This window comes from Rhipicephalus microplus, chromosome 2 (genome assembly GCF_043290135.1).
Source record: "Rhipicephalus microplus isolate Deutch F79 chromosome 2, USDA_Rmic, whole genome shotgun sequence".
In the NCBI taxonomy this organism is placed as follows: Eukaryota; Metazoa; Arthropoda; class Arachnida; order Ixodida; family Ixodidae; genus Rhipicephalus; species Rhipicephalus microplus.
In genome coordinates, this window is record NC_134701.1 from 78,668,947 (window position 1) to 78,741,035 (window position 72,089).

The 72,089-nt window shown below is 43.6% G+C and overlaps 1 protein-coding gene across 2 annotated transcripts; it reads left to right on the top strand.

Annotated features, from left to right (window-relative positions):
* Positions 1 to 3,396: 3,396 nt before the first annotated feature.
* On the top strand, positions 3,397 to 33,543 carry LOC119170840 (uncharacterized). Of its 2 annotated transcripts, none has more exons than XM_037422107.2 (4): positions 3,397 to 3,547; positions 20,362 to 20,468; positions 25,320 to 25,463; positions 26,830 to 33,543. In XM_037422107.2, exons 2-4 carry the CDS (start codon positions 20,391 to 20,393, stop codon positions 27,052 to 27,054), a joined length of 447 nt encoding a protein of 148 aa, XP_037278004.1. In that variant the 5' UTR covers positions 3,397 to 3,547; positions 20,362 to 20,390; the 3' UTR covers positions 27,055 to 33,543. The 2 variants fall into 2 exon arrangements, with proteins under 2 accessions (XP_037278004.1, XP_037278005.1); XM_037422108.2 differs by lacking the exon at positions 3,397 to 3,547 and adding an exon at positions 13,772 to 13,882.
* The last annotated feature ends 38,546 nt before the right edge of the window (positions 33,544 to 72,089 follow it).

Consider the following 72,089-nt stretch of genomic DNA (forward strand, 5'->3'; position numbering starts at 1 on the left):
TTGAAACGTTCACAATAAACCCCAGCTGGTCATTGCAAATCTTTGCTGCGCTGATAATTTTGTTGCCTATCGACAGATGCTCACGCGGTCAGGCACAGAAAACACTGGTGTTTCACACTAACGTGCAAACAAATGCCCGTTGATACACAAACACACACACACACACGCACGTGATGACCAGAAAGGTTTTTTTTTTTAAACTCCCTTAAGGAGTTTGTAACCGCGTGACCTGAACCTTCGCGGGAGTTTAACAAGGTCATGGCGTTCATAAACTCTGTCAATAAGTAGGGGGCGTTTTACGACGACATGTGCCGAGTTCACTCCATACCAAGGAGTAAATAATTGGCGCAGGAAAGCTTCAGGGGCTATTATGTAAGAGAAATTCCCATCTCGGCTAATTTTTGCGCATAGAGTACTAGGACGCAGCAGTCAAAACTTACACGGTTATTGTCATGTGAATTCGGTAATTTCTCACCCAGTAGCAAGTTCGTTCGAGTAACAGGCACATACGCCTATTTGAGCTTTTGATATTTTGCACTGCAGCCATCCGCGGCTGCAGACTTCATTTTGCTACTGACTTTGTAAACAGACTTCACAAAACTGATTTGTATGCAAACCCAAGAAAAGCACTGCGTAATGTGGCAGCTTCACTCGGCTGCATAAGCAGTATTCAAAACAAAAGAAACATGTTCCTAAAACTTTTAATAAAGTGAAACCACAGATGTTGCAAACAATATATTGTTATTTTCGGGATGAAAAAAGTGATGTTTCGTGAATCAACAGTGCCTTAGTGTTTTAATAATGTGGGGGCGAAAAAGAATCTCTTTCTCATGATGGAGAACCTTTGAGCGAAATTGTGGATATGTACGAAAAGACAGGCTTTAAAGCTACGCATTTAAAAGGAATAAGGCAGCTTTTTCAACTGTAAGGTGGAAGTGGAACTGTTGCCGTATTAACGCGCCCTCAAACAGTGAATAAATAAATATATATATATATATATATATATATATATATATATATATATATATATATATATATATATATATATATATATATTATGTGTGTGCGTTAATTATCCTTTGAAAAATGCAGGTTTTGGTCAGAAATTCCCCTCCCATTGTATTCAAGTGTATTCAGTGTCGGTACCCAAGCATTATACGTAAAATCACTTTTTATTCATTCATTATTATTATCAATTTTAGGGCTACGATTGAAAATGTAGTCGCTAATGGGCAGCAAGGTCCCTGATGGATTTTTTTTATTTTCGAGTGTCTACTTTAAAACACTGCTGCAATCGTACTTCTTTAGTTCGCAATATAACTTTTTGCAACTACTTTACGTTAAGGAAAATAGAGATGTGATAAACCGATATCGAGAACTTGTTAAACAGACGCCGGGAAACTAACTAGGACAAAGCCCAGTTGGCTACACTCTCTCCTTTCTTCAAACCTTTCGACTAAACCTTTTATAGAATAAGATAAATTACATTGTCGATGTCACCAACCATACATTTCTCGTATCTATGTCACGAACGGTAACCGTAACTCATTCCGGTAGGCATCGGAAAATGCACCAGAACTTATGCGACCTACTCTAGCAGCAACGTCAGAGACCATGGTCACATGATTTTGTTTACGATTCAAATTTTTTAGCTCGACTGATATAGTCTTGTGCGAAGGGCTTTCTTCCTCAAGTCACCGTCTACAAGCAGTGAAGCATACTCTATACCCATCATCATAATCGTTCACATCACCTGATGAATTACGTTTTGTGCGCTATATACAAAATCGCCGTGCGCCATGCTTCGTACAGCGACGAGATAAATTATATGCCTTCGGTAAGATTTTCTTATCAGAAGCGTTCACGTTGAAACCAGTTTTTTTTCCAACATTGTGCCTAAGTGGGCCAATAAATTTCTTAGCACCTGTTTTTTTTTTTACGGATCCAGCCAGTATCACGGAAGAACTTTATTGAGTCATGCATGAGGATGATTGGTGCCTCACTGGCTTCTGCAGCTTGCCAGGACTTGTTGTGCATTCCCAGCTGGCTTTGCAAGTACAGTTTGGGCTGTGGTGCTGCCTACGATCAGTTGATAATCAGACTCTTACAACAAGGCTTCATTTTCCCTCAGCCAATTGTGCCGTACATAGCACAGAAATTCGTTTAATTCGGAACTATTTGTTTTCACCTTTCAGCACATCATGGAAGTTTTGTGTTGTTGTTTCTCTACCGGTTGCACTCAAGAACGGCCTACTGTTTTGGCATCATGGCACGTCTGGTAGTAAATCTTTGAAAGCCCAAGACAGCTCGTGACATTGAGCTCCGCGAAATTGTCTCGAACTGTTGGCGTCGAAGCCAACATTTTTGAGTAGTGACGCAGCGTGTGCATAGCACGTAGTGGTAATGTGAGCGTGGAGAAGACTTCCGGTAGTCGCAGAAGCCGCACTCGTGGGTGGAGTAACGAGCTCACCGGAGTGGCCAACTTGGCTTGTTTACAGGGTTTAGTAACTCGATTCCTTACTTGGAGCAGCACACACTTACGCTTTGCCGTATAGTTATGCACCCAACAAGCATCCGTGTGAAGCATGCGTGAAGCATTTACCTCAACGTAAACTCTCATTCACCTGTTCCTCTTCCCGTTCACTCGAATGAATTCACGAGATCTTCGGGGGAGCCATTGTTCTGGAGTGCTAACGTCGCATATGTTCTCTTCGTGTTATAGTAAGGCATTCGCTGCTGCCCATCGAGCCGAGATAACGGCCTGTGCGGAGGCGGGCGTGACGAACGGTTAGGACGGGGCGACGCATCGCGTTCCTTTCTCGAGTCCACAGAGAGCGAAAGGCTGCTCTCGAAGCGAGTCGAGCACGACGCGACCGCGGGGTCACGTCTCATAAAGCGAAAGAAATAATAACATCGCAACTGCCCTCCCGGCCCGCTTCTTCCGAGCGCCTTCTGTCAAGGCCACTACCATGCTGTCACTCGTGGAAGGGGGGGTTGGGGGGGGAGGCAATAGAGCGGGTAAAACAAAAGCAACATGCCGCCATCACGCGACCGTTAAGAAAGCGACAGCCGAATAACGTCGGAATGATACGGTCCGCTTGCTTCTCTTACGAGACACGTGACGTCATTGCAAGTTGCCAAGCGCCATTGGAAGCGCCGTCCTCGAGCACGGGCAGAAGGCTAAGGCAGAATATAAAGGGAGTGAAGATGAGCGACCGTTTTGTCTTTCGTGTCTCACCCTCTCTCTCTCCCTCAAAAACGGCAACGGTAACGGAAGATGGTCTCGGCCAATCAGCGACGTCGCTCGGTGCCCTCTCCTCTCTTTCTGCCTCGGAAATTTCGGGTGAGAGCATAGGCGCATTGTTTCCGGGCGAATACGAGGCGTTGCTTCCTTCCGGGCTCATAAAAGCGCACGCTCTTCGCTGCGGCCACGCTACATCAACTCCGTGTGCCTGGCAAAACGTCACAGCGCCGTCCACAGGATATCACACGCACCGCGGCGGCCCGAGACCCGAGGACTTTGGTTATCTGCCACCAACCGCGTAAGGTGAGATCAGATTTTTTCGGAATGTTTCTTCTAATTCTTGCACTACCCTTCACAATTGTTCAGTTCTTTCAAGATGCCTACTGCTGCAATTCTTCTCGAAAACTCCTAGACGCTCATGGCAATGGTCGTTCCAGGCGGGGCAATCATGTACTTCTGTTATGTTGGTAACATTAAAACATGGTTCATTTGAAGATAATACTATCAATACCATCGCGACATCACGCTGTCGTGTGAACTGACACAGACATTCAATTTGTTTTCCCATAGGCAAGCCAAATTTCTGTAGCTATGCGCTCGGCAAAGCTAGAAATAAAACCGAGACGTTGTCATTTCTTCGTTGCACAAGGGATTTCACGGTAGACGTGTGACGCTATCCCGAACAAAAGAATTGTCGGCAAAAGTGCTATCTATACAAAAAGACTGGATTAACAGCTATACCTTCTCAATTACCTCAGAATGTAATTTTGGTGACGAGTGTTGTCGTCGAGTAATGTTTATTAGTAATAATAATAATGGCACCTAAAGGTTCTTCATTTGTGGCAATATTTTAGAACCTGTCAAAGTGCTGACTTTACAGTCTACCTCGTTAAAGAGAAGCATAAGTGCTGACCATTACTTGCGACGAAGACCGATAAATGCTCAAGAGTTCACCATGAGAAAAATGTTATGTCATCATTCTCACATCCCCAATATCATATATTTTTGTGCATGCTCTCTGGCCCTTTCTTACTGTGTTGTCAGACTATAATTGAACCAAACTTATATCTGGCTCGATAATTCGACGCATATTTATAAAACAAGGTTTTTTTTTGTACAGTCATCTTGCAAGTGAGACCTCATTTTCCAAATACCTGTTCTATCATCTCGCGTTTTTGAAGGTTGTGAGCGGATATAGACTTGGCCGATTGGTGTCAGTGCTACATTGCATTACTGTTTGGCTTATGAACAGTGGTAAAGTAAAGCAGTGTTTGCTTTCACAGTGGGTAAAATTGGTTTCACTGAATGAATCGACTAGATCTTCTAACGAACATATCAGAATAAATTTATGATGGGTCTAAAAAGGTGTACAGCAAATTGAAAATGGTAGTAAGATTGCAGTGCGTTATAGGAGATGTGCAAATGTCAAATTCGCTCTCACATAAAAAAAAGTGGAAGAGATAATAGAACTTCAAGCAGGTTATGTTATGTCCTTTTCTACGCTACTAATGTGGGGGCAATAATGAATTCATAAGAGAAAGGTAATATATTGAGACTGCCACGTTCTGTACCAGACAATCATGCCCAGTGAAAATCATATACACCTACTTTCAAAAGATAAAACGCTGCGCCAGAAATCAAAATACTTTCAACAGGAGTGTCACTTCCGGCGAGGTCTCGGCCAATAAACTTGACTTCTTTAAGACCAGTTGCTGCTTCAAAGAAACCAATATCTCTTGCCAAAACCTTTCACTTCAATGAGAAGCCCTGCGCAAAATTTTTTTGTCATCCCCACAAGCCTCCGTCGTCCACTGAACGTATATCTTGTTTAAACTCTGCACATGAACACATGCCAGCGCAAGTTTGCTTTCTCACAAGCACAGATGCGCCAACATCTTTAGTGAGCTTCCAACACAACGGAAACAAATGAGGAACAGGAAGTCGGAAGAGAAACAGAACAGGAACAGGTTAAAAGCAGCACTGTCTGCGCTTGTGTCCTGTTCCTCTTCAGCGTCCATACACTACATGCCCCACACTGAATGCTTTCTCGCGAAGGCACGACCCTACCGCATGCACAATGCAGGAGAAAAAATATTTCAAGGCTTTGTTTTATCATGTCGTGTGCCATGCGTGCACTTCCACTGCCTCTAGCCTTTGACCTGTCATACCTAAAGTCACTGAAACATTTCGATCGAATTACGAAAAGTTCACAACTTTGTCGGTCAGTTCAATGTGCGAACAGCTGCTCATATATAGATAAAAAAGATTAGACAATTCCATTTATAGTTGCTTTCATGAAGTGCTCAAAAATTAGACAAGACAATTACTTCACTAACAGTATATACAACAGTAATAATTAGTGTTTACCTTATGACATCTTTTTACTATTCTTTTCAAGTTTTCCAACAGAGAAAAATTTTACTCTGAAAAGAAAAAGTGCGCCTGTTTATATAATTCTGTCCTTCGTAGGTCATACTGTCTGTTCGAATGATTTATCGAAAGTCTTCATCGGTCATTTCTTTTTTTCTCAGCGTCCACAGCATAATTAATATACAACCACAGCTCCTTGAGACAGAATCCTGAATAAAATGAGCATCATTACATTTGTTGGTTTGTGGTGCCGGCATTTTCGTTTAGGTCATCAAAGAGATGACGTGGCAGTAACCTTTCAAGCCACGGTACACAAGCTCAATCAAACGCTTGACAGATTTTGAAAGGTAATAGGATCTAGAAACAAGTACAGAACATCGCAATTCATTTGCTTGAATGCGCTGAACCCCGATGATATTCCCCATGGCAAATTTTGGTGCTTCGTTATATTGTTCGCACCAAACTTAAGTGTTCACGGCTAAGCACGATTTCGTCGATTCTGCTCAGTAAACTAACCTGTAAGAGAAAAAGAAGTAAATGAGTCACAGTAAGGATTACCGAGATAGACATTACGACATCACTACCAACGTGCTATCTTGTATCAAACTAAACACATCTCATTGAATCCATACCAGCGTGGCCTATGTGTATCTATCATTGACTATGAAATTTTGAAAACTGTTCATGTCAGTACATTGATTTAATAACAGGAAATAAGCAGACCTTCATAAAATAATTTATCCGGTTAAAACTGACATGCAGATGAACCTTACTTGACAAGGTTCGTGAAAATAAATAACCTCCAATGATTAAAACACCTCTTTTTACTTGGCAACTTCCCATTTTTCGAATTTCACCTAAATGTTTTCTATAGGTATGTGCTACTAGTTTTATTTCATAGCCGAGAGGTTAGACCTACCACCCAGAGAAATTCTACGCGGTGAAGCAGTGGTTATTCCGCTGTGCTGCTGACCCGAAGATCGCTGGTTCAAAACCCACTGTTACAGCCACAATTCGATAGCGTGGAAATGCCAGAGTACCATATGCTGAGCGATGGCAGTGCAAGTCAAAGAACACCAGATGGTCGAAATTGCCGGAGCCTTCTACTACGGCGCTCCTAATAAACGTATCGCGGTTCTCGGACGTAAACCCCCAGATATTACTCTCATGACCAGACAGTGAAGACTTTGGAACGTGTTTGGTCGGCAGACAAGCACGAGTTTCGGTTCGACTATCGAAGCTCCATTTCCTGAAAGTCAACACACGTTTCCTTTGTATACAGCTTCACACGTCTTCTGCAAAGACAGCGCTATGATTCGAACACAAGGCAGTGTACTGAGGAGTAAAGACACTTCGGAGTTGCAATAGAAGGAATCATACTCATTGTCGAAGCTCGTTTACACGTAGAGAAAATATGAACGCACTTTAAAAAAAAGAACGCTGTTTAAATAAAGAACATGACACGCTTTGTTTTTCTCAAACAGAACATCAGACAAAATTACTTTTACATTGATAGGATTTTAAAAGGTTAGACAACGTTTTTCAATTTATTGTTACCGTAATTTACCGCACCGTTTGATTGATATCCTTGGGAAAAAAAGAGGGCAGTGTTTATGTCACAGCGGGAAAGCCAACTGGAGAAGTTAGTTTTATGTTGTTTTGAATGGTTGCATATTTTAATTTATTTATTAGGTAATTAGTTCCGCTCTATTCCTTTCTTTTCTCACTTTTTTGTGTGCATATTTTGTATCTCTTCCTATTTCTTTTTTTCACTTTATCTCTTTCTCCTGATTCTTCTCTTTCTCGGCTATTTACAAAGCAAACCCACGAGCGACTGCAAATACGTGCCACACGCTATGAAACTTAAAAAAAAAAATATGGGTGGCACTTCAGCTTCGCCTTTAAGAGTTGAACGCGATAGTGAAATCCGGACCCTAGTGCGCGCTTCAACCACTAAGTGCATACTTATCAATATATTGTGCTACATACACACACACGCACACACACAAACACGCACACAGTAGATCGTACCAGCGCGCAAATTGTACATACAGGTTTTTGTTCTAAAGCAAGAGACACATGGCCTCCAAGATAAACGCCACGCGCTCGCCATCTCCGAGGCTATAAACAGTCTCACAATGCCTCACAGATAGTAGCACATTATCTAGCGTTTACTGTTTTCTTGATCAACGTCTCTGGAAAGGCATGATATGTTTTCTGCTAGATGGACATAGTTGTCCAATTTTAGAGCTGTTCGAAAGTTCCTGTGTGTTTTTAGCGGCGATGTCTTCACTATCCCGGCCTTTTTCGACGTAGTTTAAGGCTTCCTGAATGCGCCTACAAATTCTCGTTTTCGTCGTGACATCTGTAGAACGTAATGCGTTAAAGGGGCCCTGAAACACTTTTTTCAAGTAACCATGGAATTAATTCACTAGAAGAGCATAATGCCTCACGAATTCAACACCACAAAGAAACTTTAAGAATTCCTACAGTGCGGGTGGAGTTACAAAGGTTTGTCGCATGCTGCAATTGCAATATCTCTTCTCTCGTCTCGACGAAAGTGCTGGAAGCTAAGAAGGGGGAAGGGGGTGGCAGGGGCAAAAGACCTACCGCGCCTCATATCTTTGAGCACTCTTTTTTCATCGAATGCGCGACTTTCTCAGTGTGATCGCGCGCGCACGCGCAGACAAGTAGCGGCTTCCTGCAGCGATATTGGTAACTTGATTTTTCGGTCACAGACGCACAGACGATTTTTTACTCACAACCAACGGGGTCCACACCGACGGCGGGTTTTCTGCGACACGAGCTCTCTAACGCTATCGCGTTAATACAGTAAGGCATATCTTGAGTTGCACACAAACAACGTTTAGAAGATCACTTCGTGACATTTCTGTGCAACAGATTCTGGCACTAAGTGTAGTCCCGCAGGCAACAGAAACAGTGAATCAAGCTCCGCTAAATGAAGGTATGAAAAATATATTTGAACAACGGGACCAAAACTATTCGCAAAATGTAGTTCCTAATAGGTGCAATCTACACCAGATTATTTTGTTCCTTTGGAGTGAGTATAAGAAAACTTATGGCAGCATAACTCTTGGAGTCTCAAGTCGGCAGGAACAGCACAGCTTCTTCGTTTGTCTGTTTCCTTCAAAATATGGCTCCTACCCACTCAAGTGGATTGGCCAAGAAAGAGCAGAGTACTTTTTTTCTGTGAGCATTGCAACCATGTATAAGAATGAATTTATATTCATGCCCAGCAATCTGGGACATCTCTAGTGCGACAAAGCCGACACCAAGCAAAAGCGCTGGGCGTAATGCTATGGGGAGCATTCTTCAAAATTTGATTACTTGGCAATTCCCAAATTTTCGCTGATTGCACTTGAGGCACTCAATGCTGACGACCTCCTTATGCTGTACAACGCGATTAGTTTTGATTGATCGGCTAGATTTTTTCCCGAGAGACTAATTTGTATCCATTGAAAATGTATGGGGTGATTTTTGAAAATCCAATTGTAGCGCAACGTTAAGTTATTCGCTAATTGCACTCTGGTGGCATGTACGATAAGAAAACCTGTCTTTGTTTTTCGCAAACTCATGGGATTACGCTGGGTGGACTTTTTTCTAAAGAGCTTCTCATATCGATGGTGCAGGAAAGCAGCAATACAGGGGCAAAGTAATCATCTGTCCGTAAATTGATTAGAAAGCATGGTAAAACCTCAACAAAAGTCTGTAGATGTCATGTACATTATCTAGATGAAGCATGAAGAATTTCATAACTGTAGTAAATAATTATCACTAATGTAACAGTTTAATTTAACTTATAGGGGGAAGCTCTCAATGTAGAAGCACAAGGGTAGTACAGTACCGATAGCGTTTCAATGTGAACAGTTACGATAAAGTGCTAGATAACAATTTGATATCTTTAGTGTGTACTGTTTATTGTTCACATTAATGAGGACTTCAGGTTAATTGACATCATTAATTGTAGACTATTTATGTGTTGAGTGATACCATACGAAAAGCGTCCTAAATGGCAAACAGATTTGAAAGTATGAAATTCCGAAATAGGTGTTTCATGACAAACACGCAGACAGGCACACAGACAGACAGGCAGGCAGGCAGGCAGGCAGACAGACAGACAGACAGACAGACAGACAGACAGACAGACAGACAGACAGACAGACAGACAGACAGACAGACAGACAGACAGACAGACAGACAGACAGACAGACGGACGAACGGACAGATGGACGGACGGACGCTGCGCCCCATTCACCACCATGCACTCCATCGATATGCTGTAAATTTTTTAGCTTCGCTATGCAGTCATGTCACGTTATATGAAGTTTAGTACATATATTTAGCAAACGAAACAGCTGCTTGCACGCCACGAACGTGGTATGCACATCATGCCGTACGTGACATCCGCACCATCATTTTTATAAAAGGATTCATTATTTGCGTTCGTCATACAGTCATATCTTGCCATAGCGAATTTAGTGCCTATCCAGGAAACAAAACCACTGCGAGCGCGCCATGACAGTGGAACGTAAGTCATGTCATACGTGACATGCATGCGATGATTTTTATGTTAACACTTTTATTCTATATTTGTCACACAGTGACATTACGTAGTACCAATTATAGTATATAGTACCAATTAAAGTACATATCTAGTGATCAGTAATCTTCGACGACTTGCGTGGAAAATCACGTTTTCACTATGGTGCCCACCAAGCAACGAGACGAATCGTCAACACCACCGGCCCACTTTGATTTCTCTTCCCGTGCCCACTGGGCTCGACCGAAGAGAAGCCACCCTTCTTCATCGCTTATAGGTAGGAGTGGCATTCATCATCATCATCATTATCATCATCATCAGCCTGACTACGTCCACTGCAGGACAAAGGCCTCTCCCATGTTCCGCCAGTTAACCCGGTCCTGTGCTTGCTGCTGCCAATTTATACCCGCAAACTTCTTAATCTCATCTGCCCACCAAACCTTCTGTCTCCCCCTAACCCGCTTCCCTTCTCTGGGACTCCAGTTAGTTACCCTTAATGACCAGCGGCTATCCTGTCTACGCGCTACATGCCCGGCCCATGTCCATTTCCTCTTCTTTATTTTAACTATGATATCCTTAACCCCCGTTTGTCCCCTAATCCACTCTGCTCTCTTCTTGTCTCTTAAGGCTACACCTACCATTTTTCTTTCCATTGCTCGCTGCGTCGTCCTCAATTTAAGCTGAACCCTCTTTGTAAGTCTCCAGGTTTCTGCTCCGTAGCTAAGTACCGGCAAGATACAGCTGTTATATACCTTCCTCTTGAGGGATAGTGGCAATCTACCTGTCATAATTTGAGAGTGCTTGCCTAATGTGCTCCACCCCATTCTTATTCTTCTAGTTACTTCAATCTCATGGTTAGGCTCTGCGGTTATTACCTGCCCTAAGTAGACATAGTCTTTTACAACTTCAAGTGCACTATTACCTATCTCGAAGCGCTGCTCTTTTCCGAGGTTGTTGTACATTACTTTCGTTTTCTGCAGATTCATTTTAAGACCCACCTTTCTGCTCTCCTTGTCTAACTCCGTAATCATGATTTGCAATTCGTCCCCTGAGTTACTCAGCAATGCAATGCCATCGGCGAAGCGCAAGTTGCTAAGGTATTCTCCATTAACTCTTATACCTAACTGTTCCCATTCTAGGCTTCTGGAAACCTCCTGTAAGCACGCGGTAAATAGCATTGGGGAGATTGTGTCCCCCTGCCTTACACCCTTCTTGATTGGTATTCTGTTGCTTTCTTTATGAAGCACTATGGTAGCTGTTGATCCCCTGTAGATTTCTTCCAGAATGTTTATATATACTTTATCTACGCCCTGATTCCGCAGTGTTTGCATGACGGCTGATATTTCTACTGAATCAAATGCCTTCTCGTAATCTATGAAGGCTATGTATAGTGGTTGGTTATACTCTGAGCATTTCTCTATTACTTGATTGATAGTATGAATGTGGTCAATTGTTGAGTAGCCTGTTCTAAATTCTGCTTGTTCCTTTGGTTGATTGAATTCTAATGTTTTCTTTACTCTGTTAGCAATTACTTTTGTAAATAGCTTGTATACTACAGAGAGCAAGCTGTTCGGCCTGTAATTCTTCAAGTTCTTGTCATCTCCTTTCTTATGTATTAAGATGATGTTAGCGTTCTTCCAAGACTCTGGTACCCTACCCGAGTGGCATTAACAAAATCTTAATCATTTGTTATAGGAATGGCCCACAACGCTCTCTGCGATGCCTGTCGTTGCGAAAAAACGCTACACCTTACACTGTGCGACTATCCATTGTATGACATCCAGAGACAGTCACTGGCGTCCGTTCTTGCGCGCATCGACAACAGCCAAATGTCTGTGGACACTATTCTTTCAAGTGCCTGAGAGAAGACATTGCAACAGAAGGCGATAAAAGCTCTGTTGAAATTCCTACGCGACACGCACTTGAACAAGCGCCTGTAACAGCATTGTCACACACCGCGAAAGGCAAGACCGGACTAAGACTGAGTGTGCGCGCGTGTGCTGCTGAATGTGCCGTGTTTATCTCTCTTCCCTCTCTTCTCTCTATCTTTCATCTCCCCCATCCCAATCCCATGCACAGGGTAGCAAACCAGTTGCCTATAGACTTGTTAACTTCCCTGACGTTCTTTTTCTCCTATTTTCCTTCCTTCCTGCCAGTGAATGAAACAGCCGCAAGCGCACCACGAAGATGGCATATAAATCATGTCATAAAAATGGCATATACGCCATCGTTGCTAATACCTGCTCGTTGTTTTGGTCATACGCTCTTTACGAGCCTCACTATTTTTGGCTTACCTTAAACTAAGAAACGGCTGCGAGAGTGCTATTAATGTAGCATATAGATCATACCATTCATAATATACGTGTCGTGAGTTTCATGTTAAAACCTGACGCTTATATTCTTCATGCAGTCATGTCATGCCAGGGCAATTTCAGAATACCGTACTTTCAAATCTGTACGCTATTTCGGACACTTTTTGTATGGTATCACTCAACACACGGGCATCATATAAATATAGATTGTAGTTAACCCAAACTGCCCAATATTGAGAATAAACTGCACAAACCAATGATATGAAATTGTTATCAATCACCTTATCGTAACTGTTCACACTGAAACACTCTCTGTATTGTACTACATATGTACTTCTACATGGAGAGCTCCCCCCCCCCACATAAGTTTAAATTAAATGGTTACATTAGTGGTAATTATTTACTACAGTTATGAAATTTAGGATGCTTCATAGACATAATGTACATCACCTCTGCAAACTTTTGTTGAGGTTTTATTATGCTTACTCATCAATTTACGGACAGATGATTCCTTTACCCCTGTATTGCTGCGTTTTTGCGCTATCGGTATGGGAAAGCTCTTTTGAGAAAAAATCCACCCAGCGTAATACCATGAAGTTGCGAAAATGAAAGACAGGTTTTCCTATCGCACATGTTACTAGAGTGCAATTAGCGAATAAGTTAACGTTGCGCTACAATAGAATTTTCAAAAATCACCCCATATATTTTCAAAGGATACACATTAGTGACTCGGGAAAAATCCAGCCGGTCAATCAAAGCTAATCGCGTTGTACAACACAAGGAAGTTGTCAGAATCAAGTGAGTCAAGTGCAATCAGCGAAAATCAAGGCATTGCTCGGTAATAATTTTTTGAGGAACGCTCCCTATAGCGTTACACCCAGCGCTTCTGCTTGGGGTCGGCTTTGGCGCACTAGAGATCTCCCACATTCCTGTGCATGTAAAATATAACTAATGCAAGCCTTTCTGGTTTCCCTGCGTTTTCCTCTTTCCTTCTTGTCTTCCTCTCTTTTTCTCGAAGGCATACTTTGTTTTTTGTTTTACTTTTTCTTTGTTCTTTTGCATCTCCCTCTTCTGCTTCTTCTCTCTTTCTCTATCTCACCTTGTCACTTCCTTTTTCTTCCACTGTCTTTCTTTGTGTCTTAATTTTTTCTTCTTTCCTATCTCTTCACGGTTCTGTTTCTAAATTTTTTTCTCTATCAATGCTTCTTGCTGCCATACTATAACTTTATATGTTCATTCCATTTACTTTAATTTTCGTCTCTTGGTTATAGTGCTCAGAATTTGACCGATAGGATTTGGGTTCCATCCCTACCGTGGTGGTTGCATTTTTCCGAAGGCGAAATCATATATGCCAGTTTACTGTGCGACGTCAGTGCACGTTAAAGGGACACAAAGGTGAAAAACCATTTCTCACGTATTCGTAAAGCACACTTTCATAATCTTGAAAACACCACTGTTACCTCACGACGACGCTTGGCAAGGGAGAAGATGTGCCCAAAGAAAATGCGGACTAACACGCCACCTTGGGAGTCCCACACCGTGACGTCATACATTTTGAAAGTGTTCTTCGCAGCCTCCAATCGCTAAACATGAAGCACATTTTAATCGATGGGTGCCATTGACCTAACATACAGCGTTCCAGATAATTTCATTCATCTAATGTTGCAAAAATCGTTTTGAAATTTTAACGTCACGCGTGGAAATATCAGCTCGAGATTTAGGAATCAAATTTCAACCTTAATTTTCTCCTTTAGTAATGAAGTTCTGCCGGTGAAACGTATGGCATTTGGTTTTCATAGTGCAGTTTATCAATGTAAACACCATCACTGTTTCTCTTAAATGTTCGTTTAAATGTGAACACCAAGCGGTCGGAATTTCACTCACAATGATATCGTGATTTTGGAGCGTAAAACCCCAGAGGTTATTCTTCCTCTTCCTAATAATAATAATAATAATAATAATAATAATAATAATAATAATAATAATAATAATAATAATAATAATATTATTATTATTATTATTATTATTATTATTATTATTATTATTATTATTATTATTATTATTATTATTATTATTATTATTATTATTATTATTATTATTATTTCTATCTCTCTTTTTTGCATGCTTTACTTCGCAGACCAGTGTTTTCATCTAACGTTCGTACCTGCAGCTGTAGTCGGTGGTGGGGTTTGCCATATTCCTTTAGCGCTTACCCACTTGATGAGACTTGTACGGCAGGCGAAGCGTCTAAGTTACTCTGCTGCTGACCCGCAGGTCGCGGGTTCGAATCCCGGCTGCGGCGGCTGCATTTCCGATGGAGGCGGGAATGTTGTAGGCCCGTGTGCTCAGATTTGGGTGCACGTAAAAGAACCCCAGGTGGTCAAAATTTCCGGAGCCCTCCATTACGGCGTCTCTCCTAATCATATAGTGGTTTTGGAACGTTAAACCCCACATATCAATCAATCAATCAGGCGAAGCGTAGCTGAACAAGCTTTGCTGTAATATATGCATAATCTTTAGGAAGTGTATACCTGCTTCTCTTCGAGCGTTTCTTCAAGACTACCAGTCAGCAGCCGCCTTGGTTTTGCCGCATTCCTTGTTTATAAGCACCATGCGATTAATGATGCGCTTTTTCTGTTTTCTTCGACCGTTAGGGAAAGAAATCTTAGCCTTCTCATGGAGCAGGGACACCAGATCCTGTCTTCGACATGTAAAGAAAGTGACACGTGAGGAGTGGCTTCTAAATTTTGTGCGTCTTTTTCTTTCCTTCTTTTTTTATCATGCAAATTCCATACCTCGCTCGCATATTCAATTGCAGGCGGTACTAACTTTGAGTATACGTGGAGTTGTTTAGTATAGACTCTGCGGGTGCTTGTCTTAAAGTTTATCGAACAAATTCTCACATCTGATTTGCCTTGTCTACTGTGTTTTCAATATGACAGTCTCGCAAAATTATATTTGAGTTCAAATTTACGTTCAAGTATTTTCAGTTACCCGAATGATCGTAAGACCTCTGAGAGTAACCTTTCCGATGTGTGTTGTGTATGTACTAATAGCGCTCATTGAAAAGTGAGGGTAGCTAGAAACACCATATGAGCTCAACCGCCGATGTTCTTAGTGCGAGAGAACCGCTGAAAGGAGGATGCCCTCATGGAAATGGAATGTTATGTGTGAGACTGTCAAGATTTCTGTAAATATCTTGACACACCGAGTGAGTGAGTGGTTTTCGTATGACTCCTTTTTATAAGTTATGAAATACACATCCACTCCGACGTTGTAAGCAATATTGTGCTGCAGTCAATCAGGCACACCTCCGTAAAGGTTCGCCTCTATTGTATGCGCTTGCCCTGTGATCCTCAAAGAAAAATAGTAAGACAGCACCTCACAAGTGCTGTCAAGTGTGAAGGATGAGTTGCCTTCTTTTCTTTTTTCTTCTTCTCTTTTTTTTATTTTTGTCTTCTTCTGTCAGGCTTCAAATCGGTAGCCGAGGCTCCTGAGAACACGCACGAGCGAAATATTATAGCACAGCGCGTGACCTCGAGTCCACTCTCAAATTCAGCTAAATTTTTTTTTTCTCTCAGCAAATGATGCACCAAGCTTGAAAATCGATTAGTACAGCCTTTGCGTGAGCCATTGGCTGATTTGAGCATGGCGCGCCTTGTGGTCGTTACTGCGACCGCCGTAGGAGGTCGCGCCTTGTCCACGCATGCTTGCGTAATCGCACCGAGAAGCGCGTATTTGGAAAAGTCGGAGGGGAAAAGAGCTAAATGTGGCAAGGCACGCGTGCGGGTTTGCTTTCCACTGTTGATTTCTCCCCGCTTAGGTTTCAGCACTTTAGTCGGGACGAGAGAAGAGAGAATATAATTGCAGCGTGCGACAAATCTTTGTAAATCCGCAAGTACTGGACAGATATGAAATATTTTTCGGTTGTTAATCCCTCAGGCAATCAGCTCCTTTAGAGAACCCATTTCGTGGCTATTTCAAAAAGGGTTGCAGGTTCCCCATAAGACTGCACGATGTGCCACAATTCATGTGTCGTAGTCTTGATTGTCTCCCCTAGGTCGAGTGACCTATTTCGATTGCCACTGCTTTTCCATATGAGTTTTAAAATTCGTCCAGTCCTCCTTTTAATTGGTGTTGCAGGTCTTAAAAGACAATAAACCTTCAATATTGGCATATGTGGGACTGTGGTCACATCCGTTCATTTAAGTGCCTACCGCTTACCACTTCTCATCATTGCTGGCGACTCTAATGTGGATGTTTCAAAACACTACCAGACTTGGTTCACACAATACATGAAAGAGGTTTTCTATGTAGACAGAACCTCCGACTGCCTCGTGCCCACGAAGAAGAATGGAGGTGTCACTGACCACTTCTTCATAACAGACACGAACAATTTCAATAAACTAAACTAGGCGTCATACTTCAGTATACATAGGCCCCTCGGATGATTATAGGAACAACTATACTTTTGCTGATGGTGCTGATATATCACAGTTATTCGGCCCAAGTTAAGGTGTCAACAGCCCACTGGACGCGTATTCATTACGCACTGACACATGGACGTAAATATATGTCACGGATGTACGCGTGTTCGGGATGTGCGCGTACGGAACCACCATCACATGGTATTGATATATTCCAGCCTACCTTAGTTTGTAATGGAAGCGCATGTAGAGCATGTGGCTAACGTCCTTCCATCGGCATGCCTCGCATAACGTCGATTCCCAAGGTACGTGGGATCTGCTCTTTTAAAGACGATAGTCTTTCTTTGGGACCTTCGACGGAAAGATTTTGGTGTGTCCGTCCGTCTGTCTGTCTGTACATTTGTCTGTTTGTCCACCCTTAACGATACCTCAAACGGCATCAAACGGCCAACGCCACGCGCAGCGCCCACCAATATTGCTCAAGATTAAGCGTTCATGCTTGTGCGAGTGTCAATTAAAAAGCAATTATTACGTACATCTGAGGCGCCATAACAACAAGTTAATGTTTTGTATGTGTGCCTTTATACTAGAAGAGGCACACACAAGCCACTTTAAGGAATGTAGCATTCATCACACTGAGCTCACAATGCAACGTTATGCTCAAAAAGGCAAGTGTTTCCAACGCTTTTCTAAGACGACATGGTGGTGGCACCTGCCCGTCGGTTTGCGTTCAACACCTTATCACCTCTGAGACAGATGCGCATTTTTCTCCGTGGGCGCGCACGCCTTCGTTTTCGAAGATAACTGCCAGATGGCGCTCGTGTCAAACTTGTCTCGATGTGCTTGTTCGCCTCCGTTACACGCTCGAGTCACTCTAACGCAGTGCCTCCAAATACCATTCACCGATTTTCTTGCGCAGAACATCAAATAAACGTTTTGTTCACTCTTTCCAGGCGCAAGACTATCGTCTTTCGATGACATTTGCAGTGTGACATGCAGATTCGTGGCTAATGTTTTTAATAATATGGCGTAAAAGAAGAAGCTAACGCAAAATAAGGCGCCTGCTACTTCATAGCTGTTAAGCTGGAATCGAGCATAGAACAAAAGAAATATGCCCAGAACAACAGTACATGGAAAATAGTGATGTATTATCACAGGATCTCTCTATTTGCTCCATAGGTTAGCGAACTCCTTATGGGCTGACTTAATAGGACTCACTCAGACTCCGATCGAGCCGTGAGTTTGAGTCTGAGTTTGTCCGTGTGAGTAATATTTTGGTTAGTGAGTTCAAGCGAGCCCATTTGAAGAAACGTTTCGCGAGGGTCAATTCGAGTGAGCTCAGCTCAGGAAAATATTAGTGAATCTGAGTCTGAGTGAGTCCAAAGCCCAATATATATGCTACAGGGTGTCTGAGTGAGTTTTATTAATAATTTTTTTTGCCGACCTGTGGCTCCTATATACTTATCTTAGGCCTCACTGTTAGCCTTACCTGGATTCACGTTTATGCTGGCGTCTGCTCACACGCAATCCGAACTAGTATCACTAGTACACCAGTTCAATATTAATCAGGGCCGAAAGTTACGTAAGCAAATTCTTTAACACCATCCCCCCCGACAACACTTCCAAGGAAACTCTTGATAAGTACACGTACATTTTGTTTTCTTCACTGCGAGCAAACCTATCATAACTTGTATTTGAAAGCAGTAAATTAGAAGGCGCTATTAAGAGCACTGACTGCGTGGCACAGTGGTGTTAAAGAGCGTTGACACCATGGTAGAAAAAACTCATCTTCGGCTAACTAACTCATACGTCGACTCACTTGAACTCACTCGAACTCACTCAGACTCAGATCAAGTCGTGAGTCGGAGTGTGAGCGAGTCCAGGTGAGTAATATGTTGGTGCTTCTGTGTCCGACTCTGAGTGCCTAAGTGTGAAATATATTTCATGAGAGTCTTACTGAGCTCCATCATTTTTTGCTGACCTAAGATTGCCTCTGCCGACTCGGCATTTGCGGTGTATACATAAAATACGCTTGAACAGGAAGAACAAGATATTGACAAAAAAATGCGTCATACGTTCTCACTTATAAATCCAACAACTTTTAGAGGGTCCCCCACTACTTCACAAAAGAAATGATAGCTAGACAATAGAAGTTGTGGCATGAACGTTGTGCCACAATCATTTTACAAACTGGTCATTAAGGGCAGAGGAAACCAATATGTTGAAGTCAGCGCAAAACCATGACGTGAGAAGGGGAGCTAGTTATTCTTACCCCTCACTCCGTGTAGCTTTATTTAGCCAAACTTCTTTCCTGCACAGGCGCTGAGCCTTGCTCTCGATTGCGTCTACTGTGAGAGACCTTAGGGCACCGATGTCGACATAGAATAACAACAGCATAGCACAGATAACTGCGTCGGGCAATGCCTTGTTTCCTGTCATCTCCTCCGTCTTCGGGCGCATGACCGCCAGAAGGGCAAGCGGCGTTTGGTTTAATCTTTTTCTGCGGCGCGTAACGCGGCAAATGTTGGCAGGCGTTATCATGACCTCACAGTTTATAAGTTGGACGTGTGAGCTCGAATTTGGACCTTTTCAATTGTGTTATTTTCATGCACATTTTATTTTCTAGTTTTATTTTTTGGTACATTATGAATTGTGTCTTAAGCATGGTAATACGTATACATGTAATTATATTTCCTTTTATGACATTACACGTTTGATAACCGATTGTACAAACATACATTATAGCTCAAATGAAATGCTCATGAAAGTAAAAGCTATAATTTTAACAGTGGTGCTATAATTATTGCATAATAGGATGTGATACTTCCATTGTATTTAGTGTGTAAGACGCGTGCGATTTTCCGAAAAAGGTAATTTTAAAGTTAGGTAGCTTCACTTTTGTGTATGGTCAAACGTGCAGCAAGGGACTATATCTTTCTTATTATTTCCTTTGAGCAAATTAATTCTTAAAATTAGGTTCAAGGTCTCTGAATTTTTCGCAGAAATTTGTGACACGTGCATGCATAGAGACTGCGTCGAAGATTGGAAATTCTGAACCTAAACTTGATGAGGCCACCTTTATGCCTTTGTTCTATGACGCCAAGTGAAGCAGAGAACAAAGGCATATGTTTGTTAACTGGTCTCAGTGATGTCATTAGTAATGCTATTTTTTTCTGATATCTGAACCAAGCTCTGAGTTTTTAAGAAGATTCAGACTGCCCCCTGGTAGAGGACCTATGATAAGCCAGCAAAATACAATACTAGGTTTAAAGGTTCACTTTTTTATGTTTTTTCCTGCCATTCATTCTCTTCACAAATGCAATTCACAATTTCAACTCTTTCAATCATGAGTCGGCCAAATAAATCGAAAGACACCCGGTGACATCTAAGTGACGTGTCAACAATGATGTCCTCCGTGTTGTAATATGCGCATTCCTGCCTTTTTAGGGGCCCCCATCGCCTTCACATCAGGAGTCATGGCCTCCGTATCGTGGCAAGTAGCGCTCGTAGCAGCAATGCTTACGATTTCCATAGCCACAACACCAGCACGGAAGGTAAGGCACGGCGCATACTTGCCTTGGACAATATCGGACAATGTTTTGGCTCATCAGTTCTTTTGGCACTAATCAGCCAATAGTACACATATGTGTTAACCAATTGCACATGTTTTATAAAGCATATGACCTAGGGCTGTGTACCATTTGCTCTCAGGAAAGTGTTGTGTGAAAATGCAAATGCGTTTTAAATCTGGAAGTTTCGTCAAGTTGTAAGCTTTCCAAGGTTGAAAGCAGCGGAAGTGATGCGATACAAGCCAACAGAAACAAGAATTATCCAGGAAGATGATGCGAACAATGAATACAGTAGCGATCATGGTGTTACCCCGCACCTCTACCAACTTTCATGGGAAGTAAGGCCCAAAATAAAGAATATACCGACAAGATGAACCGATAGAGATTTATTGAAGCAGTTGCAGCCTATATCCCGGAACATCCACAATGGGAGAACTCTTGCATTCGCAGTCTTCATCGCCTTTCTGGAGCATTCTCTTTCCTGATGGCTTGAAACGATACCTATGACTTCCAAACGCAAACCATAATGTCTGAAGGGTAACGATTGTTGCTTTGGGGCATATCGCAATTGGCACTTCTGGCCGACGCTAATGTTGTTGTATTTGTAAAAAAAATACCTTAAGCTGTCATTTCAATCCCGTTCAGGAACTGAATTGATAAATATTCGATTCGGCACAAAGTCCTTCGAAGAAATTGAACTCCTCCGCATTAGAGCTGTTGTGATATCCCACAAGTGGCCTCTCAATGAAAAGGAAGTGCGAGAAGCGCGTTTAATAAAAGGTTGCTGTGGAGAAAAAGCATCATTTTCCGTTAAGCTTCTTTATCTTATTCGATTGCTCTTTGGCACTACCAAAAACGCTGCGCCTTATACGTGACAAGACTCCCGGTGAGCGAGAAAATGAGTTAATAAAAATTCTACCGGCGACTCCATTTTGACAAGCCGGTTTCCTGTGGCCTACGTAATTCTCAAATAAAGTGAGTTCTCTTCCGAGGATGCCTTATACAGAAGATGTAAAATTTCAGAAAATTTCTTCTGAGAAACTCCACCAGAACACTAAAAGAAAAAAGCCACAGTTTCGCCACAAGGCCGAAGCAATGAATGCGATAGCAACACATCGGGATGTCATACGAAGTAATGTTAGGGGATTACCATATGCAATGTAGTCAACATGGTCAATTGTTCTTGAAATGACAGTAATATAGTAACCACAATCCCTAAACAGGAGTTGCCAATAGTTGACTGCGTGACGGCCAACAGGAGGCGTTATCTAAGTTCGGCATCGAGAGACGTGACGAGCCGCTGGTGTACACGTCGATGTACATTAACATTGAAGTCTAGAGTGACTGTCACCGGCACATCCTGTAGGCGAACGACACGGAAGTTGTGCAGCAGGCAGTTCATGACGTCAGTCTGCAAGCTTCTTGGTGAAGTGTTCACTGTGACGTTGAAGCCGTGCGATGTTTTATTGGCGCAAGCGTCATCACAACTAATCTAGGGCAGCAAGTTGACTTTGTACGGCTAAAGTGATAGTAGCGGTGCTTATTTGGATGTAAACCAATCTTCACACACACGTAAGAACCAGCAACTTCCTGAATAGTTCTGAACATAATGTGAGCAATTTTTCATGTTGCTTCAGAGTGACAGTGAAGCCAGAGACATTTTGAAATACCCCTTTCATGCTACCATATGTGCTTTAGTGAATCCACCCTTCAATTGATCAAGTCATCGGGCACGTCAATGTTTAGGGGAAGCCCCACCACGGTGATCTAGTGGCTAAGGTACTCGACTGCTGACCCACAGGTTGCGGGATCGAATCCCGGCTGCGACGGCTGCATTTTCGATGGAGGCAGAAATGTTGTAGGTCTATGGGCTCAGATTTGGGTGCACGTTAAAGAGCCCCAGGAAGACAAAATTTCCGGAGTCCTCTACTACGGCATCTCTCACAATATTACGGTGGTTTTGGGAAGTTAAACCCTGCATATCAATCAATGTTTAAGGGAAGCACGTATGGCTGGTCCAGACAAAGGGCTGGCTTTGGTGAAGAAGGTTTATTTTAAGTTCACTTTCAGTAAGGTGGTGGTAAGGTGCGTATATGCATAGCTCGCCATCAGTGAGATGACATGTATGAGCGGCGTGGCCTGGTTGCTTAATGAAAAACGCCGAGGAGCCACAGTCAATGGTTCGAGTCTCCAGCCGGTGGCTTGGAGTTTTTTTTTTCCGAGTCATTTTTCGTTGTGCCTTTTACGTATATTACATACATACATATCCAGGACATGACGGTGATGGTGACAGCAAAAGTCAGCTCAAAAGGTTTTAAAGAAATAATTAGAAATCCTAAAAGTAAGGATTGAAGATTTAGGCAAGAAATTTAAAAGTGAAAATTTCGACATTGACTTTGCCATTTCCTAATAAACCTCTGATGGGGAGATTGGCGATTCTGTGGTTTTCAGAGGACAATTCCTTCGTGTAACCAAATTTACTGTTTTACTTTAGCGTCTTGTCGGTCAATGCAACTCGCCAAATGCGAGGTCGGGAGCACTGACGTACGTTTCTGACTTTTTTTCACATCCTTGAAAACAGCATGGATGCTTGTCGAGCTGAATATTTTCTTTGTCCACGAATGTAGCCATGTTTCTCCTGGTGGTCACTGATGAAAAAAGCAATAAGGCATGCGAATAGATGTGCGTAGCGTGAATATTCATATTCAGTGTGCTTATTGTACACAAAACCCAAAAACGATGCCTTTTCGTTACAATGTTCATTCTATAGCAATTTCTTTTTTTTTTCTAATGAGTTATCCAAAGCGAAGCGACAAGAACACTTACTTGGCTGTGGCCTGTTATTTACAAAGATTTCTCGTGTTTAGCCATGTGGCTGTTCTCGTTTTCTGATAGCTTTAGCAAATTCTATATTTTGAGCTATAAAATCACTGGCTAACTAATAAAAAAAAGCAAACAAGGTAGGAACATTTTGATTTATGATATGAAAGGTTTAACGTCCCAAAACCACGATATGATTATGAGAGACGCCGTAGTGAAGGACTCAGGATATTTTGACCAACTGGTGTCCTTTAACGTGCACCTAAATCTGAGCACACGACCTAAAGCATTTCCGCCTCCATCGGAAACGCAGCAGCCACAGCCGGGATTCGATCCCACGACCTGCGGGTCAGCAGCCGAGTACGAAAATGAGAGGAACATTTCGAAAAAGCTTTTCGAGGCACGCTCGTCTGAAAATTCATGCACTTCCAACCTCTATTTGACGGTAAAACGTACCTCAGCGTTTCTATTCGACGTTACTGAATAAGTAAAATGGTAGTACGTAAATAAACAAGCAAACAAACAAAAATGGGTACTTGTTACACTTTGCATGAAATAAAGAAAACTGTTGCGGAAGAATTTCTGAAACCAACTTATGGCTATGATGTTGATGTCTAATAGAGAGGTCCTCGGCCGGTCCCCTCTTTTGGGAGGAGTAATTAAGTTTTGATCATCATCATCTATTAGAGAAGTACATTTGAAGTTGGCGCAAGAAAAGAGCTTGAGCGTATAGTGACCGGGCAAATGTGGAGTACGAACAACAAATATAAAGGTAACAGTTTGCCTGGCAAAAAATGTGGCAAGAATAAGTCATTACACCAAATCTTGGTCTCATACTAACATCGACGAAGCGAGTGATTGTTGTTAGTAAGGGGCCATTTTTATACCTTGTGAATATCAACAGGTAACGGGCAGTAATGATCAGTTCTGACATGAAGTGGAATGAGCACCTTGGTACTTGAAGAAAAAAGAAAGTCATGCAGAAGCACGGTAATTTGAGGCGTCCTTTGGAAACTTCGCTCCTTGAGGTAAAGCTGTTGTCTTATAAGTATTTCGTCCCTTCGGTGTTTGAGTATGCGTCCGTCGTCAGAGATGCGCATAATGGTGACGCAAAAAACGGGAACGATATACAGCTTAAGGTAGTCATGCTTGTGTTCAACATTTTTAGCTAGCGTGAGTCGGCAAGTGTGATGATCGAAAAAGGAGAAGTAGTTACCCTTTAATATGAGCCAATAGTGTATATACTTCATATTGGACAACTGTGCATAGAAAAGGACACACACACTGAACCTCTTCTTTTGTCGATCAACTCGGTAAAGCCTTGCACATCAGCTTGAAATTATCACTGCAAAACTAAAACATTAGGAAGTTCACATTTCTTTGTGAATTATCAGGAAATGGAATGTGCTTATTATCAAAACAGCTTGATGCGACACCATTACATCTGTTCGGGAAGTAATCAACGACATCGCATAAATGTGCGAAGTACACAAACTACCTGTCCTTCTATTCTACTTCCTTTAGTTTTTAGCCAGCGTTTTGACGCGACCATACACAATTACTTTTTGATACATTTTCACACACCTAATTTCAACATGTTTGTGTTGTAGAATGTATGCTTTGAAACCATTTATGGCGCAGTGTATACTTTGCAATGATTTTGGATTCATTGTGCAACATGCCGCATTTTTTGTGACGAGTTGCTATATTCTTCTTCTGTGTGCCATTTCACTTTGCGCAGCTTTTGCTTCCGTACTTGAAATCAGGTGCCTTTTTTTTCACTTTTGCAGAAAGACAAGCTAAGCATGCGTGTTTATGTAATTGTTTAGGGTTGCATTTTCTCGATGGTCCGACATTTTATTAAGTGAATTTTGGCTTCTCTCCTGTTTCTAACCATTGTTCTGGTCTGAGGGTGGCTTTTTTTAAAATGAATAAATAAAAAATGAGACGCCTTTTTAGAGCCACTTCATCAATTATTTGTTTTTCGCCTATTTTCTTTATTTCCATTTCCCCAAGCGTTCCAAGCGGCAGGCGTACGAGCTTCCGGCTGGCTCCGAGCTGTTGCTGTACGCACCACTGGCCACAAACTTCCGGTGTCCAGGAGAAGGATACTATGCCGACATCCAGAACAACTGCCAGGTGTACCATGTCTGCCACCAGGTGAGAAGGCCACCATGGCCGCAACAGAGAGAGATTATGGCTTGATGATCACAAAGACGTTAACGGCTGCCTGCAATACTTTAGAGAGCGTGGCGCCGCCTCGAGGGAAACGGAGAAGGGGAGATAAGTGAACTTCATTTACAGTGGAGCTATGGAAGCTTTAGGTTACTCCATATCCAGTGACCACAGAAAACTCGGCCGTGGAAAGCGAAGCGGAACCATAGCATAGCCTTGTATAATATAGTACAGCAAAGCGATGGGAAGGCAGAGTATGGGTAAGAATGAATGATCTGAGTTGGAAGAGAAGGTGAAAGACAAGTAAGAGAGGGCAAGATGGAAAAGCATAGCATAGTCGTCTTTAATAAATTGTAGCAAAAGGAGGGAAAGAAACTGAAGGTGAGGAGGAATTATGTGCTTGTAAGGTGGGGCATAAGAGGAGGACCCAAATTTGAGAGTAACATATATCCATGCAAAGGCCAAGGAGGAGAAGAAGAGGGAATGATAAAGGGGAAGGAAAGGTACCAGTAGCGCCTCTGTTTTTGCAGTTTTCACAACATTATAGTGCATTGCTGCCGCTATTTTAATGAGGAAACTTCATCAACTTTTGTGAATGATGTATGCGATATACTGGTGTGTTTTATATTCACTGCCAGCGTACTCTGTTGTCTCTTTCTTTCTCATTTCTTTTTACAGTGAAACTGGCGGCTTTCTTCTTAAAGGTACAAGGTGCATTCATTGTCCCGCCAGGTTGCGAATAATTGGCAAAGAAAGTTGGATTCGGTTATCGGAAACAATTTCTGTAGACACCTAGCTGTAATACAAACAAATTTACCGGTTTTTATTTGACGAATTTTGGTGCATATTTGGTAAAAGACACGCAGGTTGCACCTCTGCAGTTTGAACGAGTTTTAGTTTTTGACAAGCAGTTCGATCGGGAATAAACGACACGGCGCTTGTATTCCCAGTATTTGATGTTCCATCAATCATCTTGGAAGTCTTTTTTGTGTCTTGTGCATGGCAATTATACGCATTCAATATGGCACATAGAGACATACGATTCAAAGGAATGTGGCTGCCCTGGGAGAGAGACTTGCTCAATTATTCAATACTGTACCACCGCAGAACTGCATTCGTATTAGCTGCAAAAAACGCAATGCTGTCACGAAGAGAGAACGAGCAGCCATCTTTGACGCGACATGTATTCCACGTGCCATATCATTTGTTTTTCAGCATTTTGTAACTGTCTGTACCCCCCCCCCACACACACACACATACACGCATAAAACGATGTCGCTGGTAAAGCGAAGGTGACGAGCAAGAAGGCGAATGAAGCATGAATAAAACCGTTTGTCCTCTTTTATTGCAGGTGACGCGTCCGGACGGCTCAGCCGACACCCAGCAATACACCTTCATGTGCGGCAACCAGACCGTGTTTGACCAGCTGTCGCTCACGTGCGCCTTCCCTGAGGACGCCGTGCCATGTGCAAGCGCGCAAGACTTCTTCTACGTTAACAACTACATTGGCGTCGAGAATGCACCCTTCCTCACCGACGACGACGTGCGTCGAGCGGACGCCTACAAGCAGGGATGATGGAGTTCCTCACGATGCTGATAGTATAACGCATACTCGGCTGCAACGAACACTCGTCATATATGTTCGCCACACTGCCTCGTGCAAGGCACTGCGCTTGTGCTCGCAATGACCGACAGGTGTCTTTGGCCAGACGATGGGTTACCGCTTTCGCAACTCGCTGAAAAGGCAACAAAGTTACGCAGTGGTAGCGTGCCATACCGGGTTTCTTTTTTTATGAGGTTTCCTGCTGGTTCCTCAAAGGCTTGCTCGGGAATGTTTGCCAGGCCTCTAATATCAAGCAGCATATTCCGCTTGCTCATGGGACGCTTATCTTTCTTCCACTGGGCATCGACTCTCGTGAATTCTGCAAATATTCTGCGGTTTTGGCCGCCCAGGTGCCTAGCATTGAGCGAAGTACATTTCTTCCCTTCCCACTTTGACAAGCAGTGTTTCCGGAGCTCTCTCCGGCTTAGAGCTCTTCACGGCGTTCGATAAAAAGCATTCGCTTCGTTCACATTTACGGAGTGTAAAATTCTTTCCAAGCATCGTCATGTCTGTACATCTTCTTGTGTGGCAAGCTTATAGAAGAGACTGTCTTCTAAAGACGTCCCCTCTCTTTTCCTCCAATCATCACAGTGCCAGACGTAGAATACTATCATTCAGAATCTTATTTTCGCTTGCATATGAAATTACCCTCTAGCAAAGGTAACTTCAAGGATTGCTTGCGACAATGTTACAGATAACGTTCGTCGCACCGAAAGTCGAAAATTGAAGCAAGTGACAATTGCAAGCTTCAGATGTAACAATGCTTTTTTCAGGGCACCATATTGTAGGTCTGGCTCAGGAGTGTCACTTCTGCCCTTGCTAAAGCTGTAGCCTCCGGGTGTCCACCTGCATAGCTAATCATCGCTGTTGTAAGATTTCTACTAAACATGTTTTATACATTCGCCTTTACATTACGTTATATATGCTGCATTAGTCACCAAGCTTTCGGACGTTAAACACCAAAATGTATTATTAAGTTTCCTCCTTATTATTATTATCTGCTTTCCTTTCACCAATCATCAATTTCTAACTTTTACTCAAGTATGGGAGATGTGAATAGCACGTCTTCGCTGATCTAGATAACTGTTCTAACTGAGACAGTGATAAAGAAACAAGAATGACTAAGAATCTCAGTCTAAAATGTTTCTCCACTTGATATCCTCTGTACACTTGCCAGTTAATACATGTCCCAGTGCACTTGCTCAAAGATAAAATCACTCCTTGCTTACGTCCACGTACCGTTTATTCTGCTCGTTTACTTCATCTTGATTCCTCAACAACTTATCTGATGGCTTGTGTTCGCTTCCAACAACATGTACTTTGCGTCCTAACTTTTATATGTGTTCTCTTCCATTCAAAGTGAAAACATGAAATGATACTGTGCTCGAAAGCATTTAGAAAAAATTCAGCCTACATCTGTTGTAATTGCCTTCGATGATGAGTACACGACTGATATCAGGTGAAATTTTCAAACTTTATTTCGATCACTCAGGCTGCTGAAGGTCACGGTCAAAAAACCTCCGTGACCACGACCCTATGCGAAAGGTGCGTGAAGTCAAAGTCCACTTATTTTTTCCTGCAGTTTTCAATAGATTTAAAAGATCGCCGTTAACAAGATATTGATAAGCTGCTTGTAATCCAAATAACATTTTATATGCTCAATTAAGTTTGCTATTTTCTCCCCTAAAAGTCATAAAATACTTTCAATTTGACTGAATGTTAACGCTCGCGTATTCTGTGCCAAATATTTATTCTTCAATTCTTAGCAGATTCTGCAGACTTAAACGTGACCAATTTCTCGCAGCTGCCTACTGTCTCCTGGAATTCCATCGTGTTTCACGTAGGGTTCAAGCAGGCATCTCTTCTTTCTTTTTTATAACAATCCTATATGTCATTTTTTTATTTTCCGCTAGGTTACTGTTTTGTAACGTGTTTATAACAAACTTCACAAATTGTTTCATTGTAAAAAACTACAATGGCCTGTTTTTGTCTCTTCCCCCAATATTCTGAATTTGTTTGTCACTTTAGTTATTGCTTCCTCAAGGCGACGTTTCTCGCTATATATGTAAACTCCGTGCTGCTCTTGTGATGTTTCAATTTGTGGCAGCAAATAGGACCTCCGATGCCTTCGTCTGTTTTTATTGGGTGCTCCTCTTCTGAGCTCACATGTGTGTAACAAAAGCGATAACCTGTTAGCGCAGTTAATATATGCCCCCTTTCTCCGTCACATGACATGCCTCAGCACAATATATCAGTCCAATGTTTTCTTGTTGGTATCGAGAATTCTCCGAATTCATGAGCTGCTGGTCAGCGAAGATAATTCGAACGTTCTGCATTCAATCTTGCTGTGTTTCGCAATGGTGCCTCACATTCAAGTTCGCCTGCAATTAGGCTGCGTCATAATCATGAGTTGCGCAAACTGTAGGATGTTCATCGTACCATAGTTTACAGTGCATCGAGTTTGATACGGGCTCAAAAGGATTACAGCGCTGAACTCGCAACTGAAATTTATTTCAAAAGGGAAAGAACTTAAAAAGAAAACAATCATTCCTCAAAATTAGCCAAAGCTTTTCGTGTTAGATCCAATAACAAGGGCATAAGTCCTCCATCTATCGCTCTTCTAGATGAAGAATAAACTACCTCTTAGACAAGACATGAATCATGCAGTGTTCTGCGCGCACTTTGTTTCCTATATATGTTCTTTCATTTTCCAAATTTATTTCAGTTGTGATTTGAGTCTTGTGTCCCTTCTCTATAAATTCGTATATAACCCGTTGCGCTGCAAAAGATTCTACGACTATTAAGCTGTGTTCATGAATGCACGACGTGCAATACGATGTTTTTTCAGCACGAAATGTTCGATTTTCAAGTCTGTTGTATGGGCCAAAATACAAGCAACGCATTAATGGGATTCGTTAACGAGAGCAAATGTCTTACAGTGAGTCTTAGCATCGTAATAATTCGATTGCTTTGTAATCGAAAAGCTCGAATTAAGCCATACAGAATAAATTGTACTATCTTGAATGTCTGCCTTTTGCAAAATGAGTGGCAAATTCAAATGTAGTGGCAAGTACGCCTTGTGCAACAGCGTTGTGGCCACACTCGCATGTTTCCAGAAACAAAGGGGTACAGACTCTGAAAAAAGATGAATAAAAGCGAAGACAAATAACAAAAAATGACAGTTTCTTTACCTGGAGCACAACGCCATAAAGGACAATTGTCCACAATGCTTTTGCGTCTGAATATACCGTTGAAAAAAAAGAAAGCATGTGTGTTTTCGTCCTGTGTGTTCTGCAGGATCCGCCATCTGAAGAACGAAATTTTATGCGGCCACATCTTTTAGCTTGGCTGACTGTTGTTGCTGCCCTTTCTAGTGCCGTAGATCATCTTCTGATAATGCCAAAGGTGTTACTATCTCACCACTGTGCACATACGTGGCTTAAAGTATCGTGTTTATTTTTTGTTTGCTCTTGCCTGAAACGTCCTTCCTCCCCTCCTACCTTTCTTCCTTTTGAATATTTTGATAACTTACGACTGACTTCTTTTCTCGATTTAAAAATAGTGGACTACATCTCTCAGGCGCCTGGTGGCAATGTCATAAAAAAGTGAAATATGGCATTATATACTCGAGAATTAACCCGAAAGCTTCGGGAGAAAAAGCGACGTTTATGTCAAGGTGGGTAAGGAAGCGTAACGAGAATAGACGTGGCAATGTCCGCAAAATGGCGTTCTGCTATTCTATTCAATCGGCATAATAGAACAAATTGGCCTCATGTACACAAACACTATTCCTAGTATTTCTGCAAAATTTTTACCACTCTATAGTCAAAACGTTTGCCACCTAAAACCTCATATTGTCAACTGATATAAACAAAATTATCTAAAAAGCATGCGACAGCTGGCAGTTGCGCGCCCACTTGATTTAAATCGTTAGTTGCATTTTAGCACTTAGCAATGTACTCACACTGGACAACCATATTTGCTCTTTCAACGAGTGGTTGTCATTCCCAGTGTCATACATATAGGGTAGTGATAATGAAGCTTCTATAATGGCTGCTTGCACACGATAGGCTTGTCTGTGAGCGTCTTTGTTAAACTGACAATACTAATCTCTACCCATCACTACCAATTCCTCTACCTATCCACCCTTTCCCCGTGTTCTTATTGATGTCTTGAGCCTATGTGATTGTTCAGCTGTTTTTCCTTTGGGCTCTGCATTAATATATCTTGCACGATTTATATGCGTTACATATGTTGCTGAACTCTTCATAGTCAACTAGAAGAGAATAAACTTTCTCTAGCTTAGTCTTTTGCTTGACTCTTCTTTCAATGTACCCCATCCCTTTCTCCTGTGCAGGGTAACATAACGTTTATGCTATACTGGTTGACATCGCTGCATTTCCTCTGTATCGTCTTCCTTCCTTCTTTGCCGGCATGGAGACTTTTTTTGAGTATAGTCTTTTCCAATTAGAAATTCTCATGTATTTCGCTGTATTTTCTAAGAACGTGTATTTAAGAAGTGCTGCGATTCTCTATAAAACACATCTAAGCAAAGGAGCAGTAACATTCCTCTGCAACTTGGTTTCGACTGATGATTGTAACATGTATCCAAAGTTAAGAAACTAGAAAACCGAATAGTAAAGGCTTCAATGTAGCATGGTAATGCCTTGGCGAAGGAGCACATGTCACATGCTGCTGATTGATTTAATGTTCGTTTCAGCTTTTCGAAGGATAACCCGACATTTATGTGTAATTTCAAGAATACGCCCTTGATATTATTATCTATCAGCTAATTACGGCTCTAAAACTGCACCTTCTTAGTGTTGCTCTCAAAGGAGCAAAACATTTTCGCATACCAGCTATTCCATATTGAATGAGCAGCATGCTACGAAACGCAAAAAAGCAAGAATTAGACAGGACATTGCATACACTACCAGCTGCACTACATTTCTTTTGAGTTGGCTTCTATGATTATTTCGTTCTTTATGCTATTTTTGTTTCGTTGTACGCAATAACTAGTTAGAAGTCTATACGTTGTGATGCACAACCTTTTCCTGTTGTCCAAATTTGTTTAATCATTCATTGAATCGTAATTGACAAAAGTATCTTCCGTTTAAATGGTGTTTTCTGTTTTAAGCCACATTTGTCGTTTTCGTTATGTAGACACTCTTTTTAAAAAAGGATAGCACAGCACAGACTGAAAGCATTCAGTCTAGGCACATCGACACATTATGATTTAACTGATAGCAAGCGTACTATTCTTGTGCTTTTTTTTTTGTTTCCTACGAGTGCTACAAGTAAGGGACCATAGTTGTTTTTGTTGATTAATGCAACGTGGTTAGCAGTATGGGCCACTTCAGTATCTTGAGCTGAATGCATGTGGTATCACAATGACAGGTACACTGAATGGGTAAGGGGGGGGGGGGGGGGGTCTGAAGTTCTAAGGTGACACTGCCAAAGGAATACATGGGATAGTGGCCTGGGACTTTCTAACTAGCCCTTCACGTACTGTGGTTCCGAAAAGTCGATTTTATCATTTGCTTTGTGCGAGACTTAGTAAAAAAGGCTGCTCGCTTTCCCGAGCCTTTCAATGCTTATTAGCACCAATCATGACATTGTATTAACACAGCATGCTCCAAATTTCCAAGCAATAAATCTTCAGAAGGTGTGAGTCCGAATTCGAATGCAATACTTGGAACAGATGTTCCCGTTGCACCGAAAAATATGTTACGTTTCTTATTTATCAATACGTTAATAATTTGTTGCCATCTTCTATAACTAGATACTTTATGATAAAGCTGAGAGGAGTCTCTTGTTCGTTTCCTAGCTTTCAGATGCATGTGCAGCTCTAATGTTCTCTGCTTCGCTCTTCAACACTGAATTAATTTGAAATGTGATTCCATAAAAAGAAATAGTCACAGTTTACCTTGGCTTGAACAAAGTTGTTTGCTTAGTTCATTGACATTATACTAACTTTTCAATGAACACCATGATAAAACAATGCAACACATTTGTTTTATTCAGTTCAGTGATTATAGAGTACAAGCTTTTCGAGCCCCACATGCATCTCTTTAAGGAAATTTGACTTCAGTTTGAGCAAAAGGTTCCTCTTGGGAGGTTATTAATTGTTTTTTTAATAATTTTTTTTCTTGTATCCTCATGCGGAGCGATCATCTTTGTTGTTTATGTTAGCTAATTATTGTTTTCTGTATAACATCTTTTTTGTGGAGATCGCCGACGAGCGTGAAACTACCACACTCCTTGTTTAAACCGAAACCTCGTTGCATTGATAAAACGGTATTTCGCTCTTGTGTTTAGAAAATTCGGAAAAAATTATCATTTAGTGCCTTTGCTATAGCTCTGTGAGGTGCCATTTTGCTGAAGTCATTCTACGAAACGAAATTTTATCCTGTAATTGGCTGAGATAACATACAAATAAAACTTGCGTCGAAAGTACAAAAATGTGTTTCTTGTTTCTGGTTATACGGACCGAGTGCTCGTAGCTTCACAAGGTTGGTACGACACTTCGTATTGTTACAATATATGCAATACAAAAAGGTAAATAAAATAGTATCCTCGCTTGCAACTGATTTCTAAAGCGTCGTGTTGTGTAACAAACGTGCTACAATTTCTGAACGTCGAGATAAGGGCTCTCAAAAAATAGACTTCACGCTGACGTGCCAAACACATGACACCGGTAGCATGTTTCTGGTGCAGTGTACCTACCGCACTTTTGGAAAGCATTTCTAATATCAGAAGAACCTGATCTGAAACAAGACAATAAAGAGTTTGATCAGTAAATAAAATCAAGGTAGACAGCCCTTAATCATGAAAGCAATGAGAGTTTTGCGAACGCTGCAGTATATTTTGTGATACCACCGTGACGCATTTGCTACGGATATCAGGCATTTTCATGGAAATGTTGGGATTTAAAGAGTATGATTGTAATTCACGCAAAATTTTTAAAAAATGCTTATCCATGACTTAACTCGGAGCGCATACCGGCACTAAGAGATTACGCTCACGACCCTTCACACACATTATAAATCGTATTATTGCACTTTGCTTCAGAAATCCCATTCTATTATTTATTACTGTCTGCACTACCTACGAGATGCACAACCAAGAGTACACTCTGCGCTCACGTCGAAAGACGGTCATGTGCAGACGGAGTCTACCGAACGTCGCGCCCTCTCTGAAGTCTCCTACTTTTGTGGATAAATTATGACGCAGACAAGAACACCCCATACGCTTTCCCAACTCTTTTTCCAATTTCATCACGTTCAAGTTCTGAGGTTGCTTTGGTTCGACAAACTGTAAGAAATTTCAAAGGAATGTTTGGTAATGCACATGCAATAGAAAAGTTATAAAAGCTTCTCGACGAACGGGCTTCTTTGGTAATCAATTCAGCGAAGCCTCACGAAAGAACTTTGTTGGGCTTACGCTCTGGCAGTCCCTGTCGGCACGTACTCTTAGCATTCCCCCCACTGTTATGAGCCAGGAACTCACAAAGAGGGCTCGTTCGTTCTTCCTTATGATAGGGAGTTCTGTACTAGTTAGCTCAGCATGTTGCAAAGGAGAGTTCAGAAGCAGTTCTGAAAAAAAGTACTTAGGGCAGGAAAAACGCTGTCTAATTTCATTATGAATAAGCTTTCCACCACAACAGTTCACGCACATTTGTAGTCGAGTAAACTTATCTTTGATATAAGAAGGAAAACAAAACTACAGTTTTAACACTCCCCTTATATAGTTTTTCAAGGTTGAAGGTAGAAAGAAAGAGCATGATCTAGGAAAGGAAAATGGGCTTAGCTTGCCCACGCCTTGACGTACAGCTCAGGTGTTCAGTTATCAAAAACACGTAATTCTTTTGAAGACGGGTCCATTACCGCACAAAACTCTATGTATACTCATAATACTAGCTTCGATACAAACATGAAATAAATTCTCCACCTGCTTCAATCAAACTGAGCCACATTCACTTCAGCAAGATGACGCTTTGCGGGCACCTCGTGACCAAAACGCTAAACTTAGTGGCATCATGTTTTTGGTACATATCACCAGTTGCACTGATACCATGTTGCTGCTCCGAATATAGTGATGAATTTAACACATATTGGCACAATCAGCGCTGATTTCAAAACTTTTGAAAATGAGCGAACTCATCTAAACAGACGGTCTATTCTAGTATTCTAGTTTTCAGCCGTGCTCGCTCAGTTGTCGCTGTGCTGTATATAGCTCACTTTTCTTTATGGGGTTGGCAACGACACATGCAACTGTTCGCACACTTACCTTGCCATAGTTGGCGTTTTTCGCATGCCCACATAGATGCAGATTACCGCCTTCGGCATTACAAGCACACGCCTATACAATGACCTTGGCAAATCAAGGAATGAAGGAAGCGATGTAGAAGAAGGAAGGGCAAGAATGTCAACGCGTGTCCGGTTTGCTATCCTATGCTGAGGGAAGGGGATTAAGAAATGAAAAAAAGAGAGATAGAGAGAAAGAAACATAAAAAAAACGAAAGGTACAGGTGAGTTCAACGCACACTGCTGATTTGTGCAGCCGTGGACGCAAAATTTTAGGCATATCCAATTTCACTGTAGGGCGTCCAGCTGCCATGATCCCTACTGAAGGTTTGCAAGCACTGGACCTAGACCACCTCGTGCCTGTTGTACGGACTCCGCGTACGGTGATTTCAGCCTGCCACCAAACACGCGAAGTGTGCTTAACAGTGATGTAAGCCCTATGTTGATTGACTTGTCTTCTTCTGGCAACTTGTGAGTCGTGTACTCAGGGCTCACACTCATGATATGCTCAGTGAGTCTCAGCTACTGCATCTTCGGCAACAAAGGCCAAGCTGCGTCATGCTGCGGCCATGCCTTCCATGGTTTTCTAGTTTGTACCGGCCATCGCCGATACGAGTGGCTGCGGCTTCGACAATGCAAACCTAGAGGAATCCACAGCAGCCATGCTTCTCATTACAACCTGTTTCATATCAGCCGCGCAGAGTTCGGGTGACAAAGTAGGTGAAGAAGGTCGTCGAATGTGCGCTGGGGATGCAGACGCATTGAATTTTGCTGATGAGCGTCGGCGTCGACGTCACCGCTTTCTGACGGTTGTGGTGGTCCTGCAATACGATGAACGGTTTCTTGCCATTCGTCTCAATACGGCTATTTCTTTCTCTTGTATTTTTGGGCAATCTTTTGAGGGAGTTTCGTGGCCTCCATTACAATCGGAACACTTGAGAACATAGGCTTTACAGCTGTCCGCGGAATTCTGTTCAGCACAGCGAGAACATACTCGTTTGTCCATGGGGGGCTGCGCACAAAGTTAAAACACACAAGAGAAGGAGACAAAGCAAGCTCTGGTTTTTCTTCTGTTTTGTGTTTTAATTCTGTGCGCTGCCCACGATGGATAATTCCCATTCACCCGCCTTTCGGTTCTAATACTCGCTGGTGTTCACATACGCTATTCACGTGACCGATCTTCATGCAGTTGTGGCACTGCAGTGGCTTCGGCACAAAAGGTCTTACAGGATGACGAAAGCGGCCCGTTCACAACATAAAGTACTTTGAGGTCCCCAATAATTTAATTTTTATTTTGTTTTTACGGCAAGAAGCTTTTGAAGACATTATGTGCCTTACAAACAAATACGCCGTTGAACGTCTGTTAATATGTGCCTGTATACCTTTGTTTTCACGGTACGTCAAAAACAGGTTCTCCACTCGGGTTACGTCACGATAGCGGCCACCTGGACTTTCAGTATTAGTGCAGAATAGGACGCCACTGGGTCGTTCGGTGCCCACGTTATTTTGTGCTCACCCCGCATTTTGTTGTTGTTGTTGTCGCGCCAAAGGGGAGGACAAAAAAAAAACGCAATGCTGCACCGACCGGCTGCAGCGTTCTTCTTTGACGTGACTATCAGCGGTAGTTCGAGCATATTGTGTGCATGTTCTCGTATATCAAAGTCAAGAGACCCCCTCTTCCTATGGGTATGCTTCTGAAGAGAGTACCAAAAGTAAGGTAGTCGCAGCAAAATACAATGAACGGCAGGTAATTGATTTATAGATATGTGGGATTGGACGTCCCAAAACCATGATATGAATATGAGAGACGCCGTAGTGGGGGGCTCTGGAATTTTTCGCTACCTGGGGATGTTTTTGACTACCTGGGCCTCCGAACCACACTCGATCACAGCGAAACAACTCCGGCTCAGCAGTGCACACTTTCGATAGATAGATGTTCAACGTTATATTAGTAGCTAGAGGTGTGAAAGTGCCACAGCATTGAAGTAGGTGGTAGCTGGCGCCATCTAGAATAATTGATTCTTATGTGTGGTATATGTCCCAAAACCGCCGTATAGTTATGAGAGACACCGTAGTGGAGGGCTCTATGAAACTTTGACCACCTGGGGCTGTTTAATGTGCACCCGAAACTGAGCACTTAAGCATACAGCATTTCTGCCTCCATCGAAAATGCAGCTGCTGCAGCCGGCATTCGATCCCGCGACCTGCGTGTCAATAACCGAGTACCTTAGCCACTTAACCACTGCGGCGGGTGTGAATCACGGGTGGATTGACCGTTTGGAGCAGCGGCCTCTCGTTGCACAGTTGAATGGACTAGTCTTCGAAAACACATCATTGCGATGACTAGCCCGATCGAAGAAGTCATATTAATCTCTGTTGAGCGTAGATGGCGTAGCCCTCCAGGTTGCAAATTGCGTTTTACAAGTCAAGCACGGTTCTGCTTACAACGAGTAATGACAGGAGCATGTAGCATGTTTTTTACATTCATTATTGCATATTGGTTTTGCTTACTTTGCTTAGCGAATAATTTCTTACTGCCGATGTCTCTTTTAGTATGTCCGAGGGAATATTTTTTATATTAAGCTCTATTGTAAAGCAGCCCTGACGGAGCAGTTCTGATGGCAATTCTACGCTTTTTTTTTACTTTACTGCATGCATCCAAGCATGCTAGAGATACGCAATAAGTAAATTTTTTACAAGTTTTGCTGAACGTTGGCAACACAATTTCGCACACGTTATTCTTCGGACAGACTTTCTACGAACCTTGGTTGGCATTACAGTTATACTGAGATTTTTGAGTTTTGAGATGAATGAAATACTTCAATCGTAGAGGTTTCATCGTGCAAACTGCAAGGGCAAAGTAATCATTGTTGAGAAACGTTGTGTTGGTCTCAATCAGAAATGTACCTGGGAACACACTATGCCTACTCACATACTAATTGTTTTTAGCTGCGTATATATGCACTAGTAAACTTACATATGCGCAAAAACTCGCAATGTTTCTGTTTTTTTGTGTGTGTGGATTTAGTCGATTTGCTCTCTGAAACGATAGCTTTGCGGCAAGATGTGCTCCGTTGTTCACAAGCGTGCAGCCGTCATTTTCTTTTACGTCAGCAGATTCAGAACTGTATGGAATATTTTACCACCCAGCATAGATATGCTGTGTATACACCATTCTAACCAGTACGTGCATTTATGTTTGCAGCACTTAGGCCAGTGCGAACAGGTGCAGCCTCGTATACCACACAAAATCTTGAGTGATCAGTTCACTAGTGATGAAAGAATGAACTCTGGCCTTCTTCATAGCAGAGTGCACCATAATACATTTCTTAGAACGCGTGAACTCCGACGAGATCTGCCAGCGCATGCAACACGGGCTTACTGTACTGCACACCATCCGTGCTAGTAGGGTCTGTTTCAGGCATTCTGATGCGAGTCACTGAAACTTCATTGCTGGCATCAATACCTTCGCGTTTACTGACATTTGTGGTATGACGCAACAAAACCTACCAGCCTTCTGTAGGGACGCAATCACAAACGCGAGACATTTCACACACAGAGTAAGGTAATGGCCAAGTGCGACCTTACGGGCACCTGAAGGGAAGTGGAGGAAGTGTATAACGGTGAATCTTTCCGCCAGGGAAGAAAGGAGTGCCAGTGTTCAAGGCAGAACATTACCAGCCGACATGCATCGTCGCTAAAACTCTCGTTTGTCGCGTTTGCTGCCACTGCCCGAACATTGCAGATCGCGTTGTTTCTTAGCAATGCGAAGTCACCCCATTGAAATACGCTGCCTACACGTATTGATGGGTAGTTCGTATTCTGTGTCAAGAAGTGCCCTTCTATGAGACTTGATGGCCGCGCCGAAACGCCGTAAGGCAACGCTTGATGATTATTTCTTCAAAGGTGACGCTTGCTTCAGTGCACACTGGACAACTGGCAAAAAGGCTACAGCAGTCGAATAAACGGTTTCCAGCTGTAGTTCTGCACTGCCTGAATACGGCTCATGTGCCGAAAGAACTCATGAAAACCAATCGGAGTGTAATGCATGCGCGGAAATCACAATTCCTGACAATGACATTGGTCTTTACATTTAATGGGCAAATACGCCAGGAGTTGCACGACAACGAGGCTAGACGACGTTTCCTAATGACGCTATAAAAACCAGGCGCTACACCTTTCCCCAGTCAATAAGCAGTAACTGAAGTTTCAACCTCTCTAGCTAGAAACCTTTGCCTGGCTTGTGTATTCCAAATATGAGAGGGGGCCGATGTGCGCTTTTTGGTAAAGAAAGCTCAAGCAAGGGGACTCACCAAATTTTAGAAGCGAAGCTCCTTATAACGGCACCCGTTCGTCCCTCGTAGCCGTTGTAGTATGTAACAAGTATAACATTCTGACCTTCAAGGTAATGCCGGTGAGAGATTTCTTATGTGGGTTGTTGAACAATAAAAAATAGCGCTCAATGTTCATGCCAATGGCTGCTAATGAAGAATGAGAGAAAGGAGCATTCGGCTTTTAGTTAACGCGCACGCTGTGATCTCCATTAGCAGCCATTGGCATGTACATTGAGCACTATCTGAGAAAAACGGGCTGCTACGTTATACTCGCTGGGTGTAACCTCCTTAGTTTTAAAAAGGTTTAGCGAGCGTTGAGCCGCAGTGCCATGAATACAATGAACTAGTATATACCATGAATTCGAGGTGGTTAAAGGTGGAAAGTAGATACGAAGCGCAGGCCGTAAGAAAGGAAAAGCCGAATTCTGCTCTCTCTCGTTTCCCATTAGCAGCCACTGAAATGTACATTGAGCACTATCTGACAGGAAAAGGTTGCTACGTTATACTCGCTGGGCTTAACCTCCTTGGTTTGAGAAAGGTTTAGCGAGCGTTGGGCCACAGTACCATGAATACAGTGAACTAGTATATATCATGAACTCGAGGTGGTTAAAGGTGGGAAGTAGACCCGAAGCGCAAGCCGTAAAAAAGTGTGCGTGTGCCATTTCTCGTTTAGTCCTTGGAATGTCCGCTGGATGGCGGTGCTTTTATGTGGGGAGATATGATGAAAAGTTGCGAGAGGGTGGTACTAGGAGTGTTGAATAGATGGACGAACGGACACACAGACAGATGCATGGATGGACGCATGAACGGACGCAGGGGCGGATGCATGGACGAACGCAGGGATGGACACACGAACAGACGCACGCACGGACGGGTGGATGGACGCATGGACGGACGGAAGCAAGAACGAATGGACGGACGAATGATTCGCCCCACTCTCTATCATTCATTCTGTGGATATGCTGCCATTTTTTTGTGCGTTGGTCCTCTCCTTTAGCGCGTTGGAAGAACTCGCTCAAAAATTCAACAAGCCACAACGAATGTGACTACCACAAGACCACTGCTCTATACGCATGTCAATTTTCTTGTCCATTGAAAAAGATTAGTCAACACTTACGGCATGTCATGTGTTTCTTTGTGGCGTGAAACACTGCTCTGCTTGCACAGTTTATTTCATTTTATCACTTAGCAACATATGGACACTCGGCTGGATTTTGCTGCCGGCGTCGCGACGGCGTCACTCAATATATATATATATATATATATATATATATATATATATATATATATATATATATATATATACGTGTGTGTGTGTGTGTGTGTGTGTGTGTGTGTGTGTGTAAACGCAAGAAAGAAAAATAATCCAGAAACACACTTCGGCGCCGCGTGGGACCTCTGCATCGTGACTGTGAGGCCTAAACGACTGAGCCACAAATGAGCACCTCCTTCAATTTTCGATTAGCAAGCTATTTATACCACTTACTGTTGTTGACAGGCATCACGAGGGGAACTATCGTGTTTTTCAGCATTACCAGCAAGATGCCGCAATGAGAGCGCGTCGCACACATTGTCACGACGCGGCGGTGCGCACTCTCATCTCCCACGCGTAATTTGCCTCGCAGAAAGGGAGCGGGGTGGATGCTAACGCACGCGCTTATCTCGCGGTGGGGACAATTGTACGTCTTAGCTGGCCTTGGGCTTTCACCGAAGTGATTCTGTTGTAGTTACAGGGCTCAAAAAGTTCACTGAAATGGCTGTATAGTCTTCGTTTGTGAAAAAGGCCGGTTTTTCAGAGACAGCCAAGTAATAACTGAGATGCTTATTAGCGTTAATCTGTATATGTGAGTACGTTTAGTGCGCCATCCGTGCGTGAGAAACGCGGGGCACGTTTTGAATTGCTTGCCATTCTGCGCATGACATTCTCATTTGTTGCTATCGGCGTTCATTGCTTCGTCCTTGCGGCAAAGTTGTAAGTTTTCTTGCAAACAAATATGGTTATATATATAATATAATTTATTTTACATGATAACACGTCCACCCATACTTCCTCATTCTGTGCCTTTTTATTGTGCGTTATATCGATAGTTTCATAAATCACTCGGTGTGCCCTAATGTAGTCTGTTAATGTAAAGGGACTAACAGATAAAACAAATACAATTATATATATATATATATATATATATATATATATATATATATATATATATATATATACATGGCAAAGACGTGGTATGAGAACCATGAAACCTCCTTCACTACCTGGGATGAATTTCGGTGACAAGCTCTGGCTACTAATGTGAGCACGGATCGCAAAGAAAAGGCGCAGGCTGCGCCTTAAACCAGAAATCAACTCACCAACGAAAGTGTCGCAATGTACATCGAGGACATGATCCGCCTGTTCAAGGCGGATCATGTCGACGGACCTGCAAGGGCGGACCTGCAACGTCGATGCATCTGTTAACGTCAACCATAGGCTCCCAGTATTTCAAAAGAAACGATTGTTTGCCCTTATAAAAGAATTGTCGGACTGCTTCTCAACGTCCTTTAAGGTGCGACGCACGGCTATTGCAAAACACAGGATTATAACACAAGAAGCCATGAGACCGATATGCTAGCACCCATATCGGGTATCGCAAAAGGAAAGAGACGTCATTAAAAAACAAGTACAGGAGATGCTTTCAGATGACTTGATCCAGCCTTCCAGCAGTCCATAGTCGTCTCCCGTAGTGCTTGTTAAAAAGAAAGATAACAGATTCTGCGTCGACTATCGGAAACTAAACAGCGTAACGAAACGGGATGTATACCCTTTGCCACGTATCGATGATACACTGGATCGACTACGTGGTGCGAAACACTTCTCCTCCATTGATCACAAGAGCGGATATTGGGAAATTGAGGTGGATGAGCGCGACCGTGAAAAGCCGGCAGCCATAACCCCAGCCGGCCTTTACAAATTTAAAGCGCTTCCATTCGGCCTGTGCACAGCGCCAGCGACGTTTCCGAGAATGATGGATGCTGTCCTTGCGGGAATGAAATGCCAGTCCTGCTTGGTGTACTTGGATGACGTTGTCGTATTTTCCTCTACATTTGACCTACATCTAGAGCGACTCCACGCAGTATTAGACGCCATTTGTTCAGCAGACTTGGCCATCAAGCCAGAAAAATGCCACTTTGGTCTTGAAGAGCTTCGATTCCTCGGACACGTCGTCAGCCCCGAAGGCGTTCGTCCAGATCTCGAAAAGACAGCTGCTATCACGAAGCTTCCGACACCCAAAGACAAGAAGTCAGTACGTCGTTTACTGGATTTATGCGCGTACTATCGGCGATTTGTAGAAAATTTTCCGAACATTTCTGAACCACTTACTAATCTAACAAAAGACGACATGCCCTTTATGTGAGAAAGTGAACAACGGGAAGCATATGATGAGTTAAGAACACACCTGCAAGCCTCTCCATTCTCGCCCACTTCGATGAGACTGCCAAAACATAAGTTCACACTCATACGAGTAACGTGGGCCTCGGAGCCATTCTAGTCCAGCGGCAAAACGGCCAAGAAAAAGTGCTAGCGTATGCCAGCCGCAAGCTTTCGAAAGATGAGACAAATTACTCTGCAACCGAAAAAGAGTGTCTCGCGGTCATCTGGGCATAAGTAAATTTCGACCATACCTCTACGGTTGACCATTCCGAGCAGTCAGTGACCACCATTGCCTGTGTTGGTTGGCGAATCTTAAGAATCCCTATGGCCGACTAGCAAGATGCAGCCTTAGGCTACAAGAGTACGATATTACTGTGGTATACAAGTCATGGAAAAGCACAGCGATGCTCACTGCCTGTCACGCACACCAGTGCAGACAAGTGAGCCAGAGGAAGAAGACTTTCCGTTTCTAGGCGTCGTCCAGGCGTCAGAAATCGCTCAAAAACAACAAAATGACCCCGATTTGCTGCCGCTTATAGAGCGTCTCCATGATCTCAACGTTAAAGTCCCACGAACTTTATCCAGAGGGCTCGCTTCGTTTTGTCTTCAGGAAGGCGTCATTTACATGAGGAACTTCGGGCCTCATGGTGACAAGTTTTTACTCGTTGTACCTGCACATTTAGGAAATGATATTCTGCACGCATGTCATGATGAGCCAACATCTGGACATATGGGTGTCAGCCGTACATTCGCCAGAATTCATCTAAAATACTACTGGCCAAAACTGTTAGCATTAGTTCACCACTATGTGAAAACTTGCCGTGATAGTCAAAGACGCTAAACTCCATCCGTGAAACCTGCAGGCCTCCTCCAGCCAATAGAACCACCGCATGCCCCATTCCAACAAGTCGGTATGGATCTCCTATGCCCGTTTCCGACATCGACTGCACGCAAGAAGTGGATAGTCGTAGCCATGGACTATCTCACTCGTTGCGCTGAGACTGACTCGCTTTACAGGGCAACAGCTCTTGAAGTTACCAAGTTCTCCATCAACAACAAAGTCCTCAGACATGGTGAACCCAGCGTCGTAATTACAGATCGTGGCACAACTTTTACTGCAGACCTAATGAAATGTCTGATGCGAATGACCCATACAGACCAGAGAAAAACTATGGCGTACCATCCTAAAAAAATAGCCTAACGGGGCGCCTGAACAGAACTCTGACTGATATGCTTTCAATGCATGTCGACGTCGAACATAAACTGTGGGATGAAATAATGCCCTACATCACGTTCGCATATAATACAGCCGTTCAAGTAACAACGCGAGTGACACTATTTGAACTTGTATTTGGCCGAAGAGTACCACTGCACTGGATGGCATGTTACCACTGAATGATGAAAGCAGCAATCCACCCGACCTAGCCAACTTCTTGCAAAGAGCCGAGGAAGCACGGCAGATGGCGAGATACAGAATACGCCGCCAACAGTGTATTGACTTATACCAGTACAATCAGCGTCGTACCAAAGTGCATTATCAGCCCGGTGACAAAGTATGGATATGGACCCCAGTGCGTCACCGTGAACTTTCTGAAAAACTTCTTTGGCACTACTTCCGGCGTTACGAAGTACTTCATCGTGTAAGTGATGTTACGTACCGAGTCAAATCCGCTATACACGGGTGCTCAAAACGCCGCAACCCTACAGAGGTTGTACATGTAGCCCGGATGAAGCCTTACTATGAACGATCATCGGAAAACCAGTGACGCTTACCAGAAATCTATTCATTGCTTGACGCATCGGCATGATGCATATAAGGAGGGATATTATGCCGCGACATCTTGCCTGCGTTCAAACAACGCGCACAGGCGACGATGATGGCACGAGCACCCAGCTGGACCCGGCTGATGTGCGCCACATGCTCGGGCCTTCTGTAAAAAGGAAGAATATATATATATATATATATATATATATATATATATATATATATATATATATATATATATATATATATATTGTTACACGTACAGCTGCAGTTGATGTTGCATACGCCCTCAGGCAAGTGCGACAAAATCGGTTCTGAGCCCCGATACACTTCAACTTTTTCTATGGCTAGAAGCGTCCTCTAGTCAACACTGGCACCAACACCTACGTAACATTATGTCCCGGCGGAAAAAGCACCGTCTCGGTGCATCGTATCAGTGAACGTGACGTAGGGCTTGAGTCGGGAAAGCAGGCACAGTCTCGGTACCTGGTGAGGTGGACGAAGGCTTGGGAGTTAACGGCGCGATCTCGTATGTGACCTTGGTAACTCGGCGAAGAACACTGTAAGACCCTACGTGGCATGGCAAGAGTTTTTCACTCAAGCCAACGTGACGCGAAGGCAGCCAGAGCAAGACCAGGGAGCCAGGGTTGAAACTCACGTCGCGGTGGTGACGGTCGTATGGCGCTTTTGGTTGGCCTGAGGGGCCAGGAGTCAATCACGGGCAACGCGACTTGCCGTAGCCGCGCGAATGATGGTGTAGTGAGCGTAGTATGGGGTTGAGTTTGCCTCGGAAGGAAGTAGTGAGTCAAGAGGCAAGAGCGGGTTACAGATAAAACAAAGAATAACCAGTAGTGTCGTGACCCGACGAGATGTAGGCAAATGTCACTATTGCTAACGTGCAGTGCCAATCCAGGTGGTCCTGAGACACGTACATGGATAACATGTTTGTTATTATGCGGTTCGAGCGCTCAGTAAGTCCGTTTGTTTGAGGATGGTAAGTGGTGCTGCCCTAGTGAGACGTTCAACAGTAGAAGAGAAATAGAGCTGTAAGAGTCTAGCAAAGTCATCAGCAGAAACACTTCACCTGAGAACTGAAGTTCACCATATTCCTGAACCCTATCTCAAAAAGCCTGCAGCAGTCATCCATGTGGCACAGAATAAGAAAGTTCTTCAATGTCGACAAAAACACTATTAAAAGAGCCAGATTTCAATCTTTGTAGGTGCAGCATGAAGTCCTCAGACTTGCGGATGACAAAGGGATCATCCTTCACTAAAACTTAAAGGTGCCATTGTAGGTAACGGCTGACGTGGCGTTGCCAGGTAGCAACTTCCGAAACAATGGCACGAAACGGAACATCGGGTTTGTGACTTTTGTGAGCACTCCAAAGCCTACGTACGCGCAGGTGGTTGCAGCGTCACCTTCTCAGCAATCACCGCAGTATGTGTCAACTACACAGCCTTCACTGAATGTCCTCGCCCCAAGAGCAATGCCTTCTTCTTTCCAAGCCTGGCGTCCATCTCGGCCAATTTGCTATTATTGTGGAATACGTGGCCACATATCATGGTTCTGTCGTCGACGTCAACAAGAAGAAAGGCGCGGCTATGGTGACTTCGAGAGGGATGAGTTTGCCCCTGCTCCACAACATCGCCACCCATACCAACTGTACTAACGCCACTCACCATTTCCACAGCACTTCGATTCAGCCAGTACCTTCCACTTCTCGCGCCGTCGTACCCCATCGCCTATGCGCTGTTTCTCGTCACCTCTTCGTCCGGCAACCACGGCGTCTGAACATCGCTTGGAAAACTAAACAGTGCAGCTTCAGGAGGGAAAGCTGCATTTTGCGGACTGAATCTAACTCCCTCAAAACGCCCTTCAAATGTACTTTAAGTGTGTTTTGAAGGTATATGGACTGAAGCCTTGGTGGACACAGGTGCATCGCTCTCAGTTATTAGTGTGGACTTGCCTTCCCGTTTGCGCAAAGTGAGGATATTGTATGATGGCCCTCCCCTTCGCTGTGCTAATGTGCTTTTTATTCAGCCTTCTGGTGTTTGCACAGCACGAGTTTATATTGAGGGCATCCTTCATCATATACAGTTCCTCGCTCTGTCATCGTGTACTAATGCGGTCATTTTAGGACGGGACTTTCTCTTCTCAGCTTCAGCCGTGATATCTTGCCGTCAGAAAGTCATTCGCATGTCAGATACGGCGTTTTCGTAATGAGCATATTCTGACCCTGACATCAGATAAGATCAGTACTGCTGATGTGTTTCTAGACCATGTGGACGCTACAACTCTGGTGTACATACCATCGCACCAAGCCTTGTGCGCTTTCGTGATGGCAGAGCATTAGTTACGGCAGTTAACCGTACTTATTTGCCTGTAGCACTGCCCCAGGGCACAAGCGTGGTTCGCTTCGCAGATACCGAACCACTTTCTCTGGTGCCCCTTCACGCAGGCGCGCCACCTTACTCTGCGAGTACTGATGACCATGCTACAATGGCTGCTTTAGCAGCCACAATAAATACCGATCTCACGTCAGCGCAAAAGCAGTAACTTTTCGGTATGCTTCAAAAACACAGGGCTTTATTTGATGTCAATTCCAAGCTTTTGGGTCGCACTTCCGTCGCCGTGCATCGAATGATAACAGAAGGCAATACAATTGTACGCCGCCGCCCATATCGAGTGTCATTCGCAGAGCGGAAAGTCATCGAGGACAACGTCGCTGATATGCTCAAACGAGATGTTATACGGCCTTCTTCTAGCTTGTGGTCATCATCTGTAGTGCTAGTCAGAAAGAAGGATGGTTCGTTGCGATTTTGTGTCGATTATCGAGCACCTAATAAGAATCACGGGCAAAGACGTGTACCCGATGCCACGAGTCGACGACACACTTGACTCTCTGCAAGGCGCTGAATTTTTCTCCAGCCTCGATTTACGGTCTGGTTATTGGCAAATACCTATGCACGAAGCGGACAAAGAAAAAATCGCCTTAGCAAAAACAGGCGAGCTGTATGAATTCAACGTGATGCCATTGTGTTCATATAATGTTCCTGCCACATTTGAACACATGGTCTACACAGTTCTACATGGCCTAAAATGGAAAACATGTCTTTGTTGTCTAGATGACATTGTCATTTTCTCATCTTCTTTTCGTCAGCATCTTGATCGCTTGGACGAAGTTTTGACGAGTAATTCTAATTCTGGACTTTAGCTAAACACAAAGGAATGTCATTTCATCAACAAGAGCATCGAGGTGTTGGGCCACCTTGTCAGCAAAGATTGCGTTTGGCCGGATCCTGACAAGCTTGCCGCCATGATACGCTTCCCTCGGCCAGAAAATCAGAAACACCTATGAAGTTTCCTAGGCCGGGCGTCCTACTTCTGCCACTCCATCAGTCATTTTGCTGACATCCCTTCACCACTGCATAAGCTGCTGACATTCGGATCAACTTTCGCTTGGAACGACGACTGCAAGCGCACCTTTCAAGCCCTCAAGCATGCTTTAACATAGGACCCTGTTCTGTGCCATTTCGACGAGAACTCACCTACATGTTTGCACACTGACGCGAGTGGCCATGGCATTGGTGCAGTTCTTCTACAGCGGGATGCCACTTCATGGGAAAGAGTTATTGCGTATGCTAGTCGTGCTCTTACGGCTGCTGAACAGAACTATTCCATAACTATGCAAGAGTGCCTCGCTGTCATTTGGGCCATAAAAAATTTCGACCGTATCTTTACGGACGCCACTTCACAGTTATTACAGACCATCACGCCTTGTACTGGTTATCGTCATTGAGAAACTTGTCTGGTCGCCTCGGTCGTTGGGTGCTCAACCTACAAGAGTACGATTTTGACGTCATCTATAAGTCTGGCAGAAGACACCAAGATGCAGATGCTCTCTCTCGCTGCCCCCTTCCACTGCCATCATCGAGTACGTCAGCTGATTGCTTGTCTGGTGGGCAAGACACTGCGTCACCCCTCACATTATCACACCTTGCGGTTGTCGACACGCCGGCTTCAAATCGCTACACCGAGTTCGCCACACGCCAGCTTGATGATCCATATTGCAATAGCATCATCCAACGCCTAAATGGTATATCACCTACTCCTAATTCTAGATTGCGCCGACAACTACGGCACTTTAAGCTCGATAACAATGTGCTCCATCGTTGCGTTTACACTACTGACAGACACCACTTGGTTCCAGTATTTGCGCGTTCTCTAGTTACCAAGACCTCGAAGCATTTCACGACGACCCATGTGCAGACCACTTGGGATTTCGCAAAACACAAAGCCGCATCAGGAAACGTTTCTTTTGGCCCGGCATTTCTACCTTTGTGGCCAAGTACGCTGCATCTTGCCATCTGTGTCAACGACGGAAGTGACCAACTTCGTCTCCTGCTGGCCTTCTGCAACCTATCCCGTGTCCCGAGACCCCATTCGCCATCGTTGGCATAGACCTACTCGGACCTCTCCCCATCTCTACAGCAGGTCATCGTTGGATTGTGACTTCTGTAGATCGTCTAATACGGTACGCAGAGACTGCTGCACTACGCAAAAGTTTTGCTTCAGACGTCACAGATTTCTTTCTCAAAGCCACTGCATTGCGTCACTGTGCACCTCGCATCCTCCTGAGTGATTGCGGCAAGACGTTCCTGTCCACCATAATCAAAACCCTGCTCACAACCTGTGGTACGGCGCATAAGACGACGTCAGCCTACCACCCCCAAACTAATGGGCTGACGGAGAAATTTCATCAAACACTAACAGACATGCTATTGATGTACATCTCACCAAACAACGACAACTGGGATACGATTTTGCCTATTATGACGTTTGCCCACAACACCGCTGTTCAAAGAACTACTGGCTACACGCCTTTCTACCTCGTGTACGGCCATTCACCGACATTCACTAATGACGTCTCTTTTCTAAATGTACCAACTGACGCCTCGGCAACCGTATCAGAGCGGTTCTTCACAAGGCTCGAGGAATGTCGGCAACGGGCTCGCTTGAATGCAGAAGCGAATCAGCAAGATCGCAAGCAACGCTACGACAGCTCTCGTCGCGACGTCTCCTTCAGTCCGGGGGATGAAGTGTAGCTTTGGACGCCCATTCGTACTCCAAGACTGTGCGACAAGTTTCAGTCAGGCTTCATTAGACAATATACAATCCATAAACAAGCGTCACCAGTTAACTATTGTGTCACTCCCACCGACCTTTCTTCGGATCGTCGCTGTCATGGTTCGAAGATTGTCCACGTATCGCGTCTGAAGCCATTTGTTCGATGGGCCGTTTCCGTCTAAGACGCGTCCGGGCTGGCCACTCACGTGTGGGGGAAAAATAAGTGTGAGCATTATTCATACGCGTCATCTTATCATATGTACATACTCACCATTATCAGTCTGACCTGTGTTGTGGGGAAGCGGCTCGGCAAGTAAAATAAGTGTTTTGCAGCCAAAACGTTGCCTTACAATATATATATATATATATATATATATATATATATATATATATATATATATATATATATATATATATATATATATATATATATATATATATATATATATATATATATATATATACACTTTGTGCTTATATATATAGACCTGGTGCCGTTGGGTTGTATACGAAGGACTATTGGTCAGCTGCTAGCTCGTAATAGGTTCACGTGCTACGTGACGCCATACAGGCTCATAAAAAAGTGTGCCACACTCGCCGCCATGGCTACAGGTGGCACTGACTGACACCCCCACGTTTAAATTCACATATAAGCTCAATAAATTGGCTGGGGGTTAGCCACCATGATAGCTCAGTGTTTAGAGCATCAAACGTGTTATGTGAAGGTGTTAGGTTTGATTCCTGCTCACGGCAAGTTATTTTTTCACCCCCTTTTCTTTCTTATTTACATTGCACTGGCTCTAATAACTTCCCCTACACATTCCTTGGCAGTATCGTTTGTTAGATCTCATTTATATTGTGTCAAAACACGAAAAAACGAACCCTTGGGTATACACTTCTTTCCCTTGTGTATATATATATATATATATTTATTTATATATATATATATATATATATATATATATATATATATATATATATATATATATATATATATATATATATATATATATATATATATATATATATATATATATATATATATATATATATATATATATATATATATATATATATATATACCACCGTTCCGCTGACTCTTTATCTAAGCAACCGCGGCCCCGATGACGAAGAGGGACGACACGCAGACTGATGATGGTTATTGACAGATGAGGAAATTGAAGTCCCATAAATTCTTACACTAATTTTTTCCGTTGACGTAAGCGGCCAGCCTGGACGCGAATTACGCTGTGGAACGCATACAATAGGGCTTGAGACGCGAAACGTCCACAATCTCTGTCCCGCGGCAGCGTTGGTCAGTGGTGCCATGAACAGGTATGACACGGTACTTCACCGGTGAGGTCTGTTCCACAACTTTGTAGGGGCCAAGATAGCGTGACACAAGCTTCTCGCATAAGCCAGGCGTTCGTCCAGGAGTCCTTAGAAGTACATCGTCACCAGGGCGATAGAGAACGACGCGGTGAGTGGCATCGTAACGATGTTTGCGATCTTCTTGGCTAGCTTTGGTGTTTACATGGTCAAGACGACGGCATGGAGCAACATGGGACAGAAACTGATCGCAAACGAATGCTGAAGAACTGACCGGGCCAGAGAAGAAAGAAACGTTGAGTGGCGATGTCGGTTGACGTCCGTATACTATGAAAAATAGGGAATAGCCTGTAGTTCGTTGAACTTAAGTATTATATGCATGCGTGACAAAGGGAAGAATGGCATCGCAATTACGATGATCTGGTCGGATATACATAGACAGCATGTCGCACAGCGTGCGATACAATCTTTCCGTTAAGCCATTGGTTTGTGGGTGACAGCTAGATGTTGTTTTCTGAACTGTTTTCGATGTTTGAGGAACTTCACTGAGCGTGCTTGAAAGAAATGCCTTGCCCCAATCGCTCAAAAGAACACGAGGGGCTCCGAGACCTAGGTATATAGGATTCAAGAAGAAAGTTGGTACTTGGGAAGCAGTTCCTGAAATAATCGAGGCCGTCTCAGCGTGCCGGGTCATGTGGTCGACAGCGGTGACGACCCACCTCTTGCCATCTGAAGTAGTTGGGAGGGGCCCGAAGAGGTCGATTCCGACGACAGAGAACGGCTCTGCTGGGCAAGGAAACGGTTGTAGGGTCCCGACTGGAGCAATAGTGGGCCATTTGCGATGTTGACAAAGTGCGCACGAGGCAATATACTTAGCTACCGTCGTGGAAAGACCTGGCCAGACGAATCGACTTCGGATGCGCTCGCAGGTTTTGTAGTAACCCGAGTGGCCTGACGTAGGGTCATCATGTGAAGCGCGCAGAACTTCAGCGCGTAGTGCTCGTGGTACGACGGGAACCCATCGATGGCCTTTAGGGTGGAAAATGTATCGATAAACACATCGTCCTTCAACTTGAATCGTCGGAGTTGTTTCCGGAGCCTATCATTTGGGAAAAGACGAAGCACCGGTAAGCCGATCGAAGAGATCAGTGCAATAAGAATTGGCTCGCTGGTTAGTGGTAAGTACTGAAGGACAGGTGGATGAAGGTAGAGCAGAAACGGATAATTTCGTCAGGGCGTCCTCCGCATAGCCAATTTGACAAGGGGTTGTGACGTGCGCCGAAGACTGTGGCAAAGGGCATTGTGGAAAAGTGCCGGCATCTTGGTGTTGTAGATGACGTCCAATTCATATGATTGTAACCGGAGAATCCAGCGGCCAAGTCACCCCGATCAGTTTTTGGTTGTTTAAAACCAGCGAAGAGCATGGTGGTCTGTCACAACAGTAAAATGTCGACCATGTAGATGCGCACAAAATATTTGGATGGATCATACAACAACCAAGCACTCTTGTTCGCTTATCGAGTACCTCTTCTGTGTAGAGGCCAGAGTGCGGCTTGCATAGGCGACAACTTTCTCGCAAAATGCATGGTCGCGCTGGAAGAGTACGGCGCCGATTTTTTGTCAGCTAGCGTCAGTGTGAAATAACGTAGGTGCCTCGTCATCGAAATAACAAAGCACCGGTTGTGATGTCAGTGCGTTCTTCAGATCTTGAAATGATGCTACGCATTGATTATTCCCATCGAAGGAACTGGTACTAGCAAGGAGCTTGTCGAGAGGAGCGGCAAAGGTGGCAAAGTTGCGAATGAAGGGGCGAAAGTACGATGCGAGTCTAAGAAAACTTTGTGGCTCTTTGAAGAGAAAGGGGCGCGGAAAATTAAGTACAGCGGAAATTTCGTCCGGATCGTGCTGTATTCCATCTTTACTAACGAGATGTCCCAAAACTTTCATAGCTGTGTTGCCGAAATGGCACTCCTTTGTGTTTAGTTGAAGTCCAGCATAGGAGAGACATGTGAGCACTTAATATAGGCATTGCAGATGATCAGCAAAAGTGGAAAAAAACACGACGATATCATTGAGGTAGCATAGTACAGTTTTTCACTTGAGGCCACTAAGAACACTGTCGATCATCCTTTAAAATGTGGCGGGAGCATTACATACACCTAATTGCATTACATTAAGCTTGTAAAGACCATCGGGCATAGAAAAGGCAGTCTTTTCTTTGTCTGCTTCGTCCAATAGGATTCGGCAATATCCAGACCGAAGGTCAAAGGTGGAGAAGTATTGGGCGCCTTGCAATGAGTCAAGTGCATCATCTATACGCGGCATCGGATATACATCCTTTCAGGTAATCTTGTTGAGCACGCGGTAATCAACACAAAATTGTACCGATCCATCCTTCTTGTGTACCTACACAACGGGTGAGGACAAAGAAATGGCAGAGGGTCGTGTGATATTTCTCTTTAGCATATCGGTCATGTTTTCCTCGATGATTTTTTGCTCGGCCAAGGAGACTCAGCAGGCACGATGGCATACAACAGTCTGACTTTCAGTATCGATGCGATGATGCGCAACTGTGGTCTGCCATAATGCCGAAGCATTGGCGTTGAAGGCGGCCTGGTGTTTCGTTAGCAAATTTAGCAACGCCTCGCTATGAGAAGCAGAAACTGCAGTAGTTATCCCGGGAACAAAGGAGGAGGAAGTAGCAGGCTGGCCCTGTTGTGGCTGAGCTGGCAAGGAAATATACCGGTTGGGTATCTACATAACACGTGGCTGCAGAACCTTGGGGTGGAAGAACAGGCTTCGGGGTAGCGTTCAGGCCAAGGATTATAGCAGCACTGTTTTCGAACCGCACCAGGCTGGAGAGGAGTACAACGCCGCGAGCTAGACTGTGGCTGGAAGGTGTGATAAGGGCGTCACCATTGGCAATATTCGGAGAAGTGGTGGTGATGAGTTCCTCCTGATGCGGGAGCAGTATATAATCGAAAGCTGTGAAAAAACGCAGTGGTTTCTCGTCGACGCGTTCACTGCAGTGATCGGTCTAGTCATCTGGACTACACGTTGACGGCAAGAAATTAATGCAGATGCTGATGAAAGTTCCAACCTAAAATTATTTCTTGAGCACACGAAATTAAAACAGCGAATGTGATGTGATGACAAATGCCATCAATGAAATTGGGCTGATGGTATAATTATTGCCCCATTGGCCCCAATCAAAGATGCTCCAAGGTAGAGCGTCTTCACTTTTCGCAATCGAGAATACAAGTAGGCCCGCATAAACGAAATAGTTGCTCCCGTGTCGAACAAAGCCAACACCCGCACACCTTGCACAGTCACCAATAACATGTTTGAGGGTAGTTCAGGAGGACTTTGGTCATTTCGCCGCGATGCAGTTTTCCCTCCAAAAACTACACTGTTTAGTTTTCCAATCACTGGACAGGCAGTTGAGAGACAAGCTGAAGTGGTGAAACAGAGCGTCGGAGTGGCGAAGGGGAGCGTGGTCGGGAGCCAGGTGTATTGTTGGCCGTGTTCGAGAGTGCACAGGAGATTGAGATCGGTGGTTTGAAGGACTGTCGGCATAATGATAGTAACCTCGAGCACATGTGTCATCACGTTCAAAAGCGGCATAACCATGACGTTCATCTTGCTGTCGACGTCGGCAGAACCGGGAAATGTGTCCTCGAATCCCAGAGTAGTAGCAAATAAGCCGTGGGGGCCACCAGGAAAAATGGTAGGTTGGGTTCGGTGGACGGGTGACTAGAGGTGCGAGATAGTCGTGATCAGGCACAGGTGGTGTTACATGAGACAGTGACAGTTGCATGGAAGCGATCTGTGCGTATGAAGCGGATTGAGGCAAAGTGGAGCATGGTCGGTGCTTTGAAATGCTGACATTTCTTCCCTAATAGTGCCACGCAGATCGCTAGAGACGGGTTGAGCGGGAATGTTGTTAGAAGGAGGTGCACTGTAGGCTTTCAATTCCTCACGAAATATGGCTCGAATGATATATCGAATATCCATAAGGTTCACCAGGGGGTTCTCAGAGAAGTCGGGTCATAGGCGGATCGACTGCAAGGTATCAAGCCGCTGGCATACAGAGACCACATCAGAAACCATCAAATGGTTGTGCGAAGTGAGGGCGTTGAAAGTGGTAGGTCCTATACCCCTGAGAGGGTGTTGGACACGATCGGCTCCTGACATGGTGTCGTCGATACGGTGGCAAAGAGCAAGCACATCCTCAATATAAGAAGTGTAGGACTCACCGCAATGATGAGCGCATTCTGCCAGTTGCTTCCAAGCAACTTCTGAATGGACGGTCGTTGTGCCAAAAATACGTCGCAGCTGGTCTTTGAAGGTAAACCAATCACGAAAGTCACTGTCATGATTTAAAAACCACGTCTTAGCAACCTTAGAGAAGTAAAACTAGACGCGTGCTAATTTAGATGCCTCGTTCCAGATGTTGTACACACCTACGCGGTCATAGTTGTCGACCCAGTCTTTGACATCTCCGCCAGGCATACTGGAGAAGATTGGAGGCTCCCGAGGTAGGTTCTTGACCGGGCTAATGTTGGCGGTGGGTGATTGGGCTGGTGGGTGGTTCGGTTGGACTTGCTCTTGCGTCATGGTGCTCTGCTGGCGTAAGCGACCTCCCGTACGAAGCTTCAGGAGCTGGCTTTGGATGGAGAGAGGTCGAAGAGATCGCGAAGCAATTTCCATCACGTGAAATACCACGGTTAAGCTGAAGCTTTATTCAAGCAACAACAAGATGACCCCGATGACGAAGAGGGACGACGCGAAGACTGATGATGGTTATTGACAGATGAGGAAGATGAAGTCCAATGAATGCTTTCAATATATAAATGCCGTATACTTTTACGCATTATCTTGCTTATTCTATTGCTGTTTACTACACTGCTAAACAAGAAAACTTGAGCTAATTATAGGTGCCCGCGTTCAATTTCTTATTACGCTGCTTTAAGTTTATTCCCTTGAGGTCGCCAGATTCCCGGCTGCGGCGGCTGCATTTTCGTTGGAGGCGAATATGCTGTAAGCCCGTGTGCTCTGATTTGGGTACACGAAAAAACCCCAGATGGTCGCAATTTCCGGACACCTTTACTACGGCGTCTCTCAACCTTATGGTGGTGTCATGACACTAAAGCACACATGTCAATCAGTCAATCAGGTTTATCGCCACCATAATAAATGTGAAGCAGTTATTAACAAACTTTGGTGACTTTTAGTCTATCTATCTATCTATCTATCTATCTATCTATCTATCTATCTATCTATCTATCTAGCCGCCTATGGCTTTTAGCTCTCCTGGCCGTGTCAATAATGGTTTCGATACCAGCTTGGTATGGCATAGCATGGCTGTATGAAGAACATATTTGACAAGTCCAAAAATGAAAATCGTGACATGTATGTGATCAATGTCATGATTAACATTTCATGGTCGTGCTGCTCTTGCGAGGGTTTCATTCACAAGGCGTGTTGCAAAACTGGTATGGTATGGCAAGATTGCATGGCGAACACAAGCGACAGACCCGACATAAAAGTCATTACATGCGTGCCATGTAACGACATGACCACATGCCACGCTCATAATGCACTCGCTGCCGTTTTGCTAGCATTACATATAAAAAATTTGGTATTAAAGCACGTGAATGGATGACGAAGGAATGTGACTAGTGCAAACAAGGTAATCATGAGATGCATGTAATGTGAGAAATTGACTACATGCCACAGTCAAGGCGCCAATACATTTCGACATGGCGCGGTGTGCGTGCTCGCCGGCGTTCATTTAGTCACGTCACGCCGGCGTTGCCCCGCCAGGCGCCGGTCCTACCATATACGTGCAGGCACGCGCCGCGCTGCGTTGCTTTCACGCATGCGCGTTTTAGCACGTCCGGCATCTCACCATCACGAAAAGAGGGAGACGCAGTGTTTTCTAGGTAACAAACTGGCGCGAAATGCAGCATGTCGCATTCCGCGCTGGTGTCCGTCAGGCCGCGCTGTTGGACGCTGGTTGCGTATGGCGTCAGACTATAGAGTGCTATCGTATTGCTAACGTAGCGTCGCTGTGCCCAGCTAGCGCGCGTCAACGCTACATTGGAGCCCTTCATGATGCGCTCGCGGCCGTTTCGCTAGCTCCTCATATAGTAAATTTGGTATCACGTGACGTGAATAGATGACGAAGGTAATTGACACATGCAAATGTGATATTCATAACACAGAAGTTATGTATGGCATTATTTACCTCCATGTGCACCTCGTAACGTTGTGAAGATTTTTTAGGTGGCATATCTACATTTCTAATTTTTGCTTCGCATATCATCGATTCCCACTGTATGAGGGATTCGCCATTTTTTTTTTATTAGCATAAGGTACATGATGAGTATGTTAGTAGTTCTTTCTAAAGTTGTGAGAGGGCCTTTCTAAGGTTGTAACCTGTGCGCGCCTACCTTTCATCACGCTTGGTGAATTCCGCCCCTATTTTAATGACCGACGTTTCACCGTCACCACACACCACCATGCCCTATGCTGGCTTTCAGCACTCAATGATCTAACAGGACTCCTGTCTTGCTGGGCACTCCTTCTTCAGGAATTCACGTAAACTCCGGCCTAAAAGTTCAGCCGTTTACACCAAGACGCTGATTGCCTATCCCGCTATCCTGTCGACGCTCCAGAACTCGCCGCGAAGGACACATCCATGAGCATTTTCTCGCTCTCTGCTTTCACTGACACTGCTGACGAGCCACGGCGTGACGCATCTTTACGCTAATAATCAACAACCTCACAAACGACCCGACCAAGCGTTTGCTTCACATGTTCCTTATTATAGACGACATCTTATACCGCTGTAAAATACGCATTGTAGAACCAAAGGAATATCTTGTTGTATTCATACATCTGCGGTCGACTGTACTACAGCAGCTGCATGATGTATCGACGAACGATCACCTTTGTGCTGCCAGAACGTATGACTGTGTTCGCCGACGCTTCTTCTGGCCTAGTCTTTACCGTTGCGTACATCATTGCATTGCTTCTAGTCAGTCATGACACCATCGAAAAAAAAAACCTGCTGTACAATCTGCCGGGCTCTTCCAGCCTTTTGACATGCCTACCGAGCCTTTCCTTCGTGTCGGCCTCGACCTTCTGGGTTCCTCTCTTTTTCTAACACGGAAAACAGCTGGATCGCATTCACAACAAAGATAACAACTGGATCGCATTCACAACAGATTCCGCCATAGCTGGCTGCGCAACATCTTCGAAACCTGAGACGACAAGTGGGCGTACTCAAAAAAGTGAGGTGGAAGCAGCTCCTGAACCCGCTGCTCAAGCTGTGTGAAAAGCAAAAGCGGGAACGCAAAAGCAAAACAGCGAACCTCCTGGCCGAAACAAAGTGTGTGGAGGTTCGTAGTGGTTCGTATTTTTTCTCAACCGGTCGTATCCCCGCAGCATCAACAAGATGACCTAGGCTACTGATCTCTCAGTGGCCAAAGCAGCATTTTGAAGAATGGATATGAAGACCTGCGGTGCGAATGACTGGAAGTATAGCTGACAAGCGGTGCACGTCACTTGTGAACGAGTCTTCCGTTTTACAGTCAAATTTAAAGTATAGGCAGAAATAGCGTGATGATTGCTTAATATCTCTAAATATTAACAAAACTTTCCTAATGAATTTTAATAGACGTAAAGACTACATGGCTAACACTTCCACTCAACACAACTACCACGGAGTCGCTACCAACTCTGCCAAATACTTAGGTATTCATATCTCATGTGATATAACATGGACTTTACACATAACTGATTATGTTTGGTGTTTTGTGGCGCAAGGGTCATTTGATGGCCAAAGAGCGCTAGTTCTTGGAACTAGAGATGTGGACAATAATTGTGTTAAGCGGCTGTATAAAGCGCTTCAAATTCTTCGTGCTAAGGTGGGTAAAACTATAAAGGTAACAAAATGATGACCATGCCGTTAAAAGTGTGTAGAGTCAATGGATGACGAAAGTTATGAACAATAAAATCATGGTGGACATGTATGCTATTAGCAGAAGTGCCTCGTTCAGTGACAGCTTTGTATCCAAAGGCCGTGAGGCAAGTTCTTTGTGCAGTGAAGCCACCACAGCGGAGACCTCTCAGAAGAGGTCATGGTACGGGATGCCCAGGCATATTATATGAGAGATACGAACTTCTCTCAAGAAAGCCAACAACTATTTATCTGTGAAAACTGGTTCCCTCACGACGAATATTGCAGGATGAAGTGATATCTGTGGCCGGTAAGGTAATTGAAAGTGTTGTCTTCTCAGCGTGTCCAAATAATTACACTTGAATAAAATGTGAAGTACGGTGAGTGCTTCTCCACATCTTTCACACAAAAGTGGATTGCCACCAGGCAATCCACTTTCAGGAAATGAATGTGTTTAGTGTGCATGTCCTGTTCTTAACCTTGTATGTATTACTTCTGTCTGGCGTGATTTGAATACTGGTGGCCAATGACACAGTTGCGGCTTGATAACATGCAGCTTATTGCCTGTGTCTATGTCCCATATGCTCTGCATATAACCCCTGAGCTTTTGTTTCAGAAAAGGTTTCAAGTCGAGTGCAATTATTGGTATTGAAGTATTGGTAGTGGTTTCGTTAGTGGACACAGCTAGCTGGTCCACCAAATCGTTGCCTTGTATTTCGCGGTGCCCTTGCACTCAGCAGACTACAACAGGCTGCTTGGATGAGTAGACAGTGCTTAAACGTGAGTAAATAAAGCGAGACAAGGACAAAATTCTTGTGCTTTTCAAGAGTTTTCAGAGCTTTTACTACGCTTAGAAAATCTTTGTCTATTATTGCCTTCTGTTGTTTTACCTGTTTTATCGAAATGACGGACGATCAGCTGGTAACTCACGAGGAATAAGTTTCACGTCACGTCCCCTCATGCGTTTATATTTATTTTCCCGCTCGTAAGTCACTTCCATTGTAAGTAATGTGCAATAATTAACTTTCCTAGAGATCAAAGTAAAAGGATATTTTTGTTGTGCATTGCATTTAGTGCCACGCGGAATGTCTTCAACACGTTCAAGCTTGAACATCGAAGCAAAGCGAAGCGATATGGTCCGATTGATGAAAGGTGCAGTCCGGATGACAATCCACGCCTCTCGGCTAAGTTCTCCTTTACATCACCGGTAACTTCAGAGTTTTTACACGAATGTTTCAAACGTTACAAAGTTTGACGTTGCGAAAAGTGTGCGTGCGTAATCTTCTCGATATTTATAAATATTTTTACAGTGCTGATCGCGCCTGCAACACCCTAGTAGATACAATTGCAATCGTCGGGAATCTGAGCATGGCTTCAACACAAGCGCTACTGAATGGGATGTTAAAAGCTAATGTTCAGTTGCAGAAGAAACTTTATGTTCTTGACTGCACTATTAATGAAAACAGCCTATGTTTGGGAGCCATGCATCAAAATCAAATCAAAATCAAATCATTTTATTTTTCCCAGAAAGAAACAGGTTCTAGAGAGGTTCACTGGCTAAAAACTGTTTATGGACAGCTTGACGAGGCCAGTGAACCCTATACAAGGCAGGTGGGACAATGACAAATATGTGTATAACAATAAAGACCATAAGCTAACATTACAATACCAAATATGGCGTAATAAAAACATATATATACATTCCTACGAAACATCCTGATACCAGCATAGCACAAAAGATTACATGGACGCGAACAAAAAGAAAAAAACAAAGAAAAAACAAAAGAAAAATCCAGCAACCATAACACCATTATTGCCAAAAAATAAAATCATAAAAATAAATAAATGATCAAAATATCAGGGAAGATATATACAAATTTGCTCCTTGTGTATGTGCTGCATCATACAATGTACATCACATGTCAGACAAACAAATTTATACAGACAGAATTATATCATATAACCTATATGGTACAGCATGGATGCACACACTGAAAGGAAAATTAAATTGTACTATCGTACAGACAGCACATTTTACAACGTGAAAAAGTTAGCCTATATTTACAAAAAAGGATCGTAGTTCTTTTAATGAGAAACTGTTTACGTAACTGTATTTATTGAGAATAATTGGTAAATTGTATTGCAATGTTTGAGATTTGTAATTATTGCGAAACCTCGAAACAATCCAAACATCACTGCTTCTTGTTCCTAACAAAACATTTTTTTGCAGTTAGACATGCGGTATTTTTAATGAATTGTTTAAACGAAATGGAAGATAAATAGCAGGATCACAGAATGCGAAAGATGTACATATATTCCACTTTAATAATACCGTAGTCCCAACACACAAGTTGTGTTGATGACAAATATTCTAAATTAGCGACATGTCTAATAATTTTTTTCTGCATGGTCTGAAGTTTCATTATGTTAGTTTTTGTCATGGTTGCCCACACCAAACTGCAGTAATTTATGTGCGAAAGAAAAAGAGCATGGTGTATTTGCAGTTTCATCTTTGCGGGTAAGATATATCTACAACGAGCTAGCACACCAACTGCACTAGAGGCTTTTTTGCAGATGTCAACGACGTGTTGGTTCCAGCTGAGGTTTGATGAAAACGTGATGCCAAGAATTTTATGTTCATCCACAAAACGAATGTCTTCACCTGCGTAAGCTAACGCTTGTGTTGATGAAAATATTTTGTTTTTAGCTCGGAATACGACGGCTTTTGTTTTCAGTAAAATAATTTTCAATAAATTTTTGCTAGATCACAAGAAAAGCTTGTTCAATAGCTTATTACACCGGATAATTAGCTCATTTGCGTCAGGGCTTGAAAAAAGTAAGTTCGTGTCATCAGCATATATAACAAAGCTCACACTGCGATCAATATCCACGACGTCATTTATGTAAGCATCAAATAATAGTGGCCCCAGTACGCTTCCCTGGGGCACACCATTTAGAACAGGTAAATATGATGACGTATGAGTGCTTAACTGAACGCATTGCTGTCTATTTTGCAAGTATGACTTTATCAACTGAAGTGACGTGCCACGGATTCCGTACGATTCTAGCTCAAGCAGTAAAATGGTATGAATAATGCAATCGAAAGCCTTGCTGAAATCAAGAAAAACAGCTATCGTGAAAAGATTTCATTCAAAATTCTGCAGTATCATTCCCTTAAGTGTTAATAGGGCCGTCTCCGTTGACCTTCCTTTCCTAAAACCAAACTGAAAGTCAGTGATTATATTTCTGGAGCAGATGAAGGCAGACATACGCGTATAGATTAACTTTTCTGATCCCTTAGAAAACACAGGAATAATAGATATAGGTCTATAATTAGTCACCAGGTTACTGTCACCACCCTTGAACATCACAGTCACTCTGTTTATTTTCATATCTTCTGGAAAAATACCCGACTCAAGTATCAAATTAAAAATGTGGCTGAGCGCAGGAGTAATGCAATCTAAGACATATTTTATGGGTTTTATTTGAATGTTGTCAATGTCTAGTGCCTTACTGTTCTTTAGGTTCATGAATTTCGTTTAAATTTCTCGTTCATCTGTTGGTGCTAGAAAAATACTGTCGGGGCGTTTATTTCTTGGTGTAGCCCTGAAAGTCTGCCTGCAAACGCACGTTTGCTGATACACCCACATTGACAAAATGATTATTCAAGTGATCCGCAAGTTCTTTACCAGCGAGCTCGACATTGTCGACGGTAATCTTAGCTGGTGCGGGGTCCCGCTTACCACCACCAAGCACATCATTAATTAAGCGCCAAACAACGTCAGGTAATTGCTGGGCGCTTTCAGCAAACATTTTCTCGTAGTAAGTTACCTTAGCTCGCTTAAGCTCCCGATTCAGCTTGTTACGTACTTTTTTTTTTAAACTCTGCCAAATCTGTCAGTACTCTTGATTTCAAGAATAAGTTGCAAGGTTTATTCTTAAGTCGTATCATACTAGCAAGAGAGGGGGTCACCCATGGTTTACGTATTTTTTTCGATAGTTTAACTTGCTTGAATGGGAAGTGTTTTACGTATATATGTACAAAGACAGCAAGAAATTTTCGATAGGCTTCGTCTGCAGAAGTTAAGTTGAAAAGAAAAGACCAATCATGTTCACTAATATCCTTCTTAAAAGATTCCAAACTGTGCTTTGTTACAGTTTGTATTGTATAAGGTTCACGATACATCTCCTTAATATTCGTCTTGTGGGAATAACACATAAATACCGGGCAATGATCACTTATATCTGATGAAACTATTCCACACTGAAATACACTGGCTTCGATATTTGTTATTAGTAAGTCAAGGCACGAGACAGATAATGGTGTAACACGTGTTGCTGTGGAAATGACATTCCTAAATCCGGCACATTGAAGCATGTTCAAAAAATCCATGGTAATAGGGTTATCATTCAAGATATTGATATTGAAATCGCCACCACATACCAGTGTAAAATTATTGGACGATACGTAATGCAGAAATTTATCAAAAAAGCTTTGAAAGCTCAAAATATTGCCCCCTGGAGGACGATACACAGCAGCTATCATGTCTGAATTGTGCCCGAGTGCCAATACTTCGTAGTCCTCACACGAGACACAGAAATCCGATACTAAATTCTACTTCCAGCGACCATCTACGTGAATAGCAACGCCTCCACCACGCCTGTTACGACGGTCAAGGAAAAATGCCTCATATCCTTTAAACTTCTGCCGGCAGCTTGCGCCGTCATACCATGTTTTATGATGACTTGAAACTTGAAGTGAAAATCATTGAGAAGGTAGTGTATGACGTCACTCTTAAACTCTGCAGATCGAGCATTGAAATGTAACACAGTCGAATGGAATCTGTTTTGAGCACTAAGCAAATGAGGCAATACGAACTCGTGGTATGCCATCTTTCTTGGACCAAACAGTGAGCCTTTACGAACTGGAAGTTATCTCAGATAAAGAACTTTCATCATGAATCTGAATTACAGCTGAAAGCTCGCTCTGCCTCGCGAAAATCTCGCCATTCGCTGTCCACACAGATTTCCAGTTGCATTCATGTTTTTTTTTCTTATTGCCATTCCGAGTAGCCGTTTCAATGTCGGGCAAAGGTGCTCATTGATGTAGATTGGTGTCGAGATATCTAGTCCCACGTCTTTGTTTGTTAGTCTAGCCTTCTTTGCTTTCCTCAGAGTTTCATCACGCTTCGCTCTTGATTTGAATTGTACAACGATGTTGGATTGCTCAGGGTTTCGCGTAGGCACTCTGTGACAAGATTCTATGTCGGCTTCTCTGATTGGCTCATTAATGGCACTTCCGATCATTGACAGGACATGCAGCAAGCTTTCATTTTCTTGACTAGCAACGCCCTGAATTTCTAGATTGACATTGCGAGAGTACTGCTCGGCAAGCAGAAGTCGCCTTTCCATGTCAGCACCTCTAGACTCCAAAGTTGGGCACTTAGCCCGAAGAAGCTCATTTTGTTTTCCTTGTTCAACATTTACCGAGACCTCAGTGCTCATCTTTTGCTTCAAATCCTCAATTGTTTGGTGAGCAAATTCAATGCTGTTAGTCATATTCCGCTGCTCAGTTCTTAATTCTCAAATTTCCGTTCAAAGATCCTGTTCTATCATGTCTTTATACTTTGCGAGCTCTTGTTTTAAATCCACCCGTAGTTCTTCTTTAAGCTTTAACAATTCCTTTGCCATAGTTCAACAACAACAGTGTGCGCTTACGCGTCCGTTACAAAAAAAGAAAGTCACAAGTTTCACAAGCTTGGCAGCGACGACGAAAAAAAAAGAGGATAAATAAAAGCTGCAATGTTCAACCACTAACCTGCAGCGAAAAGACAGCAAGGATTAGCCGATATCAAAGCGTGTTCGTCGCCACTGCCAAGTGAAAGCCGTCCGCAGCCGACGTAGCCTTTTATGGATGTCTCCGCTGTCCCGTGATGCTGCAGTGCCGCCGGAAACAGCTGACGGTAGCACCTCCTGGTCGCAGTTTGCTTGGGCCAGCTGATCACGTATGCACGTGCGATGATCTGCGCCGATTCCAGTGCGAAGGGCAGCTGCGCAGAAGCAGTGATCTGCAGCGAAAAGGCAGCAAGGATTAGGCGATATTGAAGCGTGTTCGTCGCCACTGCCAAGTGAAAGCCGTCCGCAGCCGACGTAGCCTTTTATGGATGTCCCCGCTGTCCCGTGATGCTGCAGTGCCGCCGGAAACAGCTGACGGTAGCACCTCCTGGTCGCAGTTTGCTTGGGCCAGCTGATCACGTATGCACGTGCGATGATCTGCGCCGATTCCAGTGCGAAGGGCAGCTGCGCAGAAGCAGTGATCTGCAGCGAAAAGGCAGCAAGGATTAGGCGATATCGAAGCGTGTTCGTCGCCACTGCCAAGTGAAAGCCGTCCGCAGCCGACGTAGCCTTTTATGGATGTCCCCGCTGTCCCGTGATGCTGCAGTGCCGCCGGAAACAGCTGACGGTAGCACCTCCTGGTCGCAGTTTGCTTGGGCCAGCTGATCACGTATGCACGTGCGATGATCTGCGCCGATTCCAGTGCGAAGTGCAGCTGCGCAGAAGCAGTGATCTGCAGCGAAAAGGCAGCAAGGATTAGGCAATATCGAAGCGTGTTCGTCGCCACTGCCAAGTGAAAGCCGTCCGCAGCCGACGTAGCCTTTTATGGATGTCTCCGCTGTACCGTGATGCTGCAGTGCCGCCGGAAACAGCTGACGGTAGCACCTCCTGGTCACAGTTTGCTTGGGCCAGCTGATAACGTATGCACGTGCGATGATCTGCGCCGATTCCAGTGCGAAGTGCAGCTGCGCAGAAGCAGTGATCTGCAGCGAAAAGGCAGCAAGGATTAGGCGATATCGAAGCGTGTTCGTCGCCACTGCCAAGTGAAAGCCGTCCGCAGCCGACGTAGCCTTTTATGGATGTCTCCGCTGTACCGTGATGCTGCAGTGCCGCCGGAAACAGCTGACGGTAGCACCTCCTGGTCGCAGTTTGCTTGGGCCAGCTGATAACGTATGCACGTGCGATGATCTGCGCCGATTCCAGTGCGAAGTGCAGCTGCGCAGAAGCAGTGATCTGCAGCGAAAAGGCAGCAAGGATTAGGCGATATCGAAGCGTGTTCGTCGCCACTGCCAAGTGAAAGCCGTCCGCAGCCGACGTAGCCTTTTATGGATGTCCCCGCTGTCCCGTGATGCTGCAGTGCCGCCGGAAACAGCTGACGGTAGCACCTCCTGGTCGCAGTTTGCTTGGGCCAGCTGATAACGTATGCACGTGCGATGATCTGCGCCGATTCCAGTGCGAAGTGCAGCTGCGCAGAAGCAGTGATCTGCAGCGAAAAGGCAGCAAGGATTAGGCGATATCGAAGCGTGTTCGTCGCCACTGCCAAGTGAAAGCCGTCCGCAGCCGACGTAGCCTTTTGTGGATGTCCCCGCTGTCCCTTGATGCTGCAGTGCCGCCGGAAACAGCTGACGGTAGCACCTCCTGGTCGCAGTTTGCTTGGGCCAGCTGATAACGTATGCACGTGCGATGATCTGCGCCGATTCCAGTGCGAAGTGCAGCTGCGCAGAAGCAGTGATCTGCAGCGAAAAGGCAGCAAGGATTAGGCGATATCGAAGCGTGTTCGTCGCCACTGCCAAGTGAAAGCCGTCCGCAGCCGACGTAGCCTTTTATGGATGTCTCCGCTGTACCGTGATGCTGCAGTGCCGCCGGGAACAGCTGACGGTAGCACCTCCTGGTCGCAGTTTGCTTGGGCCAACTGATCACGTATGCACGTGCGATGATCTGCGCCGATTCCAGTGCGAAGTGCAGCTGTGCAGAAGCAGTGATCTGCAGCGAAAAGGCAGCAAGGATTAGGCGATATCGAAGCGTGTTCCTCGCCACTGCCAAGTGAAAGCCGTCCACAGCCGACGTAGCCTTTTATGGATGCCTCCGCTGTCCCGTGATGCTGCAGTGCCGCCGGAAACAGCTGACGGTAGCACCTCCTGGTCGCAGTTTGCTTGGGCCAGCTGATCACTTATGCACGTGCGATGATCTGCGCCGATTTCAGTGCGAAGTGTAGCTGTGCAGAAGCAGTGATCTGCAGCGAAAAGGCAGCAAGGATTAGGCGATATCGAAGCGTGTTCGCAGCTACTGCCAAGTTGATTGATTTGTGGGGTTTAACGTGCCAAAACCACCATGCCACTGCCAAGTTAATGGCAGTGGTGACGAACACGTTAGCATCATTACGTTTAACATCATTACGTTAAACATCCGGGCCCGTGCAGCAGCAATGCCTCCCGCTAGTGGCGTACTACATCGGGAAATCCGTCAGGCAGGCTCGGTACAAACTACTTCAAAACGCCGTTCAGTTCATATGTCTATTCTAGTTCACTCAGTTCTCGTCAGCACACACCGGATTTCGCAAAGCATCGTTTATGCACTGCTATATAGCTGAAATATAATAACATTTAACACCGCGGCATTTGATCAGGTGGTGAGCTGTGATGGTTTGAGAAAGTGTTTTGGTGTCATATTCATTTAGGTACAGCTGATGACCTCAATGCGTGCAACTGGCAGGGGCTGTACGTCCACATGTCCTGTCTTTTCATATGCTAACGAAAGAGTTGACCCTCCCCTGGACGCCGTCTTTGACCGAACATCACGCCACCTATGGTTAGTGGGAGTTGCAAATAGCCACCTAATGCTTACGGTATAGATGCACGTGACGGCTCATAACTTTGTGGCACATGCTAAAGCCCTTTCTCAAAGTGACAGTAAACTAAAAATAACATTTCATAATCAATGATATCGAGTATAAAAACATCACTGTTGTATGCACAATTTACAATAATTTTGGCAGTGTAAATCTTCTAGCGTAAAAAACGTATGCAACGACTTTATAGTAATAGAAACCCCCTAAATTCAATTGTATCTGAAAAAAAAGATATTTGAAGCCTAAATATTTTTGTCTATTTCACTTACATAATTGCCACGATAGTTTTGAGTGACATTGCAAAGGCATTTAGGGCACCGTCGATAGCTCAGGAACTAAAACACGAGCAACCCATATATACTTGCCGCTAGAAGAAAATTGAACCATCCTTATTTTAAAAACAAGAAGAATAAAGCCCCAAAATATTGCATAGGAAACACACTGACAACTGCGACGTGTAGAACTTAGCACAAGCTATATTTATAAGGTAATAACGGAAATCATGACACGCTTGCGAGCGTAGTCATGCGCATGAAAGGCGGGTGGCCGCTTTCCCGAATAGCCTTCTATAGTCATCTGAGAGAAGGAGAACGCAAACTAAGCCCCACACATTGTAATAATAGGAAGGGGGTGGTTGCTGCGACGAACCTTCCTCTCTGTGAAAGGTAAGCCTTGGCTTGTGAGTGAATGCGTCCGAAGCTGCGGTTAATGGCTGCTCAACGGGCACAATAGATGATACTGTTATAGTCTAAATCTAGAAATCTCATGATAGTACACTGATGCGATGTAAGGATGGCTCTAAGAATGTAGCGCCTGCACGACGAAAGAATGCTGCGCAAAAGTCCCGAGATAATTGGAATAAAAATTACGAGTAACGAGACACCTTCCGTTACGAAAATGTACGTTAGTTGCTAGCGCTACAACATCCTATCGAAAAAAGGAATGCCCTTCTGGTAACGACGTGCATTGTAACTTATTATCTCCAACACTGCAGTAACCTCCGCCCCGAAGTTCTTCATTCCTGGATAATGGGCTGCGTCGGTGCAATAAGGTTTCGTTGTTGTTGGAGTACCTTTGCTTCATGCGTCACATATATCGGAGATTGAACGCATACCTTCAGCGAAGCGTGAGAGATAGTTTCGGTCTTTAGTATCTGTCGTATTTCGCTAATTACCGCAATCGTATACACTGAGAGGGGCATACGGTGCGACATGTACGGAATAACCAAAAACGTCAATTCAGCAATGCAGTAGCCACCACATACTGAGCATAATCCGGCGAAGAGATGTATGCCGTATATCTGATGATCCGAAGCAGAAACTGTAGAAACATTGTCGGAAGACAAAAGTGAACTGTGGATATTGCGCCCACATTCTTGCCCTCTTCCCCCGCAGCCGGTCAGGCCTTAAACTATGCAGTGACAGCCTTTAACGCAGGTGGCACCTGATAAAGTTCCTAAGCGTTACTCCTTTCCTCGAAAACCTGTTGGTGAATCAGACAAGCCGCCATAGCTCACCCGGCAGTCAAGCCTAGTTGCAAGTCGTAGCAACACCTACAACCTATTCACCCAACGAACTTGGTACGACCACTTAGCGATCAATTATCGTTGCTCTTAAGCAGTCGATCTTTGGGTGGTTATTGCAGCAGGGTTTTGAACTACATATATTGCTTTTAGCTAGCCCGGAATTGAACGAAGTATTGGAAATGTGAGGTGACACAACAGTTCGCTGCACCGATTTGCGCATAGGTCCATCATATTGCCCGCGCTCCACGTTGAACAAGAAATGCACCGCTTTAAAACATAGCAGCTGGCATGGCTCAGCAGATTTGTGAGCTCCTCGCCGGTTCATAACGCGCTGCTGCCGCAAATACGTTTGCAGAACTGAAGTTTGGGAATGTTCGTGTTTATTATGCATCTTTGTAAAGAGCTGCTCTACAAAGGAGGGTACAAAAGAGAAAACTCGTGCAAACGACAAGTTTAGATAGATGAATGGGTGTTCAAACTTTGTTAAGGGACCTGAAAGAAATGGCTAGCGGGCTGGCTAGCCATTTCTCCCACGTCGAAACGGGCTGGCTATATGCCACATCATGGGTTATTTATTTATTTATTTATCTATTTATTCGTTTTTAGTACTCACTTATTTTTGCATTAATTAAATAATTAATAATTATTAATTAATTATTAATTATCACTAATTATTGTATAATTAATTGATTAATAATTAATTATTAATTATTCATTTATTTATTTATTTATTTATTTATTAAATACTGTGGACAAAATCCAAGCAAGGGTGAGCATACATGAAACACACTAAATAACAGAATGAAACAAGGTTTCAAAGCGTTTTTTACACAATTTCTTTGCATATAAGACAGAGGGATTATGACTTTTAAAAAAAAAAGTATCATTTGAACAACGAGGTGATAACACAATTTTAAGGAAGTCATTGAAGAATAGTATTTACACAAATGGTTAAGGGCATTGACGAAATGCTTCGGTTAATTCATTCCAATCATCTATTGTTTGTGGGTAGAAGGAGTACCGAAAAGTATCAGTCCTTACGAAGATTTCGTTAGGGAATGAGGATAGTGGTGCCGAGTGGGTCTGCTTAACAAGGGGGATACGTATGCTGCGGTGTCTAAGGATAGCCTGTGGTTTACATTGTCTGAAAGAAACTGTAGCCGACATTTTTTTCTTCGAATTTGTAATAGTTCTATACCATTCGCCGTTAGTAATGCAGTGGGGCAGTTGGTTGACATGAATTTACTATATGTGAATCGTACTGCTTTTCTTTGAATTCTTTCTAGGTTTTGAACGTTAAATTTTGTGTGGTGATCCAGAACTATGGAGGCGTACTCAAGTTTAGGCCTAATTAAGGAAAAGTAGGAGATGAGTTTAGCACTAGGTGGAGCAGTCTTGAGCTTGTGGCGGAGAAGGCATAATTTACGGAAAGCGGCAGAGCAGATATTAGTTATGTGCAAATTACAGGATAAGGTATACTTGTTAACGTTAAGTCTAAGTATTTATAGGAGGCTACTTTAAGTAAAGGTGCTTCAGCTAAATTCTGTGTGTAGTCTAATGGGACTTTTTTGCGCATTACGGGGAGATACACACATTTGTTTGCATTAAGAAGCATTCCCCATTGTTCACATCATTTTGATACATTGCCTAAGTTAGTATTAAGGTCACATTGGTCACTAATGCAGGTTACATCTCTAAACAAAACACAATCATCAGCAAATAGACAAATTTGTACCGGGGTGCTAATTACATCGACAATGTCATTAATGTAGACAAGAAACCGAAGGGGGCCTAATACGCTCCACTGCGGGACGCCAGAAGTCACCGGAAGGCAGCCCGATTGTTTTTCTCCTACCTGATCATATTCGTTGCGATTGAGTAGATAAGCTGAGATACAGGAGATAAATAATTCTGGTATGCCAACTAACCGAAGCTTTATAATTAGTTTATCGTGTGGAACTGTGTCGAATGCTTTACTGTTGTCTAAGAATATTACATTAATTTGGCCGTTAGCATCAAAACAAGCAGCAAAGGTATGAACGATAGTAACCAATTGTGATGTAGTAGAAAATACTTTTGGAAACTCATGTTGATGATTTGTTAAAACTAAGCGTTTTTCTAAGAATTCATTTAAATTATGAGCTGTTATGTGTTCGATAAGCTTACAGCGTGATGATGTTAAGGAGATCGGTCAATAATTTTGTAGTACCAGATGGTCACCTGTCTTGAATATAAGAACAATTCATGCCGACTTCCAGTCATCTGGCAATTCCGCTGACAACAGAGAGACGTGAAAAATGACGACTAAGTATTCTGCAACAGACTCTGCAACGCAACGCAGAAATATGTAGGGGATATTATCGGGACTGCAAGAAGTCTTAGTCTTTGAGTTCAAGAACATAGCAATGACACCAGAATAAGAGATAAAGTTAACATTTGCAGCATTGTCCGCATTTATGACATATGGGGAGCACTAGGAGTAGAAAATACACCATGAAAATACTCATTGAGGTGTTGAGCAATGGCAGCCTGATCAGATACCATTGAACCATTG

Coding starts and splice junctions, on each gene's coding strand:
- LOC119170840 (XM_037422107.2), top strand. CDS start 20,391: ATGGCCTCCGTATCGTGGCAAGTAGCGCTCGTAGCAGCAATGCTTACG. Junction 20,469..25,319: donor CCACAACACCAGCACGGAAG/GTAAGGCACGGC, acceptor CATTTCCCCAAG/CGTTCCAAGCGGCAGGCGTA. Junction 25,464..26,829: donor TGTACCATGTCTGCCACCAG/GTGAGAAGGCCA, acceptor CTTTTATTGCAG/GTGACGCGTCCGGACGGCTC.